Genomic DNA, 65767 nt, shown 5'->3' on the forward strand with positions numbered 1-65767 from the left:
CAAACCTTTCAAATTTTGACATGCTTTTCATCACAGTTTCAATTTTGCTCCATAAGTACAAACTATTTGTAAGCCAACATATTGGGCTCAATTTCTGTACTGGGTTGAATTGTCCGGTGGGTCAAGTTGTCCGCTGGGTCGAGTTGTCCTGGATCCCCATGTGACACCTAGTAATCTGTCAGATCTTGATGTTCTTGAGATAGGGACGACCATTGCTCAAGAACCAGCGTGTTGTGGAGTAAGCCCGGTCTAAAAGGTCGGTGTTGCTAAGTTCAAGTTCAAAGATGAACATTGGCTGTTGATTATAGAAAGATTGGTTCCCATACGTTTCCTCCAACGTAATCTCCGCCTGTGGATTTCCGCCCGGTGATCTCCGCCACCATCAAAGTCCCCCCACGGTGAACTCCGCCACAGTGAACTCCTCCAATGGTGAATTCCGCCAGGAGTGAACTCCCCCACGACGACCTCCGCCATGGATAACTCCGCCAACAACAATCTCCGCCATGATCAACTCCGCCATGATCAACTCCGCCATGATCAAGTCCGCCATGATCAAGTCCGACATGATCAACTCCGCCATGATCAACTCCGCCACAATCAACTCCGCCACAATCAACTTCGCCATGATCAAGTCCTCCATGATCAACTCATCCATGATCAACTCCTCCATGATCAACTCCACCATGATCAAGGTCAACCCCACCAAATTAAGCTCCGCCACGATAACGTCCGTCAGTGGTGAATTCTCCCAAGGAAAACCGTGCCAAGAAAAAATCCCCTAGTCTGAAGTACACCCACAACCATGAACTACTCTTATGAAGCGAGACCGCGTTCAAGCGTGGGGAAGGAGAAAAAATGAGGACTGAACGCGGGAAATAAATGATTGATGTAAGCAAATAAAACATTTCTCTACGATTTCTGTTATTTAAAGGCAGTGAAAAGTAAGGAAAGTGAATAGTACATTTAAGTATGTGGAAGGAAACCAGCCACCTTTGAAAGCAACACACTAAAGCTCCAAGTTTTATGACGAAGTCCTTCCTCCTAGCCAGCATGGGTTCCGAGCACATTTTAAACGGTTATCAAAATGATTGAACATATAGAGCAGGTTATTGAGGGACTGGAGAGCCAAGAATCAGTCAATGTAGTTTATCTCGACTTTGCCAAGGCCTTTGACAAGGTAGATCATAGCCTTTTGTTGAATTGACTTCATGACATTGAGATCCAAGGCAAGGTTCTCAATTGGTTAAGGTTGAGGGATCCCTTAGTGACATACATGATGTCAAGTCAGGTGTTCCCCAGGGTTCGATCTTAGGGCCCCTCCTGTTTATAATGTTCGTTGCCCTGCTTCAAAAGCTTAGTATTACTGACAGTCTCTCTTCTTATGCTGACGATACAAAGTTGGTTTCTGGTAGGAATGGGCAAGATTCCAGTAGCCTTGCAAAGGACTTCGATCGAATCTACTCTTGGGTAACTGAGAGTAATATGGCCCCGAACGGGATGAAATTCCGCTCACTGACATTTGGGTCAACTCCTTTAAATACGCCACTTGTAGATAATGGAGGTAAAGATATTGAGCAGGTCTTGTGACTGAAAGATTTAGGAGAAATCCTCCAAAATCATGGAAGAGTCAATGATCATATCCACTTGAAGGTGGGTAAAGCTTTTTAAATATGTGATTTGATATATCACATGTCATAGTCCAGAGATAGTATCAACTATCTGCATCTCTGCACAACCCATTTGGGCTCTAATGAGTTCAGCAGGTTTGCAAAAGGTGAAAAAAGTCCAAAAAAGTTACATTGGTAACATCTCACGAATGAGAGAGCCCCAGGGACCTCCCAAAATTTGTGCTCAGACAGCTTTTACTTAAAGGAGTCAATAGGTGTTCAACAATTCCTCTTTGATATTTTGGGGCTTGATTGAAACAAATATTTGATCGGTGAGAAACATTGTCAGGTAGAGCCAGCTAGCCTGAATTTATTTTCCACTCCCCATGTATTTCTCCTAGATATCCCCTAAATATGACCGAAGTCCATCGAATTTCTCCAACAAATATTGTTTATAATTCGTAAAAAAGTTTCTTTTGCCCCAAAACTACCAAAATAGCTTAAAACATAATTTAGTCCAGAAAACTTTTTTCCGACGTAATATTTATTTATATTGGACCCGTTATGGTTTTCTATGATTGGACCTCTCTCAGTCAGTACTCTTTACCTGGAACTAACTCTTTTACTCTCTGACTCGAAAACAACATGTAAAATCAATGCAAAATTGCTAGTGATGGGATCAAATAACTTTTCAAAATCAGGAGTGCTAGAAAGCTAGGAAAGTCAAAGCACTAGCCATTTCCAACGCAGCGTAAAAGATTAGGCTTGACCCCAAAAGCAACCCTGGTTTGATCGAGGATAAATCAGGGTTACGTTTTGTGACTAACTAACAGGTTTCTAGCATTCTGATTATGATGCCACATGCCGATGAAAATGTAAATTGGTAGCCCTAGTCGCAACGTCCCATAGTTATATATTTGATCCCATCAGTAAACATTACCACAGTCACGGACTAAATAGCTATTCCTCATTGTCCAATCGCTTTTCCTTTTCTTGATCTTATCCGCATCAATCTGAATCTAAACCTTAAGGGTGACACACATTTCTGTCCCACCCATCTTAAAATAATTCTACCAGAACTTTTACTTGAGACTTCCTCTTTTCAAAGTATTATCCATTCACTTCCATACAAACAAGTCAAATGCAAGAAAAGGCAAATCTTTAGAACACATGTTTTGATGGCAAGGTCACATGACTTGATTATTGTGCTTAACCAATCACCTCAAACAGTCACCCTCCCTATGACGTCACTCCATCAGCGTTGAGCAAAACAAACGCAAAATGACGTGGGCTCCGTTCTGAATGGACCCTGGGTATGAATGCATCTGATCTTGAGGCCTGGGCTCAAGATTTTGAACCTAGTTCCTCCATTCCGTCCGGAGGAGGAGGAGCACGTGCTCGGCGAATCAAGAAGCAAACCAGCAAAATCCCGCCTTTGGACATGAACAAGTTTCATTTTAAAGCTCCGGGGAGCCTCGCTTCCACTTCTAGTTCCAATGGATCGCGGTCTAATCCGGGTAATAGATGAGAGGCAAATAATATTCAAGGAAATTAAAGATCATTTATAAGGATCTAGATATTTGAGAGCAGAGCATCCTTGTCAGTTTCTATAAGATTCGTTCCAGTTTTGACGAATGATGAAGAATTAATTTTGATCAAAGAAGGTCACGCAAACCTCTTGCCATTCCTTTGTCTTCATAACGACACTTTCAAGAGCATGATAGATTGAAATGCCATTCATTTATGATCAGCTTTTTTCAAAACTGTTTGTAATAGCAGCAACGTGACCTCACGATCTCCAATTCACCCAAAGAGGTGGACGGAAATTGTTTGATGAATCCCTAACAACTAACTATGCCTTAAAGCCAGCCTTAGACAGGATCTCTCTTTCGCTTATGAACGATACAAAAATGCCCCCTTGCCTTTTGTTTAAAGATCTGTTTTTGTTCCAGTACCCAATTTGCCTCCTCCTCCAGAGATTTTGCCCTCTGTTCCCGATCCTACTCCCCCTGTTCCAATGGATGATTTTTGGGATGATGGGATCGAGGATGCTCTCCTTATTCAAGCTAGCCAAAGTGCTGAGGTCAAAGTAAGTCGGCTTTAAAGTGGTTCATGGGGAGACTCATCTGAATGGTGTGGGCGTTTCTTTGATATAGATTGCCAGTCAAGAACGCGATGTCAACGCTTTCAAGCATAGTGAGAGAGATTTAGCCGAATTGACCCGAATGTTGGAAGATGACGAGGATTGGGGAGTCCAAGTTCCAGACGTCCCTGCACAAGAAAAATGTTTGGATAAATCCAAAACAATCTTCCATCAACAGGTTTGACATACTTGAGCAAGGTGTATTTTTTGTGCTAACCTCCAATGACTTTGTTCGTGTATTTCAAGAACCCAAAGCCTCAAAACCCAATGTTGAGCCAGTATCAGGATAGTTTTGTGATTCCACAAAAGAAGCAATCCTTGAGCACACAAGGAAGTCCCATGAATGGAACAAGTTTGGAGGCCAAAAAGAAAGAGGCTGAGCTCATTCGATTGAGGAAAGAAAATGAGAAGCTGGTCACTGAAAAATACGCCAAATTGGTAACTTGGAATCGAATTGAATGGTACAAGTTTCCTTATAGTTCTTACACTGATATTTTCAACAGGGTGAGATCAGTTTTCTGAAATCAAAGAAAGAAGACTTGGAAAAGAAACTTCTAGAAGAGCGAGAGGAATGGAAGAAACTGGATGCCCTTCAGGTGGAGAAAAAGAAACAATTAGAGGCCTCCAAACAACAAGCCATTGACTCGCTTCAGACTGAAAAGGACTTTTTGAAACAGGAATTGGCGCAACTACAGGAAAGCTTCAAAAGATTCGAAACGAACACCTCTCAGTCCCAAAGTGTTCCATTTAGAAACCCCCTAGCCACTAAAACGATGGCTTCAATCCCTTTTAAACGCAAGAAAACGGTCATTCCTGGCGGATTGGATGCGTAAGTACAATCATGAAAAATGGGAAACTAAATCTCAAAAGAATCAGCAGCAACTTGTGGTGTAGGGTCGGAAAATATGCTAGGTTCGTGATTGTCAGCCGAAATACGTCATGAAAACGCAGAAATAAGTTTTTAGGAACGGTTTTTATTTTTATTCATTTACATTATTTTTGGGGGGTTAAGTATTTTTGGGGTATTACGAGGCAAAAAATGTTCAAATATTATTTCGAATACGTAGGTGTTGATCTAGTAGCAGGATTTAAGGCAGACTTCGACAAGTTGTTGATCTAAATCCCTAATCAACCCTACAATCAAGGGCAAGCCAGATCTTCAAACTTTAATTGGTTGGTGGATCAGATTTTGGGATCCCATTCCCAGTAGCGATAAGGAAGTTCGAAAAAAAACTGGTTTTCAATTCGTTGAGAAATACTCTCTTGTCTTTTGTTACAAAAAAATATATTTGGATGCCAGCTCATGCTCAAAACTAGTTCATGTTCCCTACTATAAAGTATCCTCAAATCAAAATGTAGGACAAATGTGTAAAACCATTATTGTGAGCGAATCTACGGCAATTATGTGCAAATAGTTTTTTGATATTGTTCAAACGGAAAGGTAAAATAAGTCTATTTATTTTAACCGAAGCAATCAATCTGAATATTGTCAATTAGAAGAATCCTTGCGTTACAAATTTAAGATCTTGGAATATTTGGTGTAGTCTTGACGCCATACTACGATTAACTTTAGAATAATGCTCGCGCAAATAAGGTAGCATTTCCAAATAAATCTAAAACTAAGAAAATAATTTCACATTTGCGTAGTGCAAGTTGGGAGTAACATTTCTCTATTTTTGGTCCCTGGAATCGCGTCAAATGTGCGTTTAAATGGAATGTGACGGATTACTTGTTGCTCTAAAATATTAATTTCCAAATATTCTCTTGAAAAATTGAATATCCTTGAAAAAATAAAACCTTCACTTCGGGTTGTCTTTACTGTCTGAAATAGCCTCAAAAAATGTTCAACATAAATAAATTGTGCTCCCGATCGACCACGAACAATTTCATTTTCAGCTCGTTCGCCGATGAAGAAAATGTCGGCAGTTCTCCGGCTAAGCGCGTTAAAACTTCTCTAACAACGTCCGAGGTTCAAACTGAAGCTCTGAGATCATTTCGGCGATGTCAACTCGAGCTTCGATATGGAAGCGATTCCATTAAAGAGTCCAAAGTAGACTTGCAAGTCCCATTCTCTAATAAGGGACCCCAAAGTACCATGGATCGAATTGCGAGCCTACAGGACTCGAGGGCAATTGTTGATTTGCTCAATCAAAATTCGTGTTGGAGTATGCTCTCAAAATGTTCCCTTGAAGGACGCCAAGACGAAAACTCCGTAGTACAAGCTATGATAGCCTTAATCCAGGTCTGCGAGGCGAATGTGTTAAAAGGTCTGGATATTACTATTCAGATCCGAGCCATGCGGATCATTTTGGAAAGTCTCAGCTCTATAACCAACCCCAAAATTGAACAATTCGTCTTTGTATTGGGCAATTCCCTTATTGAGGTACGTACTCGACCCGTATTGTACGCAAGATGACTTCTGTTCTAATTCATTCAATTTGATAGCATCGGACGAAGAACTGTTGGGAGGGGCCAATGGCCGAGTATCAATCCCTGATTCATATTCTGTTCCTAAAATCTGATTCTGATCGGTTGTCCTCGATATTCAATGCCTTCCTCCGATTCAGCCTATTCTGGCTGAAGGACCCGAGAGCATTGCTTAATCAGGATACCCGGAAACATCACCTAAGGGCCATCATTATCATCTTGTCCATGGTCAGAGAGAGCACGAGGTTCCCGATTCAAGCTCAAGAAACCTTTCTCAACCCGAAAAGTAAGTTTGAGGCCAATTCAAAGAGCTAGTAAAATTTGGTCGTATGAACAAAAAATTACCATTGTCACATAAAAGTATTGTTCAACAATGCTCCTCTTTGATGAATTTCTATTACTTTATTGAAATTAAAGTTGACGGCCAGGTTTGATGGTAACTGAATGAAATAACCTCCTGATTCAAAGCATTAGATTCCGCGGTCAGAGCAACTCACGTCATGTTTTATGAAATATTTGGTCTAACGAAGAAATCAATTTGGTCGCTTCAAGGCACCCTCAAACGTAGACTGGCCAGGTATTTTTAACTAGATCATGTTTAAAACTGACAGAGGCTCATCTAATACGCAGAATCGCCGTGGAGGTATGCCTAAAAGTTATAATGTTTACAAGATTGCAACAACGTGTATGATTGAAATGAGACACTTCGGTTCAATTGCAAACTAAAATGTTCTGAACACATTTTTTAGGCCTGGGACACACGTTCGTACCGCACTTGCTCGATCTTCTATACGCTTCGGTCATTGCGTGCTCAAACATCGAAGATTCTCTCCTTTTGGAATTGTGTCAAGTCTATGTGTCCTGGATTTCTGCTTACTTGAACCTTTGCTATGTAGGAGAATCGCCCAAAATAACGGATATTGCGGCATGCCAATCTCAAATCGCATCCCAGGTCAGCAAATCTATCACAACCTTGGCTGTCCTCATCGTCAAGAAGTGTCTTCAATATCAAGGTGAGCGTTAGGTCTTCATCACTCTGACGAATTCTTGAAGCCTTGATAGACATTTTTTGGCGTTTTCAGAGACTGCCAGCCCACCTGCAAAATTATACAGCACGGCTCGTCGAGTGATCATTGCCCTTCATCAGGTGTGGTTGGTAGATTCAGGATTTATTGAAGCCTTGGATGGACACGCCAATGTTCAACGCCAATACATTTGGATGACCAATCAGTTCCCCAAGATCAAATCTTCCTTGAACTTTGGCAAGAATGATGGTAGGGCTTTACCTTATTACGAGTTTCATAGGATGTGATTGACAGAGAAATTGATTTTCCTCCGTTTCAGAACATATTCTGAACGACTTGTCGGATCTCTCTGTGGATTCTGGTGTGGACACCACCATGGAGCATTAAATATGCATCAGATATATTTGCGATGGGTATAAACATGACAAAATAGGAAAATATGTGGTTTAAAACATAGGGAGACGTCAGGAAAAGAATCGCAAGTAGACAAGTCCGGCAATGATCAAGATTTCAATCACGATTATCACAATGAGCACCACTTTGTTTTGGATCACCCCAAAATAGATTCTTCGGAGAATTCGCTGGCTCCTCGAAAGTTCGTCGTAAGTGTCATAGATCCGTCCTCTCGTTCGTTCCAATTGCTCCCTTTGCACACTCAGATCCGAGATGATCTCTCCTCCAACAGCCTCGGTTTCGACAGCTACTTGTTCAGACCTAAGTTCAAGAATGATTTTCAAAGAAACTCGAGAAAACCAAACATTGGACAGGTCCAGTTACCTTTGTATGCTTTGACTGGTTCTCTCAAGAATATTAGATCCTTCCAGGACTTGTCTGCGATATCGGTCCTCCACTGTGACCTCTGGCCAGTCTGGTCCATCCCTGGGGTTTCGAATATTTAAAGAATCTCCAAAACCTGAGGTGTTGATCTCGGTAAAGCCTCTCAATTGTGCTTGTAGTTTGGCTGTATCTTCGCGATATTGTCGAACTTTGGTTAACATATCTCCTCTGAACAAAAAAGAAAACCCTGTAGTGTATTTTATAACTTAACCGTAAAAGTTGTAGAATATCCAACCTGAATTGAATTGGAGCCAGTCTGGCTTCTTGTTCCATGTCTTCAATGAGTTTCCGAGCTTCCACCAACGAGCTCCGGGTACGCATGATCCAATGGCGAACCTCCTCTTTGGAGCCAGCCTTGGAACTTTGAGATTTTTTTGAAAGTATTGTCAGGGACGAGAGAATTCCCTCCAAGATCGTCTCCAAGTCATCCTGGATGAGTTCGAACCTCTCCGAGGATGCCGCAGACATTATGAACAGTGCGATTTTATTTCTTCTCTGTGATTCAGAGCGTGTGTTTTTATCGTCTTTCTCTCAAGCGAAGTCATAGAATGAACAGAGCAGAGGTTCAAGGTTGATATTTCTCCTGCCTTTTGTACCATCAGCTGACGATTATGGCGGGCATTTGGAAATAACGGCGAACACAGAATTTATTGGATTAAAATGGACACTGGATAGCATCAAACGCAAATGCCAACGATACCATCACAAACAGAATATATATCAATATTAATATGACTCCAAACAGCTTGGTCATGCGTCGTCTGAAGATAAGTACTGCCACAAGCACCAAGATCAAGACCAAGGCCAGAAGGGTGATTGAGCAAGCCATGCCAGAGGTTAAAACGGGAATCGTCTCTTGTCTAAAGATGGCAAAGAATAACCAGGGTAAGGACATCCGGACCGTGATGTAGAATATATTGGAGCTCATAGACACCGAGAAAACCATGTCACCTCGACCATGACGCGCCACCAAAATACTTGTCACAATATCGGGGATGGATGTGCCCGCGGCCAGGAAAAGCAGGCCCATAACCTACGGAAATTGAGACTCATCTGCTCGAAGTTTAAAGAGAAACTCAATTATGTCTTACCGCATCTGGTATGGCCAATACTTGACTCACGACCACACTCCACCAAATAAGAAGGTAGGTCAGAAGAGCAATCCATAGGATGCTTCCAATGAAGGTCAAAAGGTAAAACTTGCGCTCTGAAACAAGAATGATTTTGCGGCCAATGAATGTTTTTAAGCGAGTCATATTCACTCACTACTGAGATGGTAAGGATCCGGAAGTGTAACATAAAGGGGGCCCATTATCGGCAGGGAGATCAGATAAGCGAAGATCTTGAAGCATCCTTCTCCATGAGGAAACGACATCCGGAGGGGCTTTGCGTTTTCCTAAAGCACAAGTTGATTGTAAAAACACCCAATACAATTAAGATTTAAAGTGAATACCATTTGCCAGGATTGCTCCACCGAGTAGTCTTTTCCTGAAAATTAAACTGCTCAGTTGTTTTTTGCAAACTAAAACTAAAATGATAACAATTACCATTTTTCATGCTCTTAGAATCCAGTTCGACTTGGCCCACATCCGATATTGACGAAACAACATTTCGGGTCTAAACAGATGCCATTAATAGGTTTTGATTCTAAACTTAACTCAAACTATTGAATTCTACTCCTTTACCGCCGGGGACATTTTGAAGGTCCTTCTTAAAAGATCTTCAACTTTATTACTCATGGCCAGAAAGAGGATATAAAGGCCATACCAAATCAAAAGTATCACTGGTTCAAACCATGCGATGGTGTCATCTGCGAAAAATATCGCAAGCAAGACCACACAAATGGCGTAGAAGAAATAATCTCGCATTAATGGCCACCCTCTCAACCTAGTTTAGAGTAAAAGAAAAGAATGCAAGAAATCCTTCCGTTGCTTAAGTTGAAACATAAATTAGCATACCTTAACGGCTCTGCGGTCACTAGAGCACAAATACCGATGATAAACGCGACCTTGTAACATGCTGGGCCAACGACGCTTCCAAAGTCCACAGGATTAGGATCAAAAAATATGAGCACTATGGCAACAAGAAGATCAGGCATGGATCGCCCCACCGCCAAAATGGTGGCTCCAGTCAAATCCGGACTTAAATGGAGCTAAGAGAGAAAATGTTTTTCTTAATATTAAAGGGTGGCACAGGGGTTCCTAATTGATGTCGATTTTTAGGACAATTTGACACACAGGTAATCAATTAAGGGGCTATTCTTTTGGCATTATTGGTACCCGTTCTTTACAAAAGAAACATTGAAAATAATTTTGAGGAACCAGCCAAAGTGTTGAAATTTGGTGACTGAAAATGAAGTTTTTTAATTCGTCAAACCTACTTGGTAAAATAAAAGAGCACTATGTCTCAAACAGAAGAAAACTTTTTACATGCATCTTCCAAACTGAATTTAGATTGTTAGCCTTGATTTTTATAAAGTGTCTAAACGGACATGATTAACCTATTACGAAAAGAGGATCATGCTCAAACATTAGAGATGTCCATTAACCTGAATGTCCGCAAATTCAATTATACTTTTTTAATCAATATTCTGGTTAAAATCATGTTGCATAACAATAGGTATGTAAAAATATGTCTAAATCGATGTAAAAGGGTCAAAAACCATGTGTAATCTCTCAGTATCAGCGATATTTTTTTCGTTTTGTCGAAATGTAAAGACACATATTCGTTAATTATCTTACCCAAAAAATACTTGTTAAATCATAAGTTAGTTTATGTCTGAGTAGAGGGAAGGAAGACTCCTTTTTTCCGTGCGACGAATTTACGACAGCAAATACTTTACGACATTCTTTACATTTTATTAAACCTTATTACATTTTGCGACGGCAAGTATGATTTTTTTTGCCAGTAAAATAATAATGAATTGAACACATCCGAGCCAGGTGAATTTCAAATTTCCCTTTCACAAAACTGGACCTGTTTAGCGATGTAATCCTTTCCTTTAGGATATGATTCCGTTGATTCGACCAAATTGGATTGATATACGGTCCAGCCGGTGGTCTTAATTGCTTTTTTTGTCATTTTAGGGGCTTTTGACTTGCTAAGAAGACAAATTTTGTGCTGAACAAACAAGGATTGCGCTGGGTCAAACATCGGCTGTTTTAGAATTATTACTGCCCCTTGGTATTAGCCACAGAAATATTCATTTTTTACCCTTTGAAACACAAACCTTTTCAGAAAGAACCATAACAGATGGGAAGAAGAATTTGGCTGTCACAAGGACTAGCGCGTAGCAAACATAAATGATCCCAATGATGTACAAGATAATGGCGCCATTTTTTAGCTGCTCCACGGTGAAAAGGCTCACGGGGGAAAAAAAATTCCCCTCACCTTCGTTCATTTTGGTTTCTTTTATTTGGACGTTCCCTCAAAGCCTGAAATGAAGAATAATTCATGCAGTGACGGTGTAAAATTTTAAAGTGCGGTCCTGAAACATCTAAAAGTTGAACGCAAGTTAAAGCAATAACGTGGAACCCGCTTATATCACCTATTCGCCTATATCGCCTATTCTCCTATATCGCCTATTCGCTTATATCGTCGTTTTTCAAAGTCCCGATTCATTCTTATAGGTTTTTATCTGAATTGACTCCGCTTATAACGTCGCCTCACTCCGGATATATGGTCATTTTGAGGCAAATTTCCATGCACAATTTTTCACGCAATATTTTTCGCTAAAATAATTTTCATTTCTGAAAACACGACACAGCTGAATAAACTTGTTGCTTGAAATTATGAAAAATATTAACTAGTCTTGTCAATTTGGCCTTTAAAACAAAAGCAAAAGACAGACAAAATATGATCGCCCTGCCTGCTCATTTGGCTGCCACCGAAATTTTGAAAAAGTTGGTCTTGTTAATTTGATTTAAAAATTAAACAGAAGACAGAAAAAAACACTCGCATCTTAAGATATATTTGCGTATTTAACGTTGTTATCCAACTGATAGAGAAAATACGGATATATCGTCAATTTGGCTCGGCCTCGGTTTAAGCGGGTTCCATGGTATTGCTCTTTATGGTGGTAAAATGACAATCGCATAAGTGGGCGAAACCCGATTTAGGTTGACACGTAACAATCTCTTCTTTTTTATTCTTTTTTAAGGTAGCTCTTGATTATCCTTATCATGAGAGTTTGCAAAAAAACCTAAATAGTAATGAAATTTGCTGGAAAAGGTAGAAAAAAGATATTCGATTTTAACGTACTTACTTTTGGAAAAAAAACTCTTATGCCAAAAGATTCAACCCAAGAAAGCATAGGTAGTTCTCAAACATACCCAAGGATTCAATTGGCTCCCCAGTTTTTCAAGTTTGTGGCAAATGGATTTAAGGTTTAGATGTCAAGTTTGATGGTTCATCATCGGTTTTAGGTCAGGTTAGGGCATGTTACGTTAGGTTTAAAAAGGCTAGATTAAGTTTGAAGAAGTAGAACCACCTACACAGTAGGAATAATTGGTGAAGAATAACGTCTAACTCAAACTGTTTGGGTGCTTCCAGATAAGAATTTGGTCCAGCCTTTGCGCCAACGTCTCTTACTATACAGGATGGGAACCGTCGGTACGTGCCGTCCTGGCTGGTGTTAGTAGTCGCTTCGCACTAGATTTCTAAAGAAAGTAATCGACAGTTGTCATTTTTTGCATGAACAGGACCTCCCTGATTACCATGCGACGCGCGACCATTGCTAAGACCTGATCCTGATGCCTATACTGTAGTAATGTAAATAATCGATATTTTGCATCTAGGATGAAAGGTGAAATGCCACCTTAAATTTACGTTACGGCATTATTAAATATTACATTAGGGAGATAGATGGTTGTAGAGCAATTGGATAACGCGCAACCGATCTATGGTCGGGTTCATGGGTTTGATCCCAGGTCTTCCCCCTCATTGTTACAGTAGGCCATAACCTCAAAGGGTGCTCTAGGAACCCAGAATGGAACAAGAAGAAAAAAAATGCAATATCTTTTAAAAATTTGTACAAAAATATATTTACCAATCCAATGAGAAAACATTCTCGCAATAACAATTTCAAAAAAAGAATTGAAAAAAATGCAGTTTTTTTGGAAGAAATTTGGTAACTTGCTTAGGAAATGTCCATAAAAAGTTGATAGAAATGAGAAGATTATAGATTATAATACAGATTATAGAGATAAGTGCAAAATGGGTGTTCGCATAAGACGTCTTTAAGCAAATACGTGTAAAAATATTTTCCATTTCATCATGAATTATCCCCATATGCCTCTAGGAGCTTGCTTCAGTATTTGCAGATATTGGTCTGGTTTCGAAATCAAAAGATGCCCATTGTGATGGGTTTTGACACAATAACCACAAGATGGTTAAATTTAAAAAAACAGCACTCTTCTTGCAATTTTAATTATGAATCTGTTGCATGCGCGCCAAGTCTAGGAGGGTTATTGTAAGATAAACGTTATTCTCCACCGATTCGTTGGCGGTGCTCATATTTAAATTTGTGGCCAAATGTTAAAAGGTTTAGATAGAGACTCTAAGGGTTGTTAATATCGTGTTAGGTTAGGATAGGTAAGGTTAGATTATCGTGTTAGGTTAGGTTAGGTAAGGTTAGATTAGGTTTGATTAGGTCAGGTTAAGATTTAAAAAAGTAGCACCGCCAACTAATCGGTGGAGAATAACGTTTACCTTATTGTAATAACCAAGGACGACGTCACCTCTGGACAGAGACAGTTGGGGAGACACAACTTTCAGTGCTGGGGTAAGTCCAGGAAAAGTGGGACTAATACAAGTCATCTGATATTTTTTACCTTTGCCAGACTTGCCAAGTTTGCACTTGAGTCTGGCAGAGGACTTGAGTCCTTGACTAGGGTCAGGTCAAGGAAAAAGACTCATCTTGCAAAATTCTAGGAAAAAATGACGAGTTTAGACTCAAGTCCTATCTAAAGGACTCGAGTCTGGCCAATTTCTCCAAATTTGAGTAAAAGACTCAAGTGCACTTGGACTTGAGTCCAGAGTTGCCCCAGTATTACTAAGTTTTATTAAGGTGAACTGAATGGACTTTCTTTCACACAAGTTGGGCTCTTGTGGACTTAGAAAGTATTTGCCAATTTTGACTTCTCTGAAATGTCTGTGTCAAAAGCAATATGCTCTTGGACCACTGTACAACGTGGGTACAAAATGATTGGTCGAGTACCACATTGGTAAGATCTTGGCTCATTGATTTTGAGCCCTCCCTGGCCTGAGTTTTAAATGCTCATAACTTTTGACACAAAAGTTCAATTGAGATCAAAACTGACCAATTCTTCCCAAGTCTGCAACTGAGTCAATTTTTGTGAGGTGAAATGCATTTGATTGGCTGGGATTGGAATTACTAATTTTTCCCCACTATCGTTGCTGTCCAGAGATGCCGTCGTCCTTGGAATAACAAACAGCAGATGTCACATCCTCAGCGCGTTAGAGACCTCCAGTTTGACTCACAAAGACAAACGTTTCATGCACTTTGTGGTTTGGAGTTTGAATAAAAAAATGTACTTCAGCAACGTGATTCTAAGCTGACGAATGAAACCGTTGTGGCATAATCGACGACGAGCACTCACTGTCTTCTGAGCTGTGTTGCAGATGTGAAATGAAGTAAAAAAAAACTGCCTGGGTTGTTATGAGTTGAACTTGATAAGGAGCAATGAAGGAGGTGCGCACACAGAAGAGACCAATTTTGATGTATTTCGTACAATGGTGTTGACGCAACGCATACAACGTTCACCGTGACCTATTTGAATTTACTGGGAGCACTTCAAACAGAGTTGGCAAGCACGTTTTCAACAGTTTTAGCCATTTAAAAAAATTTCTCGTAACACAAATTTTTGATACTTTGCCTTTTTTACAACCATGCTTATTTCCATATATCACTCGAGATGGGCAATAGGGGCTCGGCAGCTTCGTAAATTCATCATTTTCCAAGGGTGACGAATTTTGCTTTTGGCCAATTCTTGAGTGAAGTCATGTCAGGTGAAACATTCTTTTTGTATTAATCTTAGCCGCTCAATTTTGTTTGATAACTGATCATAAATTGAAAGAAGCGACAATCTCTTTTGAAATCTAGCATGGGGGCAATTTGCATTTTTTTGCTTTTGGGCCATCATCACGTTTACAGTACATAGGGATTTGCCGACATTAGCTTTAAAGTTATGTACTGGTCGGAACGCTTTTTCCCTCTAGTCCAGAGTATGATGCAAAAAGGATTCTAATTGTGATTGATTTTGAAACGGCTACAAAAATGTCGTATTGTAGTAACATTTTTTTGACAAAATTATTGACTGGAACATCTGAAACTTGACCTTGAAAATGACGATTTCTGTTCAGTGTGAATTTCTTGCCTCTATCGCGTTTTCACTTTGACAGGGATTGCTTACTCCTTTGACTTTGCTTACCCTCACTTTCAACCAATGCCAGACCTTGCTTACATTTTGCTTGCATTTTGTGACGTAAGGCCGCTGAATCCTAATACATGCTTCAAAAAGTGTTTAAATAGTCAACTATTCAAATGACACCTTAAAACATGCTCTAAACCTAAGACATTCTCCTAAAATTCAGGCAATGTAAGAATGAAAAAGAAGCAATTAGATTTAAATTTTGTTGCTCTTTGATTTGATCATGTAATGTGAGTTTCATTCCATTTCATTCTTTGAATCCCATATACGTATGACTGCTCAAATAGTGCAATTAAGATAATCAAATGATTGCATATTAGGATTCATAGCCCTGCTATGATCACTTGACAGGCTAGGTATAATGAACAGCTCTATTATAGAGTAAGTCATCGCAAAAAAAGTTTTATTGGAAAGAATGTTGTCAATTTCAGTTATTTTTTGAGTAGCTCTTATAGGCTTTAGATCAAATGAATCTATTTAATCATTTGGTTGGGATTAAGTATTAACTTAAAGACTGCCAATCAAGCAAACTACACCGCAAAGTTCTTTAGGTTATTAAAGAAATATTTTACGCATGCAAAGCATTTGTTTTCGAAAGCATGTTGGCATGTAAACTATGCTCAAAATATATGCAGGGAGTAGTAAAATGTGACCCAAGACTCTTGATGAAGTTGTGTGATTCTTATATTTAGAATGTATTCACAACATGAAGGAAATTTCCCCAAATTGATTCCCTCTTTAGCTTCAAATGTTTGAAATGATATTCAGGAATTGTGATTAGTTGAGATCCAATTTTATAATCTTATTTTCAATCTGGGTCATATTTCTACACATCCAGCATAAGAGCTAGATTTTGTGGTAAAATTCCTTCGAGTTATGACAATGGCTTTGCAAATGTTTAGCCCTCAAAATCATACAAAAAATGATGCAACTTCAACAGGAATTTGGATCAAATTTTATTAGATTTTGCATGGATTCAAAAGTTTGACTTAAAATAAACTCAAGATAAAAAGCATTTTGCAAACTTGTAAAAAATCTACATAAGTAGTTTGTTAGTAAACTAGAAATGATAAAATTTGCAATGAGAAACAAAAGCTATAAACAAAAATGAATAAATAAATAGTTTGACAAACAGTGCTTTGAAGATTTCAGGTTTTGTCAGAGACTATTTAACGCAAAAATGCACGATGGAAACTAATGCAAGTAAATCAAAAAATGCATTCACATGTTATGAATATGCGTAAGCATGTGTCTCAGCATTCAGATTGCCGACCCTGAGTGAAACATACAGTAAAAGATAAAAGGAAAGTTCTTCGGCGATGTTCAATGATACCTGCCTTTGAGTGTTCCATGTTTAGACCACGAGCCATTGAATCATGATTTTTTTGGGACTAATCAAGACCCATTATTCAGACAATAACATGTTTTCCTAGTGCACAACTTTATTTGGTTTATTTTCGTAGACTTTTCTAGATCAACAAGTAGTACTATCGAAACTCAAAGGAGCTGTCGGAGTTTGAAGGGAGTTCGCCAAATGAACGACAAAGTCTTGGAAAGTCAATGCGTCAATGTTGTTGCTGAGAATGTTGAGCAAGTACCAATGCCCGTAGTTTCCCGTGAAGCCCACAATATGCATGGTTTTGTTCAAATTCGACAATCCAGCCCAATCCACAAGCGACATTATGCGGGCACCCTTAAAACTGATCACCAAAACCCGATAAGCCAGTAAGATGAGGCTGGCAAAGGCCAAGATTGCCAACCAAACAACTACGAGCTTGGCAATCTTTTCCGTGGCAAAATTCTGAGACAGCATGCATAATGGGTTGTAGGTCTGAATATCACCAGAGGGTCCATAGTTGCGAAAATGACAGATCCCATACTTGGGGAATATCAAATCCCATGGGTATTCCAGATTGTCCAATTTGGAATCACTTAGAAGGGCAGACGCAAGATCAGTGTGATACCGGGAAAACGTGCTGTTCAAGAGGGTGACACTAAATACGAGATGTCCAATCGCATTGAACACCACCAAGATCTCGCAGAAAATGAATCTTCTAGCTAAGCGCAAAAAGAAAGGATTTAGGTCGTGGTAAACCTTGACCAAAGAGTTCGAGCGTTTCTCCAGCTCTCTTTGTTCTTGGCATGGATCACTGTATTGTTGAAGAAGTTTGAGCAGCCAATTGACCTTCTTGGAGTGCCAAAACAATCCTGGTAAGGCAAACATGAAAGAACTGGCCACAAACATCCACGGAATAAGGCAATAATTTCTGCAAAAGATTTAAAAAAAAACAGTTTTGCTCAATGTTATGTCATGAACAGGGTCTAACTTAATTGTGCCGACTCAAAAACGAAGGACCTAATGAACCAGAGCGGTCTAAGAGGCAGTGCGAACACGGCAAGGATGTTCTCGCCGGAAGTAACCCTTTTTCCGCCTCAGAAGCTCATTAGTAAAGTCAGTATCTCTTCCTTTGCTAATGATACAAAATTAGTTTGCGGTAGGAGTGGCGAGAATTCTGATTGTCAGGTAGATGGCCCAATAAGAACAATGAAGTCCAACTCTCTCCTTTCTCGGGATCCCTTTGTCCAATTTGCTCCCTTCAAATATTCGTAGGGAGTATGGAGGTGTTGATCCACTAACGTATTTAAGTCATATTCGGACAATGATTTTATCAAAATACCTGATTAATCCTATATTCAAAGACTAGTCAGATCTGCCAATTCGAATTGGTTGGTGGATCAGATATTATATAAGAATAAAGTCAAAAAATAAATGAATCAGTTTTTTCGTCTTGAACTTTGAACTGCTTGGAATCCCAATCCAAGTAGCTCTAAAGAAGTCCGCACAAACATCATAAGGGCATACATATGGATGAATTCCCAGAACGTGAGTGATCTTATTTCGATAATCGAATGCACTTCCCTTGGCACGGGTTGGGATTTTGTCGACTCAGAAAGAATTGGCCAGTTTTTAAATCTATCGAACGTCTGTGTCGAAAGTTTTAAGCATTTACAACTCGGCACACAGAGGGTGCTAACTCATTCAGTTTGGTAAGATCTTACCAACGTGGCGCTAAAGCAAATATTTTGTGCCCAAGTTATACTGAGTTTCAAGAGGTTGTTGCATTTGACACAATCGTTTGCCCGAGCTCAAAATTAGCGAACTCTTCCTTGGTTGACAAGAGCTCAACTTAAATGAAGGATAGGAAAATGCATTCGGTTCTGTGGTTAAAAGTTACGTTTCCCCCAACCGCCTCTGTCCAGTGGCGACATCGTCCTTAGCTATAGAATGTATTTGAGGTGCCACAATTATAAAAAGCCCTGTACATTGTTTAGCTTTTTTTACGGTTTTTTTACCGATGCTCAAGTCAAGTCACGTTTTGTAAAAAAGATTGGTCAACTAACGAATTTGTACCTGCCGCTTTGAGGCACCCCTGAACGTAGGACTGGTCAGGAATCTTTTGCAGGAACCGATCTAATTCTCGCTTAAATCGTTTAGTGGCCTCTTACCTGTAAAAGACTTTCTCATGGATTCTTTGGTCATAATCCAGGATTCCAAAATGAGGAGCATACTCAAAGGCATCGAATTGACGTTTGTTCCTCAGGATAAAGATACCTCTTGCCCAACAATGGGCGTTTATGAAGTCTTGGTCAACCCATTCAAGTTGACAACTAATGGGTTGCCCAAAATACTGAGACGCTCCGATGAAAATGCCAGCCACGAATAGGGCACCAGCTGTTAGTTGAGTGTGAATACGGAAGAAGGCATGTTCCAAACTGACCGAAGATGGGCCGTAAACGTCCCAACCTCGAAGGACCTCTTTGATTAGATCCGTCATCTTCCACGTGAATTTCAAGACTACTTGCGCCTTCTAAGTTTTCTTTCCGCTTAGCATGATAAGTCTCTTGGGAGGGTAAGGGAGAGGGAAGGAGGGGGTTGTAAAACTTCTTCCAGCAAAGATTCCAAAAGCGCTCAGATTTCTTGACAGGTCATTCTTATACATGCCCTAGTAACATGAGGCGTTGGTTGCGCGGGTCAGTTTTTGTGTCTGGAAATCGGCCCTTCCCTTGGGTAGGTCATAAAACTTCTTAACATACGCAAACTTCACTCGGTGAGTACCAGAGCCCAGCTTTTGAATACGCAGGGTTGAGTCCTAGATCGAGAAAAGGTCCAATTTATGTAGTATAATATGACCTTTTCTCAATCGCAGACTCACTTCTTCGCTTTAAAACAATGGGCCCAAGTTGCAATCTGCCTGGGGATATTTTTGTCATGCATGACAGCGCTTTTTGAAATAGAAATATTAGGATATCAAAGCGTTTTTCAAACATGAAGAGTAAAGGAAGTACAAGGAAGAATGTAGTGTGGTTGACTGATTTTGAGGAGTGAGAATTGAGAGAAATATTTCATGCCAACCTGCACTGGGCATAGAATGCATGGGCATTTGTCATTTATTTCAAATTGTCGGCTTTTTCTAGCCAATAGTACTCTGATATTGAGCCAATTTGTTAGTACAGTAACAAAAGCACACTTAAAAGGATATTTTTTTTCAATTTTGCATCACAACTCACTCGACAAAAGGATTTGTTTAATTTCTTCCTCCACAAAATGCCCAAATCAGGGTGCCGCACTAGATTTTTCTTTGAATTTCCTTTACTTCACATGGCTCAAGTGGCCAAAGCGATCTGTTACAGAACACACTTAATTGGGTGTTTCAGAAGGAAAATCATTTTGTGCTCCTGGGCACGATCTAAAAAATGCAAGCATAGCTTTACCGTGTACTCTATTTCAAATTTTCAATTTATCTTTTGTTTCCGATTTGTTAAACTAGTTCTACCCAACAGCTCACTATGAACATTCCTTCAAATACAGCACAGTACGTGCTATTGAAGTTAGAACAACACTCATAATGAAGTCTTCGTCTCTTCCTTGTCTTTATTGGGTTCCATCTAATATTGGTAGAGAGAACGTAGTACATGTTGTTGATATCCACATGCATCTTCCAAGTGAGACTTGGACGAATTTTTGATAAGCATTCCAGAGCAACCCTACTTTTTTATGCCATCCCAATCTACCAACTCAAATTCTTTGGTAGACCAAACATCGTTTCATGTTTAAGTGGTAACAATAAGACGAATAAAGTCTTTCATTTTAATAGTACCTGGGATTACATTCCTTGTACCCGGTTACTAAAGCCGTAGACATAGACCATTGTAAAGAATGGTTTATGCTAAAGCCCATGAAAGTTCAAACCAGAAAACGAAAAACTCCATGTTATCTGGCACTTATAAATGTGTCGCACACCATACCATTTAATGATGCAATGAAAAATATCAAAGGCTTTCAATGTTTTCAAAGGAAATACTGTTGGCTTGGTGGTTTTTGGCGTTCTTGGCATGTCATCACCAACTTATCAGCCTAGTCCGGTCCTGGCAACCCTATGGTTAGTCCTGTTCGAGGACGCGAGCTTCTCTAAAAAAACATTGCAAAAGAAGGTCTCAATTCTTAGCTTTGGTCCGCTCCATAATGGCTCAAAATGTATTGGCTTTCAAACATTATAGAGAAGGTGTGTGATTAACGACTGGTTATCGGATTGATCTAATAATACATTATTAATGATGATGATGACAAATATTCTGAATGAATCCGCATTTTTGTGCCAGGATGTTCCTTTCGTTTTAGAGACTATCACGACTCCTCGTTTCCGTCATAGACAAACACAAAATCTTCCGTGATCTCATTGGTCGACTCTTCCAACTCCTCTGGCATCATTTCCGTCTCCAACAAAATCGACCGATCGTCAATCAGATCCTTTGCCTTCCCTTCTTCAATTCCGAACATTGGATATGGAGTTCGAGATTGGACAGACATCTGTTTGGTGGTTGTGCACCAATGCTCAAAAATATCTCGGGTCTCGCAGTAAAACGCGAAACAACATGATGGGTCCATCTTGTGAATATTGATCTTCCGCGGAGTTTTGCAATGATAGGAATTCGGATCAAATGAGCGATGAAATACATTCACACTATCTTGGACAAGATGAGGATCCAAGTTGATCAGATTGTCCTCTTGAAGACCGACAAAGTACAAAGAATGCTTCGGACGGCCTCCAATGATCCCCATGGAGTGTTCTGAGGTCAGAAACGTTTTCAAAGTGGCCACATACATGGGATTGATCTTATCCGTTCCAATTCGAACTGGAATCAAGAGAAGCACCGGATTCCAATCCTGATCTTCAAGTGACCATTTCCGGGCTGACTCGTCCACAACCTTTTTCGATGGTTGGGATTCCGTGTGTTTGGCATTTTGAGAGGGACCCTCCATGACCCATTGACTACCCTCAATGGACACGTCCTGATTCAAAGCATAGTGCTCTGTGCCGTCACTGAGCATTTGAAAATCCTTAGCCTCCATCACATCACTGTTACGATTTCGGGGTACATCTGAGAAGTACGGGACCCCATCCACGACCCCGCAAAAAATCTGACTTTGGGCGTTCCCACTTTTGGCTTCGGACACGCATGAGCCCGCATATTCCAATGGGTGCTCGAGAATAGAAAACTCTTCGGGTGTGTCCGCTTTGATTTGAGCTTCGTGATTGAAATTGTATCGGTTTTGGGCCCTCCGCTCGCAAAGGTCTCGCACATCGCCCTTAAAAACTGTGCAATCTGTGGCCACGTAGATCGTGATGTCAAGTAAGAGGGGATGTGAGCTCTGATGGACCGCTTCTTGTAGAAGGTAAGCCGTAGTTGCGGGCCCGAACCAATCTCCAGGCTGTCGTTTGAAGTTCTTTTGTGCCAAGGCCATCAGATTGTGAATGGAAATGGGTGCGGTGGACACTTGAGGCGTGTCACCAAATAGGCGAATTAAAGCCTTGTGCATGGCTTCTTTCTGAAAAGGAACATAACATAGTAATAACGTGAACCGCGTGGTGGGGTGGGAATTATTTGCTGGAAGTCACGTTGCATTTCATTTTTGCAGGGAAGATCTCGACTCAATCTTAGAATGTTTGGCTAAAGTGAGAAAAGTCAAATATTTTGATGTCTATTTTATTTTCATATTTTGAAAACTTGTCATTGGAAGAAAAAAGCGAAAGAACACCCAAAAAGTAAGAGAATGCGTTTGACTGATTTAAATGCTGATAGGGCAACAAAATTCAATTCCACTGTTCTCACTTAACATGAATTCAACTTGCCAATGCGCCAATGCTTTTATGACCAGCTTTTAATGCATCTATAATCTTACCTCAGCTTCAATGCCGGAGAGAGCGGGCGGTGGGCGGCCTGGAACTCTTTCTTGAGGGGTGGGTTTGACACGCCAATGACGACCTAGATGCTTCAAAAGCAGAGTATTGGCCACAAGCATCTGTCCGCTTCTCAGCATACAACCCCACCCGCAATCAGACGTGACATCCGACCCCGGAAAGGATTCAAAATTGCGGCGATAAGTCATCCAGATCCGCGTTTCGAAATCCAAATGAAACGCTTCGATGCAACGACGTCTGGCTTTTTCCACCTGGCAGAAAAAAGATTTTATGGAGCGCGTCAGAATTGAATGAAAATAGAATTGGAATTGGATCTACTTTCATGGTGCTCTTAAACAGCCAAATGTGGAATGGAAACATATTTGAGCAATTCTACGTTGCTTGGCATCTCAAACGTTTTAAATGACATTACTTTCTTACGTTCCCAAAATGACTTACATTAAAAAAAGGGTAGAATTTGAAATATTTTACTCGTTCTTAACCGTTGTTGACGGAATAACTTTTTTATTTTCAGTAGCATAGTAATTGCAGACCATGAATAAGTCCGTCAATTGAAGCTATGGGATATGATCCAAACATCAAATGCCCGACCTTCCAAAAATTTGTGTGACCTTGATCCATCCTAAACCTTCGCCTAGAAACTGAAACCCATTGGTAGCCCCTAAAGGAGCCTTAACAACCTTGTTTAGCATGGATGACCCAGAAAGATCGAAGAACCCAAGAAGTACAATTACCTGTCCCAATCCGACCTCGGGATGAGACCCCGCAGACGACAAGTGTCCCCTCTGATACTTCAAGCCCAAGAGATGAACCGGTGATCCTCCGTTGAACTCGGATTTCCCCGCTTCATTGGTCAGTTGAAAGATGGTTTTGCCGTATTTCATGGCGTGCCACAAGGACACCATTTTGCGCCTCATATCGGGCGGAGCGGCAACCACGCTGCTGCTTTCAGCCGAGGCATGGTATGACGGAAGAGCCGGAGGTTGAGCCAAGGTTCCCTGGGCTATGGGCGAGCCTGAGGGGCCATCTGACCCCAAGCCCAAATGGCGTTTGAACGCATTCATCACACATCCACAGACGGTCAGATCTTCTTACCGTCGACTCTCTAGTCTCTATCCATCTATCGTCTGTCGACTCTAGGCGTTTGTTATGAAGGTGAGAACGTTCCTGGGTGTTCAGAAGAAGTACGAAGAAGTTTGATTTCTGATAAAAATGTAATGGGTCTTGTAGCTAGACAATAAAGAATATCATCTCGTGCATAGACAGTTTTCAGTGTCATGTCAAAAGGGTTATTGAAGATTTGGATCGGTTGACTTTTGTTGGTTGATGATATTTGGTGATGTGTAGTTTCTGTTATCATACTTCTGGAGAGTTATGTTTTGTGATGTGCTGTCAATAAAAGGAATGGTTCAAGAATAACTCCAATGTGAGACACTTGAAGCGTTTCGCCATCAAAGATTGACTTCATAATTACTTGAGACAAGAAACCCATCTAGATAATAATATTTGAAGTATCAAATTGTACTCGAGGGGATGGCGGGAAGCAATACTTCAATATGATAATGATGGAGTTCAATTTTGATTCAACGACTTCCTCGAACTTTATTGATTGGGCTGTCACGGAAATATGTCAGGGTGATTTGATTTGTACCGGAAAAGTAATTCAAAATTTTCTCCAAAAGCAAAAACTGACGCGACGCCCTGGAGCAAAGGTATCGACATGCCTTCTTGTTTTTGATAAGCCAATTCTAAAATTGACACATACTCATGTGCATCTGGTCAATGAATTAACATGTGTGTTCTTTCTTACTAAGGAATAGAAACAAACTGATTGAGAGGAGATAGTTTTTTTAAAACTATTTTAAAAGATTGTTTTCTATATTCTTTTTCGCAAATGGTAGAGCTGCTAGATGGCACTATGGTCATATGTCGTCAGTTTACAATCCAGTATTTGGTTGCCGAGGCCTCAAAGTTTGGCTCATCCCGTCAGTAGTACTATTATCCTAACTTTTCTGTGTGACTCTTTTCACGGGGAAAAAAATCTGAAATTGAATTTTGAAAAAATCCCATGCTCATGACTTCAACCCTCCCTATCACGGTCCTTAATGGACTTTCCTTCTCATTGTGAGAAAGTCACCCTGTTTCCATTAGCTTTCTGCCAAAGTACGATCCCTGTAATTCAGCAGTCCTTGAGGAAGGTCCGCTGTTGTAACTTGGAGGTGGTACAAATATAGTGTTTCCATTCGAGAACCCAAGATCTTGTGAAGAGTGATTAAAATTAACTATATTGCAGATTTATTATGATGAATTACTAGACCATTAGCAGAAAATCAGGTAATTTGTTTTTACGTTATCTTTTCTGCCTTAAGCTCGACAACATTTAAGTTCTTACATAAGTCACGTGGTGCGCATGACTTATTTTTGTGCTTATTCAGGAAGACATAAAAGGACCTTCGGATTACTTTCTAGTCTAGAGATTGAGGGTGTGACGTCAGTTATTCTTTGACGAGTGATGATAGAAGTTAATTTGACAACTATTCACAACGTTTGATGCGTTCTGCTTTCTCGAACTGGTTGGTGAAAAGGTGTTAAAATCAGAGAATTGACTGTAATGAAATTTTCGAGAATAATTGGGACCCATTCAGACTGGCCTTAAAACCATCAATATGTGTCTCTTGTCCTAAGACACTTTGTTCAAGAACCTTTTTGAGACGGAAACAGGCTCAAACGAATGTGTCCTGAAATTAATGACAACAAAACAAAACGTGATACTGACCACATCCAAATAATAATCAGTAATAAAAGACAAAGCATGTTCAACAACCAGTTCCGTACTTTTGTTGTTGGTCCAATTATCCCATTTGATATTTCTTGATCAAGTCTAATTTTGTCTTCCATTATCTTTTTCATACGCGCAAGTAGTTCTAAAAGTGTGACGCAAAATGTCCCATAAACTCAAGTGGTTTTGCAATTTCTCTTTGTTTACCATGCCCCATCATAACATGTGTACTTTATCCAACTGTATTTTGAGACCCTGCGTAACAACAGCAGCACGAGGACCTCGAGAAACCAATGGACACGTTACTCGTGTTAACATTGAGCTTACTAATATTTATCATTGTATGAGCTATCAAGCTTATTCTTACATGAGTAAGAAAAGTCAACAAACCTGTTGGAAGGCCATGATTTTTCGTCCAGAAAGTACCGACATTTTTTTCTTTGTGTACTCTGAGCTCAGGTGACTGTACACAGAGCCATAGCACAAAACTACGTACCCTGTCTTTGCCAGCTGAGTGGGCTTGTCGAACAACATCCAGCCTGTGGGGACAAGGAAGAAGGTTGCTGGTTGATGTATAATGTAGGGGTATAGAGTACAACACTTCAAGCTTTTTGCTTTACTGAGGGTTCAGGAAGGAGATTCAAACCAGACCTTTTATGATCAACCCATTGGGCTCAAACTTATTTATTATGAAACAAACATGGTGAAGTCAGTTCCCTTCCCTCAGCGGGATTTGAACCTGCGTCCTCCCATCATTACATCTCCTTAAACAACCCTTCAGTCACGGTTTTGAGGAGATTCGAACACTTGCAACCCATTTAATCTATGCGAACAAGACTCAAATTGTACGTCATGCATATAACACAATTCAGAAAGGTCGCATATGAAAGAGGGTTCCGTGGAAGTGTAAACCTAAAAGTAACCCATTTTTTTCTTTGCAATGTTTTCCTATGTGAGGAGGATGATACACACTCATTTTGGAAAATAGACATAATGAGTGTCATAATACTGCTATGTGATTTGTTTTTGGCTTTACTTTTAAAATTATTTTTTTGGCCCGGTGTTTTATTCTTTTCATTCATTTTTTTTTCACGCCCATAATCCTTTAAACTTCAATTACTATAGCCATTCCAAATGACTTTCGCCTTTTGACACGTTGTCAGAGTGGCCTCAATAAACAAACACTATATAAAACAGGCACAACACATCCTGTCCTCTCCTTCCTCGGGATTTGAACTCATGCCCTCAATCAAAATGCATTTCTTGGCCTTTTTTTAAAGAGAATGACAATTCAAATTTCAAATGATGGCCCAGGGAGGTTCTCACCAAATAGGCCTCTTTGAGTACATTACTCTGTGGCCAGCCTCAGGTCTTGCCTGATTGATTATGTTGCTAGGCCCATGGATATAGAATTCTGTCATAGTCCATCTGTTGGAAAATGAGAAACATTGGCTTGAACAAAATATGACAACGAAATGTAGGCTAGGAAGAGAAACAGGTTTGCTTCAAAGAACAAGTGTGGTGGATTGGTCACAAAAACCATCCAACTACCTCCTAACCAAAAATTAGAGATTGGAATTAACATGTCTTGAAATATAAATCTAGATTCAAACTGACTTTTGCGGCCTGTTTAAGATTGAAATCACCATCTGAAAGGGGTTGAATGGCAGTCTTTCTTTATCGTGGCAGACGAGTTTGCGTACTGAATTCTTTGTTCTTTGAACCTGGTTCTTAGGTTGAAACCTGTTTTCTGGCGAGGGTGTGGGTGAATTTGACACTGGAATAAAATCCAGTTTTAGTACGTCATTTCACGCTTGACCTTGCTGGATTTCGCATGAGAATATGAGTCGACCTCTTCGTAAATCTCCCCTTACAATTCAGATGCTAAAACCAAATGGAACAAAAGATTAGTATAATCTGAAAATAATAACCCTCATCCGAATTGAAATTTCAGGCCGAACAAAGTAATAAAGCAATTATTTTTGCAAGAAAAGCGCAAAATTTGAGGAAACCATGATCGGCTTGTGCATAAGTGATAAAATGATCAAATCATCGCCTTGAGGAAGCATTACGTAGAGCATTATTGTTGGCATCTGAGACGTATTATGTTGGATTTTCAATATTCATGTTTTTTTCCAATGTCTGCAAATGACTTGAAGACGTATCTTTTGTAAGATACACCTTAAGGAGCGCTAATTTTCCTTTTACATTACATGATTGATGTCACGGACTTCCTTCATGACAAAGTGTACTTATAGGTGATCGTAGAGTTCGTTGCAAAATTGAGCGTCATCAATAATAGATCCTTTTTTTGGAATAGCCCACCTTTTCCACATAGATAAAGCCCGGTTTTCAATATTTTTAATTTTTAGATAATTATATGGAATTCTGTGAGATCAATCGTTAGATTATTGTACTGTGTGAGTAAAATGGACATTGTCAGCGAAGAGTAACATTCTCAATTATGCCTTTAAATGATAACATAACGTCCATTATGCTAAAAAGACCTCACCCATGTTTTCATACCATTGCTTGTAGCCCCCAGTTCAAAGCATTTTTTTTTGAGTCAAATAAGCAATCCCTGAAACTCGTATAACTTGCATAACGGCTCAAGAAATGATTACGTTAGCTTCAAGATAATGATTGAGCCAGGAATTCGTTGACCGAAACTGTCCTCCATATTGAGTGTACACTGCCTCGAGTTCCCCATAACAGTGCATCTCTTGAGAGAAATGTCCAACTTGGTGATTTGCCAAAACTTTTTGTGTCCCAGCATTGCTCGAATAAACCTTTGCTTTCATAGGGTATTCTTTCCGAAAGTGAGCGCTGAATCTCCAAGCTTGCCTTGTGATGTCAAATCGAGACTTCGGAAGGTTTGACTAAAGAAAAGCTTGTGAAAAAGCGTCGTGAGTAGGGCTTTAGAAAGGCGTTGTTGTTACTGTTGTTTCTTCAGCATCATGTGATCTGTCCTCGTACACATTCTACGGGAAACTCCCAAGGCGCAAGTACATTCATTCGTTGGAAATTCGATTTCGAAAATTCAGTTCACAAGCAATTAAGCGAGGTTGCGGACGGATTTTTTAGAACGACGGGCAGAGATGTTTTTGATGTTGATTATCTGAGGACAGGTTGCATAATGGTTCTGGTTGAGCTGCTTTTTGTTTCCCAGAGCCAACCATACGCTTAACACAAGAAACATGGTTTTTTTTTTATCTGTCTCTGTCTGGGTCTGAATTGCTTCGGTTTGTTGCATTGGTTGCCTTTCTGAGACAAGGTTGGTGCGCTTCTTAATCTTGTTTTTCCATAGATTTGTCTTTGCTCTGTAAAATCTGATTTTTTGCCTCATCATTTGGATGACACATGCCAATGCTTCTTATTTGGATATATATTGTTATTTTTTCTTGAAATGCTAAAATGTGATCATCAATTGGATAACTTAAGTCATGGATAAACACTGGACATTTTGAACCCGGCGAAATATGCAGGAAAAGTATGACAGAAAATTAAAAAAAAAATGAAAGGGTTTTTTTTACGTCCCAACTTTCAACCCCTTATTTTTTTCCCCTTAATTGAAGTTTCCAGTTCCTCAAAGTAATTTTTGAGCTTAACGCTAGATACAACATGGACGCACGAAGAAATGCCACTATGAATATGAAAGCCAAGTGAAGGGAAATCATGTAAAGCTTCAAAATATTTTCGGTGTGTGTGTGAGAATCGAATGTATTTTGCATTTAAACACATGTATTCAGCTAAGGAGTAGCTGGTCATTGATTACATGTGTCAGTTTTGGACGAGACCATGTTAGCACACTTTGAAAATGAATTAAGGCTAGGCCAACTCTTTTATAAACCTGGCTTTCCAAAGTCAACCATCATCTTGTCTTATACATAGATTGTTAAATTGATAAATGTTGGGCCACAATAGCAGTTGTGTATATGAAACGGTTGAGGGTGAAATTGAGTCCAAGGCAAGGCCAAAGTCAAGGTTTTGCGAGGTTTCTATATCGAAACAAAGCCTACCCGAGTATCCAAAGACAATTGGATAGACCTCCACTTAGATATTGCATACTGTTCGCCCAAGCCCATGTTATTGTCTTGTTCTTCAGACAAACGGTATAATCTAAAAATCGCCTACAAATCAGGGTAAAATAACTTATTATTCATATGTAACTCTAAAATGTTAGTTATATTCGAAACTAGAGCCTTGCAATGTGAAGACAACCAACTCAATCAAGACCAATCTCGTAGGGAGCAAGCGCACTAAATCTACTTCAACGCACTCTGACGGTCAGAAAATTAATCATTTTTCCTGCAACAGAAGTACCGTATAGGGGATGTCAAGTAAAGGAAATTCAAGGAAAATTGTGGTCCGGCACCCTGATTTTGGGCATTTTGGGGAGAGAGAACTAAGACAAACATCACAGTCAACTCGCACCATTTGCCCCTTGAATTTTCAATAATCGAGTGATTTTGAGCGAGTTGTGTTACAAAACCCTACTAAATGAGCATGTTTGGTGTTGATCAGTGTGCGCACTATCAAATTAGCTTAATACCACAATGCTAATTGCCTAGACAAGCATCCAAAATGGAAAAAAATGTCAAAATCCAATGCATGCACAGTGCGGTTTGGCTGGGCATGTTGTCTTTGATTTTACTCCATGGACTAACGTCAGTTGTCCATGAAGACGTTTACTTGACTAGCCCTATTGCTCTAGATTTGGCATCCTAGACGAAACATACTTTTCCCTGAAAGCGCATAGGCTTATGAGCGTGGAAAGTTCCTCGATCACATTTTAGCCTGCCACTTGATCCAAGATGACAAGGCTGCTCCCTTAAAAAAAAAATGCCGGCCTTCCTTGAGTTGACAGGGACAAGAGCGTGACTCGTTCGTCTCTTCAGGAACGAAGTCAGAGCTAGCTAGCTCTCTTGTTGCTCCTGAAGCACATCATCCAAAAGTCGTGACATTGTTATACTCTGAAGAAGCTTCATCTCATTGTGTCACTCGTGCCTCTTCCAGCATTGGTCCCAGTCCTTCAAATCAACTCTCATCAGACACTAAAGTGTTCTCTGTTGTACATTTCCAGGCCTCAATTCATTCAGAACTCAGAGAACTCATTGTGTCGGTGACGAGCTCCAATTTAAAAAAGCATGCTGCATCAGCCATGAAATCCTCCAGAGCTTTGAGAATGCAAACCACCTTGGGATGCTTGAGTCGTCTGGTCTCAAGGTCATTCGTGAGCGGTGTGGTCAACACCAAGGAGCCCTGTCACGCCCAAAACCCCCATGGCCCTCCCTCAGATCAGACTCGTTTAGTGACGGCCGTGAGTGGCTTTCCCAAGCAAAAAACCGGCTACAACATTGATCACATTCTCAAAGGTCAGATTGGCGAAGACGCCTATTTCGTGGCACGCCATGTGGACGATTGGAACAACAATCTCGTGGATGAGACCATGCCGCAGTATCTCCTCCATCCCGAGGCCAATCGAGGCCAAGCCTCACCCGCCAAATCCCCCTCCAACCGCGCCAATACCGCCAATACAACCAGTTCTCCCATGGTGGCGAGTAACGCCGGCGTCCAATCTCTGCGCAATAGCTCGTCCAATTCGGCGGATGTGATAGGCGTGGCGGATGGCGTGGGCGGTTGGCGACAATATGGCGTGGATCCTGGTCTGTTCAGCTCGCACTTGATGAAGAACTGCGAGCGATTGGTCAAAGCCGGCTATCTGGTGTCCAATCATCCGGCGAAACTCCTGGCTCAAGGCTTCCGTGAGATGAAAGAGTGCAAACAGCAAATCATGGGCTCGTCCACGGCTTGTGTGATGATGCTGTCGCATGCGGATCTGAAGTTGTACACGGCCAACATCGGGGATAGTGGGTTTTTGGTGGTGAGAAGGGGGGAGGTGGTGCATCGATCTCAAGAGCAGCAGCATTCCTTCAATACGCCCTTCCAGTTGTCGTTGCCGCCCAGTGAGATGGCTTCGGATGTGTTATCGGATCACCCCGAATCGGCTGACAGGTAATTGATTTTCTTTGAATTGCGTGCCGAGAGATGAGGAAAAGAGAGAATAATTGGCACTGGAAAGTAAATATTTGGGCTTGGTTTTTTTTGGGGGGGGGGAGTATGTCTTTTATGCACTTAAAGATTGACCTCAGTTGTCAAAACGCTTTAGTCATCAATCAACTGAAGACTTTTCACGGGGAGTTGGCGAGTTCTGTTACGACTGACTTCTTTTCTCATCTTTGGACTGCTTCCCAAAAACTTTGTGTACTGTCTACTGTGTACTTCAGTCCAAAGTGACACAATTGAACTGAGTTTTTCGTCGTAGAAAAGAAATCAATGTGATCATGAGCATGGCAAACTCCTTTGCCTTGACCTTTAAAGCTTGTGTATTTGTATGAAAATGAACTCAAGTTAGAAATGTTTGATGTTTGATGGGTGAATGACCATTTTTTCCGGAAATTGAACTTTTTCCTGCGGCGAAAAAAGACTTCCGAGCCGACGAGTTATCTTCATGATTTCAGGTACGAATTCAATGTTGAAGATGGTGATGTGATCATGTTGGCCACGGATGGGATCTTTGACAACGTCCCGGATTCCTTGCTCGTGGACGAGATCAGTGCGAAAGTGTCCTCACCCGACTTGGTGGCGCCCTCTCACGACGAGCTGACCGCTCGATTGCAACAATGCGCCAATAGCATCGCTCTGATTGCCCGGAAGCTGAGCCAAGATCCGGATTTCTTGTCGCCCTTCGCTCAAAACGCTCGCGCTAACGGCTTCCGAATGAGTGGAGGCAAGGAAGACGATATCACGGTTCTTCTGGCCGCAGTGAGGATTTCGTGAAAGTCAAAGTCTAGAAAGAAAGAAAGACTTGCGTCTTAGACCAGGAGATTCATAGGCTAACAGACAGACAGACAGTCAGAGACGCATTCTCACCATCTTAGTGCAACCACTTGTATATTAAGTTTCACGCATGTGATGTGTAAGCCGTGCCATAAAACTAAGAGACGCAAAGAGGCGTGTCGAATCATTCGAATATACATGCCTATATATATATATTATCTTCCTGTTCCTTCCATCCGACCTTTCTCGCTTGCTTGGCCTTCAGATTGGGTGAGGTCCTGACCGACCTTGAGGTGCTCCCGTTGCTTGGCAAGGGCGTTCTCCTGGATATTGCTGACGACCACATGCACCCTAAACCTTATTGATCTCAAAAATCTGTCAAAATATATCCAGGAAGCGAACCAAATGGAACTCTGAGCCTAATAATACATACATATGTAATATCATATTATATCCCCGATCACGGTTTCCTGCGGCTGGACACATCTGTTGGAGGGGGCGGCTCTCGAGAAAACGGCGTTTTAAGGCACATGTGTACAGTATGAAATGTCCGTTGTGAACATGGAACACAATTTGTACGTGCTATTATATTAGAAATACATATTCTGCCATAAAAAGCAATCCGTTCTAATGTTTTGAAACATTCTGGTCTCGGTAAATCTAATTTGGGATAAACCAGGACGTCTTAAAATAACGTAACCTAATTTTCAATAGAACAAAAAAAAAAAAAGATTATTGCCAAAAATCGGCTTAAGGCTAGGAAAGCTCTTCTTGACCTAGAAATGAAGGAGATTATATAATGCTACTGAATTTGATATCGGAATGAACTGCAATATCCAGAAATAAATAGATATTTTTTCATGTCACGTAAGAATTAATAGATGTTTCCAGCTCTTACAATGCTCTTACATTGCTATTTAAGATCAATCATAACTAAGGGGTGGAAAAGTAGTTATTATTTTGGTTAAAATCATTGTTTTAAAGTTTTGAAAATCAGCCAAAATAAGTTCCGAAAACGTTAAAATAAGTTATAAAAAGGTGAAAAAAACGGTCATGACGACATCTTCTCCTGCCTCAATATCCCAATTGAACCATACCTTATCTAAGTCAGTCACGAGGTCATCTAGTTCTTCATAGTTGACATTTCCTGATAGAGGGAAGGAGGCTCTGACAGAAATTTTGAAATGGGTTGCAAAGAGCTTAAATTAGAAATAGCGAAATGATACATCTAATATGGGCTACCCTGTAGAGTTATGTAGTTAGCCAAAAGGTTCGATATCTCCGACTTTTTACGATGAAGGAAGTAACATTTATTTCGCAACTAAACGAGACACTAAGCCAAAGTGGGATCCCGCCTCAGAGGGCTCCAATCTTTGTGTTGGAACACGCCTTGTCGCAATCGCTCTCTTTCGATCTCTCGCCGTCTCCATTCAGGCAATTGAAAGTCCGTGGGATGTACATTAGGATATTTCCACCGTTTGTCCAAATCCCCCTTGAAAGGATGGAACGATCGGATCTTGTTTCGGACAACTTCCTCCTCAATCTCTTTGGGATCCCGATACTTGTCCAAAAACAGATTAAAGCCTTCTCTGAAAAAAAAAAAACTGGATGTAGAACAATTTTAATTGAGATCATCATCACCACTGTTTTCGAACCAGAAATAATACACAGTGAAAACGTCTCTAGGAAAGGAGAGAAAGATCATCGGTGATGATATTGCAAATAAACTAATTCCTAATAGCTAATATATTCTGGCTCCAAATTGATGTTCTACTTACTTATTGTTGCTCATGTGCGTCCAAGGTCGGATGTAAGTCTGGACAAAGTGATACTCATATCGGGGTTCTTTCATGTTCAGTGTGTTATGGAAGAAGCTCGTCAGACTCGTGTCGTAATCCGATTGGAAAAACGCCAAACCCGCGGGAGTGATTTGATTCTGGAACTTGGCAAAGAATTCTCGATTCTGAAAAGTCCGCTCCTTCAAAATGATTTGATCTTGAGTGGAAGGCTTGTATTGGGCGAGGTCCAATTGTCCATTCTGTAAGAACATCAATTTCCCGGTCAAAAGGTCTACGTTTTGGACACGAAAGGAAGGCTCATATGTTTTACCTGTTTGTACAAGACAAAGACGAATCGTTGATACCCAATGCCAAATGGAGGAAAAGGTTGAAGGTAATCACAAATGGTTTGTCCGGACCGAATGTCTCCACCTTTGATGTTGGACACCATCCAATGTAAATATTCGGAGTTGTCATCGGTGAAATGTCCATCCGGATTGGTCAAAACCAAAGTCCATAACGATTCGGGGTCAGAGTCGAAACTCACGTGAGGAGCTTTTTCCGCTTCTCTCGGCTTGATTATGTTGCCTAATTGGCGAAGAAAGAAAAAGATAGTATATTATATTCAATTTCTTACTCTAGTACCCTATGATGAAAACTACTTAAAGCCAAGGAATTTAAAGGTATTGATAGAGTAACTTCAGATGGAAATTTAAAGGGAAAGTGCGATTGGATACGAAAAAAAAGATTCGCTTTTGGACATGGTCTTTTGGATTATCTATGAATTGTGATTTAGAGTACAGTTATATGTTATTCAAATTAAGATTCATGGCATCTTACAGGCAAGTAATTGTGAATACAGACATGGCAATCAATTATGCTCACGGCTTTGTAACTCACCAATTTTCACTTACAAATTACTTTTCAACAGATAAAATATATTGATAGTCTTATATCCAAGGGCAAAATCTAGAAGTAGACAAGGTTACAAGCGAATCAAGACTATTATTAAGGCTCAGAAAAAATATCTTTTGAACTGAATCTTTTTGGGGCCCATTTGTTAACTGACCTGGAATTAAACGGGTCTAGCACGAATTTGCAACTAATTACACTTTGCGACCATACAATTACACTTCCTATCATTTTTCGACGTTGTAGTCGATATTTCTTTAGACATTTTTTGACCACGTAATTTTAATTTCAATCGGTCAAAATTTTCGGATCTCATTCTTACGCTTCGTCAGATCAGTTCAAAAGTGGGTTTAGTCCATTACCATATATCATATCATGAACCTATTATTGAATAAAACAATCATTATAGCCAAATCACCTTGATACACCGGCGTCACGAGTTTGTCGTCATAGTCAAACTTCACACTGAGAAACACGTTGGGCGTGAAGATGGCGTCATGGAAGAGATCATCGAAAACACCGTAATACTCGGCGGCCTCGTAAGTGGCATCAAAGATGGCTCCGGTGAGGATGGCTTCCCGCTTTACGGCTTCCAGATCCACTTTCAAGGTGCGCTCACGGGCGGCTTTTTCCATAGCTTTGTCGGCTCGGAGATTCCGCACATACTCCAGCATCTGAGATCGGTTGTTTAAGGGTGTGTCTGCAACCAACGAGAAGATCCTGATTGATTCATCTTAGTAAAGTCACATTGGACATGAAAAGTTGTGATATTGAGCTGGTCGAAGCGTCAAATATGAAGAAGATAATTGTAATTTGGGGGGGCCTCAACCCATCCAACTATCTTATAGGGTGTGCGTCAAGTTGTTTCATTCTTGAGAAAAGATTTCAATAAGTCGACGAAGTCCAGTGTTCATTATTATTTCTTGTCTATAATTTATTTATCAGAAATGACGTTCGAGCTAATATTAAAACAAAAGCCACCTAGGGGCAACCATTTAAGTGAGGTTATAACTGAACTTGAAATTGATAAATTGATAAGTGTTTTCCTCGTCGAAATGAAAATTGATGAGAAACAAAAATAAATCCAATAAAAAAAAACACAAAAAAATCCGTAATTAGGTGAATTGCTCGTTCGTAATGACTATGTCCAATCTAATGGACATTGAAGTAGCAGCTGCATGATGATATTAGCACAAAATTTGGGAGGTCACTGGCGCAATTTTCAATACAAAGGAGGTACTAAAAAAAGCAATATATAAATCTTAATATTAGACGAAATATTTTAAAAGTTTCAAAAAGTTCATTGCAATAATAAAAAAATAAAAATATGAAACAAAAAGCGAAAAAAAAAGCTTTCTTTTCCGGCAAAAAGTCGTATTTATGCATGTTAAAGAGTGAAACTGTGACAGTTCAATAAAATGCAATGCTACCTAAACCATTCTTTTAATGGATGAAAGAACTGAAACTCTAATCTAATGCTTTAATAAAGAGCTATTAAGCCTCAAAATCCTTTAATAAAGAGCTATTCAGCCTCAAAACCGTTTAATAAAGAGCTATTAAGCCTCAAAAGTACGAGTGAGCCCTCAAAATTTGAAGATGACGTTATCTTCCTTCCCGCTTCAATGTCCCAATAGACTTTGATCGACTGTTTTCTTCGACATTTTTAAAGGAGCCGGTGTCGTGAAATTGATGACCTTGGGTACGTCTTCTTAACCAGGATGAAATGATGGGCACAATTGTAGTTGCTTTTTGAATATGACATATCAGATCACCACGGGTCATGAGGTGAAAATGACTCTTTTCAAGTCTTTCAGAGTTCATGTACGAACAACATATGACTACGATCCTCTTAATGACACTTAATACCTCTGATCATCTCTTATACACTCCTCCATGTTCAGCCTCCTAAGACATCAGAAAGTCTCCCAATCCGCCAAAGTCCTGCACCCATCACCCATTTTCCATACTCGAAGTCATCATGGTATTGAAACCTAGCCAATTGAGCATTATTCCATATTCCTTCGATTTCTACAAAGGTCTCTCACAAAGTCCAGGCTCAAGGCCAGCCTTGGCTCTTCACCTTTCTTTTCTCGTTTAAATCCGACATCTTGTCGTTTGAGTCGAGCCTCTGTCTCATGGGCGTACATCTCGTCCAGACGCTCTTGCAGATTCAGGTCCAATCCGGCCCGCCGAAGAGGCGTGGTTCGCGGATAACCCGGTCGACCCGGCCCCTTGGCGCCCCACCAACCCAAACTGTAATTCCGGGGAATGAGTTCGTCACTCTCATTGGGTCCTTGACGGGTCATTTGCTTGGCACCGCGAGATATCCCATACACCGGTCCTAGATTGGCAGCATGGAGGAGGGCCCAACGGAGCTGAGAACCGCGGGATAACATCATGGACAATGATGGGGATGGGGTGGGTATTTGTATATTTACATGGAGGAGTCAGTGTCGGTAAACGTTATTCTCCACAGATTAGTTGGCGGTGCTACTTTTTTAAACTTCACCTAACCTTATCAAACCTAACCTAACCTTGCCTAACCTAACCCAACCTAACCTAACACGATATTAATAGACTTTAATGTCTCTCTCCAAGCCTTTCTAGCATTTTGTCACAAATTTAAAGATGAGCACCGCCAACTAATCGGTGGAGAATAACGTTTATCGTCAGTGTCAGGCATGGTCATCAGGTTTGCCAAAATTGGAATGGACTGCGAGATTCCGAAATTAAAGGGCCCCAGACTCGCATACCTTCTGCGCCATCTATGGGCCCATTTTGCGAGTTGGATACCCAGATTGATTGATGTCTTTCACGCGTTAGAAAATATTGCCTCATGTCTAAGAGGTATTTAGCTAGAAATTGCGATGATTTGTCCTGTTGAAAGGGTTCTTAATATAATCGAACCTAGGTGACCTCTTCCAGGATATGCACTGAGGTATCGTTGCTAATTTCAATCATGGTGGACCAAGGCGCTCGAATACATTCTCACATACATCAGATTCTCTGTGCTATTGAAATCAGATTCAGCCAGTTATGGCAAACTCCGCTCAACACAAATCATATCGAATGTCCATGTCTTCTTGCCCTTCTCCTCAAATTTGCGCTTTTCCAAATATTTACGCCGAAAGATTGTGACTGTTGATTCCCCCTATCCCGAAAATATATGCATTTTTGACCATCACAGTAGAAAAAAAAATCCAAATGAAACACTAGCTCTTTGACTCTTTTCTACCATTCATTTTGGAGACATTAAAGTGGCTCTTGTGTTTTGGGTCGTTCTTTTCATGATGGCAGATTGACCAGATTGCAGATTGCAACCCATTGTAATCTACTATTAAATTACTGGAATAACAAGTCCAGAAAATATTTCAGCTTTTCCTTGTTTGTTAGAGTTCGTCAGAAAAGGACGACAATTTAAAATCATTTTCATGTGGGCTGGATAGCGCGGCAAGGCCATCAAGTAAGTTGTTCACTACTCAAGTCAAAATAACCAAAATGTTACAGATCAAGGCTACTTTTCCATGGGTATGAAATAAATGCCATATAATTTCTTGGTGAGACCATTAGGAGTGACTAGAAGTGACAATGAATTTGACGGAAGTATGATAATGATAATGACATCATCAGTTAAAATCTAGTAACTCTCGTCTAAAAATATAGACCGGAATTTCTTCAGATCATTAAAGTTGCATTCTTGTAGATTGTTCTATTTTAACACTGTCAAAACAAAATCAATACTTGACTAAGACAGATTGGCATGACGTTTGCCCTATCAACAGCCCTGAGCAACAATAAGCAAAGACTCATTCTGGCACTCAAGTGAACAGCGCTTGAGTAGAGCTAGGGTCAACAAAAGGTACATATTCATGGCCAAACGATCTATTTTTTATACGAATTTGAAAGTCGAAAACTTTGAACGCAAGTAGATATGCCAAACTATAAATCATAAACTGATATCAATGTGCATATGACATTTAAACTGGATCAAAATTAAGTTCATTTTAATAAATCGCATTTAAAGCCCAAAACTGAAAAGAAAGGCTATCAAAGAGTGACTAGAAAAACATTGAAATGAAATTGGATATGAAAGTAGAGAGCGAAAACTGTTTGTTTCAATGGAAATGACTTTGTATGAGGTACAACATAATCATAACATCAAGAGCTAAATAATGCTTGAACTGAAAATAACATCCTACATTTTGATTGATGATCAATATTGAAGTTTCTCCAACAACGTTAGATGGCCTCGCTGACTCGGCGATCTGCCAGAGCGATTATTGATCGTTTTGCTGAATGCACTCTCTCTCCTTTTTTGGGACAACGACCACCAAGGGCGAAATTATACAGACGAGAGTTGCCAAAAAGACACTTGGTAGCTCATTTCATTGATAGGCTGACACTAAAATGAACAAAGTTGACTATAAGGGATGTTGTTCCAAAAGGGGCTCATTGTCAGTGAAGTAGAAAAAATCTTTTCGACTTTTTTCCTTACGCACATAAAAAATGTGGCACATTGGCAATTGAAGAATTAGGTCACTGAGCATATCAGATTCCAATGGTTGTGTACAAATAGCTGAATTATGGTTGTTCTTTTATGTTGACTGATTGACGTTAAGGGATGAAGAATAATTCACCATCATTGCATTTTTGTCAAAAATTGGTTCTTTGGGCCTGACAATCCTTGCACAATCAGCAAAACTAGCCATCCAATCTTTCCATACAAAACCTTGATACATGATGAAAATAACCAACATCAGATTGAAAAGTGTTGCGTCTCAATGCGTGAAATTATTTCTAAAACACTCCTGAACAATGATCGGGGAGAACCTGCCACATCTCTAATAGAAGGATGCTGTTCACAACGACATAGATTCTGATCCCATTCATTGAAGAGATATGGATACAAACTACCAGGAGGATAATGTCCCCAAGAGTGGCAAAGAATCCCATACTTATTTTTATCAAACCTAAGCCTACATAAAAGTGCATGGCCCAGTGCCTAGTTCATATTTTGGTCCCACTCAGCTTGACCATGGAGTACATCAATAGTGGAGTGGAAACCTCAGTCAAAGATCAAATGTCTTCTAGCAAAGGTTTTGTAGAACTATGTGTTACCTCCCGATCAGATGCATTCCCCGGGCAGAGAGAGGGTGCTCAATGAATTCCATCTTCATGTTCAAGCACTCAATTAGGAGGTAATGCAAAACGGAAACGTCTTCTAGCGAGGTTTCAAAGAGCTTTCCTCTCCACTACTTCCGTCTCAACTTATTATGCTGTGGCTCATTTCTGGCCTCACTCTGACCCATAAACTACCAGCAAGCCTGGGCGTACACAGTTCATTGGCCTGCCGCTGTACTGACTTTAAGCCTACTTGGGTCTAGCATGATTGTGTGATCCTCTCCAGTGTATTTAGGCATCCATCCATAGCTTGATCGGAAATAATCGTGTTCTTCGTTTCTCAGTTCCGTGTTCTCTCCAAGATGAGCTCCCCGCAACACCATCTGGGTGGACCCGCTTCGGTGGCCTCGACATCGGGTTCATCCAATGATGTGGCCAACCGGACCCAACATGAACGACACACCTACGCCAAATTGGAGGCCTTAAAAGAAATCCGGTAATGGTCCGTCCTTCCTTCCTAAGGCACCGCCCTTTTGATGATCGGATGGATCGTTTGACTGCTGATTCCATTTGAACTGAGATTTCGGAAATTAGATGTTTTAGAAAGTGGATAACATAGATATTTCCATTTGACCAAAATCAGACGAGATGGTCAATTATCTCTAAGCCACTCAATCGGAATATTTCATATTGATCAGTGGATAATTAATTCACCGTTGGCCATGATGTGATTATTTCCACTTGGCCCAAGGATGCTAAGGCTCCGAATACGCCCAAAGTGGGGAAAATCGCCCAGGAGATTCAAAAAAAGCTTTTAGATCCGTTAAACCTAGTTGATCTAAATTTCTTAGATCAAAGGAAATAAAAGTACAACCAAGCCCTGGAAGTGTGAACCTGCCTGGGCCAAAAAAACAACCAGCATAATCACGCTCAGCTTTAGCAGAAAATGAGTGAAGCCAAAGCTGGTATTTTAGTTTTTTATTTTCGAATTTGTTTTAGCATCAAAAATGAAAAAAACGAACCCGCCCCGCGAATGTATTTTGATTTTGAACGCCCGTCGTATCATACAAAAATCCTGTCCAACCCCTGAAAGAGGTCCCTGGATCACTTCCTCGGCATGATTCACCAGAAACCATCAAAGCCTAGCTTTTACCGATGGCTAATTCCAATTGGATTTCGGATCAAGTGTACATACATCCGAAATCCGGAATAGTCGAATGGATCCAAAGCATCATAAACGAAGGGTGTAAAAATTTAGCTAATTAGATTGTGGGCAAGAAAGATTTTGCTATTGGCTACATTTTGAAGTTTATTTGCTACTTTTTCCCTGATTCCTTTCCTGCTCAAACTGGTCCACATCCTGATCACCCGAACGCGCAAAATTTAAGTTTGGATATTGTCGTCAAAGTATGATGCTTAATTCTGGAAGCGATGCTAGGTGACTTACTAAGTAATTTTCATTTGCCAAAAATGTGCACCTTTCATCATAACATCCGCCTGTAAAAATAAGTTGAATTTTGAAGTTAAGCTTTGATTGGAAAGAATGGTCCCCAAAAGGTGCAAAATTTCTGAGACATTCCTATTTGATTTTTATCAGGTCGAAAACAATTGGATTGGAGCGTTTGCGACTTCGATTGCTGCATGAATTAGAATCGTTGGAATCCGAGGACAAATGCTTGTCCGAATATCGCCGCGAAATGGAGCTTCTCCAACAGGAAAAAATGGCTCACGTTGAGGAGCTGAGACAAATCCACGCGGACATTAATGCAGTACGTAAACATACCATGTGGTTTTAATGGAGGTCAATGGAAAGCCTGATATACTCATTATGTAACCCCCACCAACAGATGGAAACGGTCATCAAGCAAGCCGAAGAATCTCGTCGCCAATCGCATGACACATCGCGTCGAATCCTGGAGGATTATGCTCCGCTCAAACATGATGTTGATCTAATGCGAACGGAGCTCTTGGGATTGGAAAAACTACCTGAAATCTCATCCGAGGAAAAAAACCGTCTCAATACCGCCGGGTAATGATATCCTTCAAGAGGTTTATCCGAACCAACTCTCATAAAGCATCTTTGATAGGTTGCTGGACAAACCGAAGCCTCATTTGAGTATCACGGACCCCCGGCATCCTTGGCATCACCCTGGAGCCGTGGATGGCGATGTCAAGGGCTTCTTCGGATTAGGCCGTCACGGACCTCATCCACCCAACCCATTTTTAGCCGCAGCGGCTGCTCAGCATTCTGCCATGGGCCTGGGACCTTTGGGACCTTTGGGCGCGGCCAAGGCTGAACAATTGAGGACCTCATTGACGGCGCAAGCACCTGGATCTGCCCCGGTGGCTCCATTTAGGTATTAGTTCATGAAAAGTAGAGTTTTGTAGCGGTGTTTTTATTGGAACAGGAATCTGTCTTACAGGCAACAACCTCCGCCAATGAAGAGCTGCCTCTCATGCCATCAACAGATCCATCGGAATGCTCCCATCTGCCCTTTGTGCAAGGCTAAATCTCGTTCTCGCAACCCCAAGAAACCCAAGAAGAAAGATTGAGACAAATCGTCCCACTTGGCTTGGGACGCTATACGTAAAAAAAAACCTCAAACCTAGCTTCATGACCACTTTTGTACAAAAAAAAAACACTTCCAACCTTGAGGTTTTTATCCACTAGAAAAAAAGAGGTCCCAATTGGGCTTATTCACTAGAGGTTGGGTTACACTCAACGGATAACGATGGTTTGAAATCACCAAACCTCTTGATTGATTATGCCATTAAAAGCCAGCTTTAGGAATCTGGTTAATAAGTCTGGATGGGATTGTTTTGAGCCTACAATGGCAATGGTGGATGCAAGCCTTGACGACTTTGAAAAGCAATGCAACCTTGTGCCAAAACGGGTCGATCGAGATCTTCTCGTTGTTGTATGAATTAATGTTTTAATAACTAATGCAAGTTTCCAATAACTAACCAACAGGGCCAACCAACAGTTTGGTAGTTGGTCAATATTCCAGTTGCCAAAGCCGTTGTACAGTAAGAATGATGTCAATCAATTTTCAAGCTTTACTTTCATGTTGTATGTAAAAACCATTCCTATCAGTATTATGACCTCCCCAATTATTGAAAAAAATTCCCCCAGAATGCCACCAATTCAGTACTAATACTTAAAACTGAAAATAAAACACCAAGAGTGGTTTCAATTGTTTTGTTTATTTCATCAATCATGATCACCCAGGCATGATATTCACAGTCATCAAACTAAGTAAAACTCGATTTGGTTGAAAAACATGAATAAGATTTAAAAACCATACCATAGAGAATGACTCGTACTTATGACACATTCAGTTTCATTATGCTAACAGAGAGGGTACGGAAAGATCTTCAGTATAAAAAATTGGCTAAGCTCTCAAGGAACGTTCTACTTGGCTTCTTCATTGTCAACCTCTTCATCCTCCACAGGATCATTCAAAATCCCACGACTTGACGGAGGGGAGCTTACCAGATTACTCACTGCTCCTCCAGAGCGACTGTCCCATTCTGAAACCAAGCCAGAAGAAAGTCCTGGTTATTGATATTCCTCAAAGTGGTCAGAATTGGTGTGGGTGACACCTTCCGCTGAGGTTTCTTGAATGCGGAAACGCTCATTGTGAATTCTCTCCATTTGAGGATCGGCTAGAATTGGGGACGAGTCCGCACGAGATTGAACTGGAGAGAGGTCCATATTCAGGGCGTCTTCGGCATTCATGCCTCTTGTGACCTCTTCTACCAAGTTAGCTTCGATGACTGTAATGGACAAGGCATAAAAAGGGCTACTTACGTATATCTTTACAAGAAAGAGAGAATTTTTGTTGCGATGTACTTACATGTGCCCTCCACTAATCTGAGCAAAGGACCTTTCTCTCGGACTGTGTTGTAGCCTGAACAATGGCTGCATTTGATCCCCAAGATGTGGAAAGATGATCTTGACGTCTTCAGGCAGTCTCGGCAATAAGACAACGCAAATAGACTCTAGAAAAGAAACCACTTGTTTCATTTGATTCACAATATGCTAATGGCAATATTTTATCAAAAATGTATTATTCTAAAATCAAAGTTGATACAACCAGATATGCAGTTCACTTCATCAGATGTAATATTTTATCTTAATTGAAAGAAAACTCAGTCCAAGGTAACAAGACCAATAATTTGGCGAGCAGCATTTTTTCCAAAGTAGTCCTGCGCTCGATTCTTTTGATTCTTTATATTTTTGTCTCACTTGTCGAGTCCGGGAAAAGACGCTGATTCAGGATCAGCAAAAGAACTATATCTTATTTTAGATTCACTAACCAAGGGTAATGCCAGGAGGCCAGTTGTTTTAAGACAGGCATTAAAGGCTTCAACATTTAATTTGACGATTCCAGCTTAGAGTCCTTTCTAAAAGACTTGAACCCGGCCAATTTCTTCAAATTCCAATGTTAGACTTGAGTGAAGTCGGACTCGAGTCGGAACCTAGGCCGACACTATTTAAAAGTTATAATTGGGGCTTGGACTAAACGTCGTGAAAATGATCAAAACGATGTCAGGAAAAAGCGATGGGAAAGTACTTAGCAGAAAAGGAGTCAAAAAGTGGCAAAAAAGATCCCTTCTAAAACTGAAAAAAATGGGGATTTCTTTTACAAATCTCTTAAAAACAAGAACGCTACAGGAAAGCACAAAAATACCCAAAATGTGCCTACACCTGCACAAGCCACGTATGGTGGGTGGTGCATTCAAAGCTAGAAAAAGTAAAAATTCTTACAAATTGGTCTCAAATAGCATTGAAGGTAATTTATGCCCAAAGGCAACAACAAGGTAACTGTTTCGAGTAAATCATCCAAAAATCCAAGCCATAGGCACATCTCCAATATCAGTCCTTCAAAGTTACATCACCGTAAAAAAAGGGCCTCCATTACCTGATACACGGCTGGTAAGGGCGTCTCGTCGATTTGTTGATCATAAAGCTTCCACATGTCTCGCATATCGACCAAGCTATGAGCGCACACGGGACAGAAGAAATGGCCAGACCGCACAAGTTGATCGAAGCAAGACTTGTGGATCAAATGATTGCACGGTGGGATTTGGCTCGGTTCCCTGGAGGTGTGAATATCTTCTTGGCAAATGGGGCAATTTGCTCGAGAGAGGTTTTCGATGCACTGCAAAGGGGATAAATTTGGTTCAAACTTTTGGCTTTCCGAGGACAGCTGCGGCTACCAGAAGTTCACTCTAAGAACGGCTAGCTGGAACCATGTCTACATTTAATGACAAATTCACTCTCACGCTAAGCATCAGTACCATCTGATTAAGACAACAATTAAACAGAGCAACCACTCAAAAGCATTCCACCCCTCTATTATCATACAAGTTTGACAAAAAATAAGGCATACATTTGCCCATCAATTTGAATGGTACAATTTCAATCAACTGCATCCCGCATTGCTCAAAGGTAAGCGCTCTGTTTGAGGTTATTTTATGGTTGAAATTCTTGAATTTTTTTTTTACCCCAAAAGGACCGAAATAATTGAAAACTTAATTGAATCTAAAGAAATCATCTTTCCGACCCCTAATGATTAGTGTTTACACTAAGAAAATAACTAGTCATCAAAAGTGCCAAGCAGAGTCAGAGCAGTTATTGAGTTGAGTTCTGAACCACTGGAACATGGACAAGGACTTCAAGTTTGAAAATTAACAACTCTGATCCAAAGCAAGGCATAGCATTTTTCTTTTATTGAGAGTGGACCCAAAATATGTTAGTACGATTTTTCAAGTTTCAGATCAATCGGACGACCGGGTTAAAAGTTATGCCCTTTCAAAGTGCACTACCTAAGTGTGCACAAACTGTATGATTTATCCCCCTTACGATAATTGATTACCACAAAAGGGCTAGCTTATTCATTCTTTGAAGAGATATAAAGTGAGCTTTGATAGGGCATACATTTTGGTTCAATCATTTGATCGGAATGAAATTTGAAATACATAATCATAATGACCTGGGACGAGTCTCATTCGAGAAAGAACACAATGGGTTTACTCGATTCCAAAATGGTCATTCTCAACCCAAACCTCCCCGTCTGTATTCCAGTGGTTTATGGTAGAGTGTGGGAAATAGATTGATGCGAGGAGTTCAAATTGTTATTGATATTTCCTTGTGCCTCAAGCTTTATTGTCTTCCTGTATTGAATTTTGAAACTTCCACTTACCCGGTGATTCCCCTCCAGGTGTTTGGGTAAACACATATTACACGTGGGACAATGGAAGAAGTTCTCGCGTCCTCCGATGCGGCAAATACCGCACCCATCACAATGGAATTGCTGTTTATCTTCATCATCGAAGAGCTTACATTCGAAGCAGAAATACTGGAAACAAGAAAAACCCTCAAAATATAAGCAACATGAATATAGATGAATTGAGGTCGGCTTCTAAGTAGTACCTTTCCAAATATCACTCCACAGGATCGGCAATCCTTTCGGACATCTTGTCGGGTGGCACACGTGGAACACACCAACTCTTGAACATCTTCACGTTGGAGAACATGTTGCTCCATTTGATCATGGCAGAACCGACAACGATATGTTTTTTGGCAACATGGCGTCTGTAATAGGAACAGTTTAGTGTGCCATTATTTTTTCGAACATCTTTAGTACGAGGAGGCGCTTGAATTTGATTTTCGCTCCTTTTTGTATGATTAACAAAGTATTGGTCCGACATGAAAGAGTTTCTCAAATGCTCTTTTTCCAGTCTGATATCCGGGCTGTTTGCCAGGTTTACAAGATTGTTGTGCTTGCTCCACATTCTGGAGCAAATGCAACATCTCTCAATGACTAGGGGGAAAAAATCAAAGGCCAAAGTCAAGGGCAAACGAGTTTGCCAAGATTTCTTGAACACCTCCGTCTGTCAGTGGGCAATGTGCAGCACACATTATTCAGCTCTTGTATTCGTCCTTCCATGATCTAATCGTCCATGAACTTGTCAACCTCTGCTACAAGCTGTTTTTGGAACCTTCAATAATTCTAGTGCTGATTATTTCTGTTCAAGCGCACTTCTTGACGGTGGTAAATGCTTCATCAGGGTTTGGAGGAGCTGTTTTTACCTCGTTCGATTTAGTTCACAACCACAAGTATTTACTTAGTTGGTGATCAATCAAGCAGTAACACCTAAAACGCCTTTCATGTAAGGGAACATGTAAGGGAATGAAGGGGCAAAAAAGGCGGACCTGGAGTCATTCGGTGATTATTGACTGACTAGCAAAAAGGAGCACAAAATGAAAAGGACCCAGGAAATCGAAAGCAAGTGGAACAAAACTGGAGATTGGTTTTTACCACTTCCATCGGCTTCTGAGGCATTTTTAAACACAATATAGCCGTAATGGTCACAATAATTAGAGCCAAAGGGCAATTCAAACAAGATTATACATGATAAAATCAACGGCCACCCTAAAACCTGATTCTAAAAAAAGCTGATAGTTCGATCTAGAATTGTGCTTCAAGAATGGATGTAAAAAGTAGAAAGCTGATTCATTTCGTGGAAGGAGCAAATACAAAAAAATATTGGTCCTCCCAGATGACGATGATAAGGGAGACGTAAGAGTTCCCTCTTCTTTTCCTTCTTGGCACACATTGTCCATTAGCATGTTATAAAGTGGAACCATCCAGATGCCTCCAATAACAGAGTCACGGAAAGTTGAATAATCAATCCTCCCCAGAGTCATTACTGAAATCGTTCCCTCGTCCCACTCCACAGCCCTCATCAAAGCTTTCATTTTAAGTTCCGTTCCATAGTGGTGAAGATTAAATACTCAAATAAAATCGCCTTATCCGGGGTACAAGTGTGCCAAGCCGGCATTCAAGTAAGACGATCCAGTTCCAAGGAACACAAAGAACTCGTGGAACTCCCTCGTTCAATCCAAGGATACAAGGGAGGAAGGAAATCGAGAAGGGGAAGATGTCAGCTGCCTAGACCAGTCGGTCTTCCCTCAGTTCCCGTCAGTTCTATTCGGAATGGAACCAGAGGGAGGAATAGAAAGAGAGAAAAGGGAACAAGGGGGAGAAGGGAGAAGAGAGAAGGGAGAAGGGCGAGGGGAAATAGAACGAGCGAGAGCGAAGAGGATCTTTGTGTACTTCATTCGGAATTAGAAAGAAGAACCAAGACTTTCCCTTTCGTTTACTAGGTCAATCGATATTTCTGACTGAGAAATATAGGGTGAACGCCGAGGTGGAACCAATATCGACCTTTAGAATCCCGAATGGTAAAATGGTATTGGTTGGTTTTGCCTTACGTAGAATTCGCAATTCCTCTTGTAATGATCACAACCATAGTGAGGAGAGGTCACTTTACGGCGAACCGATTTCGAAGGGTGTTCCTCTGGTTCTTTGGACGTGGTTGAAGTCATGCTAGATGGTCTGGACTTGGCCTTTCGATGCACATGGAGCTCCTTATATAGCACAATAACTTGATTCGACGACTGATGCGGCTCTGAAAGCGAGTAGAGCTAGCCTTTTGGGATGATTGAGCTCTTCAAGTGTCCTCATGAATTCTGCTCTTGGTGGGTTGGAGTATATTAAGAACCCGATAGGCACTCCGAATTATTCCAGAGACGAGGCAAAAATCTGCTTCGTTCTCAATCCCACTCTGATAGTGGAATGATGTCAGAGAGAGGGCGAACTTCCTAGTTTACGGCCATGCCGAAGAGAACAGTAGGACGAACGTAGGAACGGAAAAGAAGAAGGACCGGAGGAGGTCGTTCTACAAGAAAGCTCCAAGGCGACAGAAAAGGACGGAACGTTGAAGAGCTTGTTCCAAACCTTGATTTGAACTCTGGAACAGGATTCTGATGATCCTATGGTTAAGATAAAGCAGCAGTGTGTGTTACTTCTTGTTGAAGTTCTTCAAAAGTATCCTGAAGGATGATTTTGACGTGCAAAGGAGGTTCTTGGAGTAAAGGCCGGACCGTTGAAGTGCTTGTTCCAAACCTAGCTTTGAAGTTCTTAAGATAATAATGCACCAATAGTTTGCTAATTCTTGTTAAAGTACAATCGTAAATTGCTTCCCCAATGGTATCTGAAAGGGATCGTTAAAGAGCTGGTTCCAAACCTTGATTGGAAGCCTGGAACAGAATTGTGAAGTTTCTTTAGATTAATATACACTAATAGTTTGTTAGTTTTGTTACAGTACACTGTAGGTTGTTTTCTCAATAAAAGTATCCTGAAGGATGTTTTGGATTTACAAGGAAGGTTCCTGAAGCAAGGAATTGATCATTTAAGAGCTTGTTCCAAACTTTGGTTTGTTTGAAGTTTGAAAGACGATGTACACCTTGATCGATTAACATAAAAGAAAGCTAATCTCTTCGCGGTTTATGGTTAATCGTTACGCTAGATGATGCTTTGATATGTAAATTTGACTTGTAAAGGAGAAAATCGGATCCCCAAAACAACGAATGGATTGCTGAAGAGCTTGTTCCAACCCTAATTTGAAGTTTGGAAGAGGAATCTGAAGCTCCTGAAATATCAATGGCATCAAATAGCTCATCAGATCTTGAGCACATTCACGTTCAAGTTTTCCAAGTTTTCCAAAAAAAATGTGCGGACTTTTACGCTAGGTTCTTGAAACAAAAGGCGGGTTTAGATCGCTAAAGAACTTGTTCTGAACCAGGATGTGAATTTGAGTATAGACCGCTCTCGAGCTTTTTGTAAGAAGTTAACCGATGCATTAAGTTCAAAGATACCTCGTTTCTGGTGGAAAACAGAGTTGGGGAGCATTTGCAAAATTGAATTTGAAATCACGTGAGTTTGATTTCATGTACATGTACATATTGGCGTGCAATTGTGTGTTTTGTGTGTAAAAAGTGTTTGCTGCTAAGATAGGATGGATGAACTTCATCCAACCAACAAAGCCTACCATAATTTAGTCGAATTTGTTCCCATAGGTAAGGTCCTTTCCGTATGAGATTGATTCTCCATTGGTTGGTGTGATTAGTGTTATTTGTAAGGAAGGACTGGGCGGAGAATCGAACCTGTGACCTCCCGCACTCTAAGAAATTGTGGTAACCACTGAACCACGTCACATCCCTTTCGAAGACCTTATCTCACCGGCACGACGAGTGTACCCCACAGTGCTGTTAAATTGAAAGATTAAATGTCTTATCTTTTGTAACATTTAGTACACCAGCGAATGGCTACATGAAAAGTAAAATGAATGCAGAATGGCATTGCCTCATTTTGTGTAAAAAATGTTCACAATTCGAAAAGCTTTTGCTTACATAAAGATTTACAATACTATATCAAATAGCAATAATAAATATCAGGAAGGTTGCCAACGAAGCCTTGGAACCCGAATTAGTTTAGACCGTATAGGCCCCTCCATCAATTACTTGGTCAAAAAAAAAGTTCCTCCCCTTCTATCATTATTTTAGAATCGATCACGTCCATGAACAGACCCACGTCGAAACTTCTAGATAGAAGATCCTTTTAAGGCTACAAATCTAATTTCTATGTTCGATTACCTCTCAAACATGCCTGGACTTTTACCATGAAACCAAAACATTGTGCATTGCAACAATGTGAAACTCGAGTCCAGAAGTGCATTCAAATTTCGACCTCAAATTGGCCAAACCTGCTGCTTTTTAAGCTCTCAAACATTGCAATGGTCACAGCAACCATCAGATTGCATGGTTGAAATCTCATCCTCCGGCGGTTTTTGCATGAAGGCCCTCATAATATCCAAGACAGACGGGAGGAAATAGTGCATTGGACTCCACCATTGGTTGGTTGGTTGGCTGGTTGGTTGTCTCTCTCTCTTCCACTACGTAGAAATGACGTGTAACCACCTGAAGACATGTGGTGGTTGGTGTACCGGTGATTCTAGCTGCTTGGTCTAAACCAAGATGACTGGTCGGAGACCATATCCGAAGCACTCAGCAAAATTTCTTTTTCCTACCTGAGTTGACTTGAACTCGAGAGACGAAGAGAGGAAGTCGTCCCTCACGAGAAAAGTGCTGTTTGTTAAAAATAATCATGTTAAGAGTACTCATTGCCTTGGCGTGTGCTTCATTGGTTTTGGCCCAGGTGAGAAACCTTATAACCATTCTTTAGCTGTAGATAAGAGTATGTGTTAACCGGGATTTTGTCCGAAATAGTAGAGGGCTAGCTAGTTTGTTGTTGTGGACAATGGACTTGTGTTAGATGGACATAATCTCAGTTGGTATAGTCTCCGAATCCGCTTGAATGCAAACGATTCCTCTAAAGTCAATTTGGGTAATGTGGATTGTGAATCAATTTACCTTTGTTTGTTACTATTTTTAACGTTTTGTGTTGCTCGCGGTTCTTATGTTAGGGGGAAAAGAAAACATTTTAGACCTACCAAGTACTGTTTTTATTATTTAAAGTGTTCTGAATCTAACGACAGCAAACCATATTTTTCCATTGAAATGAAGGATCAATGTTTAAGGAAGCAACTCGCTGATTTTGATCTTCAAGTACTAGAAGTTGTGAAGGATAAGTTTTATGCCACTTTGTCTTTTTTTTATGGTTCTACGATCGCATCAAAATTTAGATCCCTAAAACACATCTCGTAATCTTATCCAAATTGATTTGTCAAACGCAAGCTTTTCCTTTCAATATTTACTCCAAGCAAGCAATACATAAAAGAAGTATTAATTAGATTTGGTCATGATTCAATGTATTTATTAGCAATTTCCACCACTGCCGTGGACAATGTATTCAATGCATCAAATAACAATAAATGACATTCTTTATCATTCGTTACAATAACAGGAATCCCGGGTATTTCTCACAATCCAATGGAGATACCTTCCGATTCTAGTGTAGACACCAGGATAACCCTCTTTGGCGCATCCATCCCCCCATGAAATAATGCCTGGAATTCGATAGGAGAGTTATTGGTTACAAATGCTTTGTCATTATAACCACCAAGGACTTACCAAGAAGAACTGATTGATTATTGTCATTCGAAAGCATTATACTCCCTCCACTATCGCCCTAGAAAGAATGCCAATATCGATCAACTGAGATTGAAGATTTTGAAACAAGTTGCTGTTTTCAGTGGGATCCTTGAATCATTTACCATCTACAGCACATCAGTGTTGGGCATTAGTAAGGGAAGCGCTAACTTGTTCAATGTATATTCCTTAAAGTTAATCGTTCATCATTGCTACACAATAGGTTTGATCCTTGCCATTTCACACTTTTAGTTTGGGTGACGTTCAATAGGAAAAAGGAAATTGAGCTAACCAAGTAGCTTTGCTGAAACAATGAAATTGCGTTATATGAAATTCGCTTAAAAGAACAATCCTGATAAAAGTACAATTTTTATTGAAACCAATCGCTTGTTGTATCAATTATTTTGTTTAAAAGAACCAATCCAAGCTGCAGGATCTGGATATGAAAACCTTATTTGGGCGGAAATATTAGATATTTTTAAAATAAATTGTGCTTTTCTCCTCAAATAAGCAGAGAAATTTTCAAATGTTAAATTTACCTCTGGACGTCCAATCAAAACTACTTGAGTTAAATGATTACTATAATTACATTTTTAGAAATTAAAAAAAACAACAGCAATGTCTTTGCAAGCCAATCAGACCAAAACTTTTCTGCAATTAATGAATATCATAAGAGTCATCAGTCATTATTTCTCTAACATCCACCAGAAAAAATGCAGAATTCAGTTATAGGGACAAACATTTCTTCTTGAGTGTTTGGAGCTCACTGTATAATAATCGCTAATGGCAAATATGACAAAATATATCAAAACATTTTGTGACAGGAAATGACAAATCCTAACTAACATTTGGGTCAATAATGATAGAAAACAAGGCCAAAAGTGGTTTTCGCTTGTCATCCTATAAACCCTAATTCATTAGGGATTAAATATTGTACCAATACAAAGATAGATCCTTTAAATCCTTAATTATTACTGGAGACCATAATCCCATTAATAGCTTAAAAGTCTGCAAAAAATATTTTACGCTTTAACCAGAGAAGGGAAAATTACGGATCAAGATCACAACGGAAACCAACTAGGCCTTTGGTCAAAACAATCACTAACGATAAGATAGATATCTGCCCACTTATGGTCTCTCCTTAGCACAATCCAGTATCGAGTCCAAACATTACCATGCAAGCGTCCTTTCGGCCGTCATAGTAACCGGCACAAAACATATTATCCGTGATTTCACGGGCATAGTATCGGAAGTCCTTCCGACAACGAGTGTTGTCCAATATTGGAACTTGAGCTTCTTGCAGAAGATCAGGCTGTATTCCACCCTCTTTTAATCGTCCCCATCCAGCAACTGTAGCCAATTCCGATGTGTAATTGTCATCTGAAATTGAATTTAAATTTGGGATTATACTAGAAATATGACGTGTTTACTTTGATAATTGATCGAATTGCCTTTGGAAAACAGTGATTGCTCTTACTCGTTGAATATCAATTTGACGGAGATTATAAACATTGTCGATGTTATGGGAACACATCTTGCCATGGTGGTCGAAAATCATGTCAACTGAATTAAGCTTCTCCTTGTAACAGAAATTAATTCCTCAGAATTTCAGCTTCAACGGCATCTTTAAGACTTTGATAGATCATCAAGTCTGTGAATCTATTACTCAATTATTTGTCGTTCAAAAAACCGTTTCTTTTCTTTAACCTTACCTTTCAATGGCAGACAAATGGGTCTGACATTGATATCGAAGATAAGATCCACTTTCAGTTTTAAAAGGGCAATGTCATTGTCATACGATCCCCGTTTAAAGCGAGGATGGATGAGAAACGAGCTTAGGGTTCGATGCATTTCATTTCCTTCCCAATGAGTCCGATTATGATCACCGAATCTCAAAACGAATTTGGAGGCTGTTCGTCTGAAATGATTCAATGTACGTATTCAGGTCATTTTTAAGGCTATTTTCCTGGAAATCTCAAGGGGAAAAAGCAGATTCAATCAACATAAATGAAAAATATTCAGCTTTGATACGGGGTTAAGCTAAAACATGGTTCTATGTATGGCAGCTTAGAATGATTCACTCAGACTTAAAAGAATCGAGTTTCATCATTTTGCTTAGAATATAGCAATGCGATACGTTGGGAAGATCTTCAACAAGAAACATTGAAAAAACCCTGACTACTAATTATGAGTATCCAGACCAAGAAATAGGAACAGGGTTTCGCATATGATCTAACTAGAAGAGACAGCTCCCTTAATATTTACTCACCTCTCAAGACAGTGTGCGGCCGTAAGGACATAGCGATGATTGATAAGGGTTCCTCCGCACTGAAATCGTGTTCCATTACCTTTGAAAACGTAGACACCCACCATCCAGGGATATTCATTAGCCTCTGTGGCATTTCCATTCACAATCCGTCCATTTCGATTCGGAACACCGCATCCTGTGGATTAGGAACTCCATTGACCAGACACCTTTGAGAAAAGCATCTTCGTACTCTGCGTACAAACTACCCAAAGTGACGTTCAGTCGGCTCAAAACCACGAAGAAGATAAATATAGAGTAGTTTTGAGGAAGCAATCCTGCCTTTTTCTAAGTCGTATCATCTGAGGTCAGAGAATAATGATTTATCATTGTTGGCTGAAGGTTATTATCATTCACAGGCTAGGCAGTAATTTGATTGCCCTTTTAGCTTAGTCATACATTCCAATACATTTGTAAGTGATGTGAAAGTGAGACGTTCGATCTAAAAAAATGGCTACATATGTACAGGGAAAAGAGTGGAGGTTGAGAGAATAGGCGGAATTTTTTTTTGTGAGACGGAAACCTAGTCAATGAGGCAATTCAAAAGGGAATATTGCTCTAAAAAACTCAGCATTGATACCCATTCAACTTTGACAACTTTTGTCTGATACTTACCCATACCTGTTATTTGATCCGTGTGGCACATCATGGATTTTCGTTGGCATTGTGGAAACTTGACTGGACTTTCCCAATATGGTTTAGGAGTCGGTTTGGGTCGGGAAAACGGACTGACAAATGAATCGACCGCATTACCAAAAGTCCAACCCAGCGATTGAAAGAACTCTGAGACTAGCGAGCCTGGAGTTTTCTCATTGGCATCCCGAGTCCCATGGGATGAGGTCGTGCTCTCCAAAAAGAATTTGGGAGCTCTCTGAAACCAAAGGCAACCTCTAGTGTAATCTGGCGTCTCAAAATAGCCAAACGATAATTCAGCCCAATTGACCAAAATAAATCCTACCTCTGGTAATGCAAAGATCCCATTGAAAAGAATGAGGAAAACGATGAAGTCCCTCATGGTACTTTTTCAAAGGTCTCAAGTCCGGCACAACGCTCTCTCCCAGGAAACGTGACAAGTGATCCTCGGGGACAACAATGTAATCAGGAACTAGGAAAAAGATCTAGCTTCATCTCCTCTCCAACGTCCTGCTCCCTCCACCACAGTTCAGGAAAGGTATTGTCGAATAGTCGATGGTTGGGGTTCTGTGAGGGTTATTACTACGTAATCAAATGGTGGGAGTGAGCCCTGTTTTACCTGGTCAAAAGAGTCTCTAAAAGGCGTTGGTCAGATTGTTGAACCTGTCGACCACAAGAAGATGTCAAAAGCTGATGTCGGGATTTTCTCCTTTTGATTGCAGGAGATTGAAAAAGATGAAGGCATCTTGGTTCTGACTGCCAAGAACTACGATAAAGCTGTCAAGGATTACCAATACCTTTTGGTGGAATTTCACGCCCCTTGGTGTGGCCATTGCAAGGCCTTGGGTCCAGAGTACGTGAAGGCCGCTCAAGAGCTCAAGGAAAAGGACTCGGAGATCAAATTAGCCAAAGTGGATGGAACCGAGGAGGAAGAACTGGTCAAGAAACTGAAGGTCAAAGGATATCCGACCCTCTTCTTCTATCGAGATGGAGAACCTATTGACTATACCGGTAAACCATTCAAAACAGCTACTTTCTGCTCTATCAAATATTAGGATTTTCCAATTTATTACGCGTATTATTATGCAAAATATGAAGAATTGAGAATTATTTTTCAAGTAAAGAAACGTCATCAAATAAAAAAGAACCAGCTCATCTTCTAAAATATTAGGATGATTACAAGGTTTTAAAAAAAAACTCGATCATTTTCAGGTGGCAGAATGGCGAACGAGATCGTGGGATGGGTGGAGAAGAAAACTGGACCTCCTGCCCAAACCCTCGAAACCGCCGAAAAGGTCAAGGACTTCATCGATGAGCACGAAGTGGTTGTAATTGGATTTTTCAAAGATCTGGAATCCGAACAATGCAAAAAATTCCAAGAAGCCGTTCAAGATTACGAAACATATCCATGTGCCGTCTGTTCCGACGAAGAAGCTATCAAAGAAAATAAGGTAAAGTACACTTGTCTCGCCTAAAGACCAAACTTTCCACGAAACGTTCCACTCTCCTTTCTGTGTGTAAAGGTGGAAGAGGGCCAAGTGGTCTTGTTCAAGAAGTTCGATGAAGGTCGCGCCGTATATGAAGGTGCCATCGGAAAGGACGCCCTTCGAGGTTTCATCGAGAAATACGCCTTGCAATTGGTGACCGAGTTCAACCATGACTCGGCCCAGAAGATCTTCGCCGACCTGAACAAATCCCACATGTTGCTATTCATCAGCAAGACCGCTGAAGATTACGAGGAGAAGTACGCACTTTACAAGAAGGTGGCCGAGGATTTCCGCTTCAAGATCATGTTTGTCGTGGTGGATTTGGACGAGGATGACCACAGGTAATAAAGATGCTCAATTCGCACTCTCGATCAAATTGGAATGGCTGGAACTGATGAGGAAATTTGTCTCCCGTCAGGCGAGTAATTGAATTCTTGGGCTTGAAGAGCGAAACCATGCCGACTTCTCGGATCATCCGAATGACGGAGATGGATTTGATCAAGTACAAACCGGATACCAACGAGATCTCCGAGGAGGCCTTGAGAAAATTTGCTCAGGATTATTTGGACAAGAAAGTACCTGTCCATTATTTGAGCGAGGATATTCCCGAGGATTGGGACAAGAAACCCGTGAAGGTAATCAACATGTATGGCATCTTGATCGGTGTGGTTGGAAACATTCGTAATAATGAGAAATGATTTCGATATTTTTGGGTGGTCTTATCCACTCTCAAGGCTACATTTTTTATGAATAAGCGTCACGATTAACGGGTTAGGCTTTACGCATGGGTTCTTCGCTTTTGAATGTGTGTCTCATCTAATCATAAATGCGAGACTTAACATTAAAAGATTGTCGAGTAATTGCGTCTTTTTAGTATGTATCCGACTCAGCAATTACAGCGAAAGCCTATCTAATGGCGAAAAGAGGCTTCCCCAGAAATGATCAAGTTTTGACATTCTGCTAAAGCCGAGAAAAACCAGTAATTGCACAAAATTTTGCCAAGCACATCTGCTTAATTCTCCAGACACGACATTTTATTGGTTGATTACTTTGGCAAACTAATCTCAATCGAATCCGATTCATTTACTCGGAACATCACAAAGGTTGTCTCACGAGTATCTACTTGTCATTTCAGACTCTTGTGGGCAAGAATTTTGATGAGGTGGCTTTCAGCAAGGATAAGAACGTTTTGGTGCAATTTTATGCTCCATGGTGCGGCCATTGCAAGCAATTAGCTCCGGTTTGGGATGAGGTGGCAGAGTTCTTGTCCACGAAGGAAGATGTCCTCGTGGCTAAAATGGATTCCACCGTCAATGAACTGGCTCATACCAAAGTTAGAAGCTTTCCAACGATCAAATTGTATAAGAAGAACGACAACGAGGAAGTCGAATATAATGGAGAACGTAAGAGAAGAATTGATCCTAGTTAATCATTAATATGAGAGTATTGGAAAACAGGTCGTTGAGCTGATAAAGTTTGACCGACCGCTTCAAGATAAAATGCATTGCTCTTCTTATAATCAAACCATTCATTAGAGGCACCTAATATCACGAGGTTTTCAGCTTCAAACAATACGAACTCCAAGTGAACGATGCGCAAATGACCAATTGGATAAGTTTGGTTTCATTATAACAAGAAACAATTCTCATTTCATTTTCAGGCACGTTGGAGGGCATCACCAAGTTCTTGGCTTCCGGGGGAGAATATGGCAAAGCCGCGCCTGACCATGACGAGTTGTAATAAACCATCAAAACATCATTTACAAAAGATATTGTGTTCTAAATGTTACATCGATTGGAAAATAAACACTGCTCCGTTTGGGGTAGAGATTCTTTCTTATTTTTTTTTTGGTTTGTTTTTTTTCACGGGCCTTTCTAACCGCTACGGGGAATGTAATCCCCAGTACTAATAAAATGAATGGTTTTAATTCGTCTTCAATTTATCAACTTTCATTCTTTATATAATATATTTGAATTCGAATTATTGATGGGACAATTTCTCGACATATTCATCCGATAAGATAAACGACCGGGGCAGTTTCGACTGGACACACTGAACAAAGTCATCATTGTGATTCCACACAAACTGAACAACCTCCCCTTCTGTGGACCGACTCATTTCAGCCTTAACAAAACTGAGGAAATTATTGAGGAAGTTCATACACACATTGGGTAGCCAATCCCTCTTGCCCAGTTTTGGCATTTCTGTGACAGGGTAGCTTCTTAAGGAATTCACTGTTCCTCTATCATCTCGGAAGCCACAGATCACTTTGGGTACACCCACCAGGAACGACTGAGCCCACCATTTAATGAGTTTGTACTTAACAAAGTTTCTCTCTTGTTTGGGATGGTCCATTTGCCTTGAGCATTTGAGTTCGGCAAATTCCGCTTGAGTGAGATCAATGGCGTCTTTATCCTGAGGAGCCGAGGTATCCATCACCAATCCGTCCATTTCTGCGCCATAAACAAGCGAATGAGATCCCAATCGGGTTCGAAACATGCCACAGAATTCCTCATTGGTGTTCATGGGCTCATTGGCATCAGGTTCTTGACCCGGCTGATCTGTCATCATGTACTGTTCAAATTTATAGCCCCAAGTCAAAATCCTTTTCATCTTATCATCCCAATTCCTCCTCTGAGTGGCTTGTGCCTCGGATTCGATCTTTAGGAGGTAAATGGTATCCTTAAATTTGACGGCAGAAATGGTCCAACCTTCTCTATACTCATAAGGGGTGCACATGATACAAGTCATGAGTCCCCGGAAGCACACAAAATCCGTGTTCAAACTCGAGGCTTTCGTGGCCTTTTGATCAAGCATCACAGTAAATTTGCCCTGATTCAGGGATATCCAAGTCAAGAGCATCTTAATGCCCTCTTGGGTGGTTTCATCTTCGTTCTTAGTAGTCACAGAGTTCATCCCACGGTTCAAGTCGAAACTGACCCTCTCATCACGGTCAACATTTCTGTGCAAGAACTTTAGGTTGGCGTTGTCGGGCTGAAATTGCCTCTGAGCATTCACTGAAAACGATCCAATGAGGACTGGCTTCCGGAAGTTGGGAAACGGTTGGTCCAGATATCGGCTATTCACACACAATCCAGACTTTGGAGCCGAATCACCCAGATCCGAATCTTTCACACGACGCTTTTCCATGGCTCCGTAACCTTTTGACATGATTGCACGCACAATTTATTTTCTTAAAATTTGTCGATATTTCAGTTCGAGAATAATGTTAAACTTAATAAAAGTTGTTGATGTTCAAGCATGGGTACTCTCTAGTTTACAGTTGCTCGAGGAGCAGAGATCTTATAACCTCATTGTATGGTCTAGAAAACAACAGGCGAACGAAGTGTTGCCAAAATGGAAAGAAATGCCGGGTAGGCAATGTTACTTCTATGTCATGAGCACAATTTTATTTTGAATGAATCGTCCAACGAAATTTTGGTATAAACCATTGGTAGGATTTTGACTTGAACATGTTTCATGACCGACAACGAATGAAGATTCGTTACTGACACATTGCTACTAATTTGTTGCTTATTTCTTCAAACTTGCCAATGTAAAAGATTGGTCACTATGAAGGGCGATCACAATCAATCAAGGCGGGAAGGAGGTATAAAACAGGGAAAATCATCTAAAGTAATACCAGTTTATCACTCTGCTTAGTTCCCGTGGCTACAGATTTCTTCTGTTAAAAAACTTACCAAAGTTACAAGAAACTTGACTTGAAACATGGATTTTTCTTATCAGGGATAATAAGCATCTTGGAAATAAGTGGAAGTTCGTTCTTGGTCATGCCAAAAGTTAAAATTAAAATCCTATCAACATTTTGAGCCAAAATTTCGTTCCAACATTAAATCAATTCAAAATGCAATTGTGCCCTTGACATAAAAGTAGTATTACCAACCCAACCGTAAAATAAAGAGTACCCAAGCATGACCACAACCCGTTAAGGTTTTGGTCCAAAATGAGTTTCCAAGAGTGCAAAATAAGCCAAATTTGTCTAGCTGATATTGAAGGAACTTGCTTCGAAATTTAAATCATGATTTTTTTTTTCATTCAAATTTTGAAATGTTGTTGGTTCTGGTAGTATATTAATTTTATTGGTTTGGCATAACTCTAATTGGCAGCACTCTTGACATCAACAAACAAATTTACAGTGAGCAGGGAGTGACCAGAAAAGCTTTTTATAAATTCACCCAAACAACTAATACAGCGATTGGCGTTTCAATTTAAGTGATTGACCTAGAAATCTTATAGATATTTTCTGATTTGTTCCATTGATTCTATGGATAACCATCACTACATTAATCTTTGGTTTCTTATTTGAATGTCATTTCAAAACATGCACGGGTAAGACGCAGATGGATTTTCGTGGCCGGCGTATTTACCAAGTACTAGTAGTACTTAGGGAAAGATTGGTAATTCTTATTTGTCATGAATATAATGCAATATTTGATTTAGTAACGAAGAATCAGAATTGTAGGAATGGCTTAACGCTTAAATGAAAGAATAGAATTATATTGACAAGCTTAAAAAATCTGACCTCATATCTTGAAACAATTCAGCTTATTTCCAAAAAATTAGGGAAGGCAAGTTAAACAACAAAGCATCTCGGTGATGAAAATGCTCTCTTTTATTGCAGAAAATAAAATTACGTCATACATTGACAAGTAATGTACATAAATGGCAAATTTCAAGCTATTTTCTTCCACAACCAAAGATTTTTCTTTGCTGTCCATCATTGACTTGTTACCAATATCTAACCAAAAAAGCAATCTAAGGTTTTAATGTCACTATGATTTTGTCAACTTTTTTTGTTTGTTTTGTTAACAACTGTTTTTGTAGTGCATGTGACTCCCGCTTCACTACTTTAATGTGCAATGAACCAATTCAAGACAATTTTGCTGTTATACCACATTTGAATCAGCTATTTTTCTCCCTCTTCCCATCTTAAAGATTTATTCCTTACCCACAGGGCTCCTTCCTTTGTTTTGAAAATGTTGCCAGATCTCTTGGTCAAAAGGTGACTGATTATTGCCCACATTTGTAATATCAATTAAGTAAAAACTTATTTGACCCTCAACAAAGCCAAAACAAGTATTTATCTTCGTGTCATGGGAATCATGAAAACGAATCATCTTGGAAGAAAATTGAAAATTGACATTCTTCAACAAAGAAATAACTCATCATGAATTTATGGGGTCATGCTGGCTTGAAAAAGGAGGACATTGTCAAATTGGCTGCCTTCCTAGCTACTAATGAAGTGTTGAAAATATATCTTTAGAATGGTCAATGGCGCTTGAAATATACTTAATTCTGTACAAAATGGTCTTATGACAAAAGCTCTTGTTGATGAAAAATGATACTTTGCCCTTTGCAAATTAAAAGTGCCACTAGACTAGAACTAAAATGAGTAAGATGTATTTTGGTTGGCTTCCCTGTTGTTGCTTGTGTTCAGACTTTGCCTCAAAATTACCTAGTGACTGAATTAAGACAGTTTCAAGCGTCAACCATAAGAGAAAGCTCAGAGGCAAGGTCGTACTTTTCTGTTTCAAAGTCACGTGACCCGTGTTTACCTTGAGGGATGACATCAGGGAGGTGAAACCCTATTTGCATATGTTTCTACACTTTTGTAAAGACATTTTGCTTATTGACATGAGCAAGAGAATCACTAATTAGTTCTTACATCAAACTTGCATTTGCTTGCTCCCAAATCCTGAAATATGCATAAGAATATGCATGAAAACAAGAAATATGCAATATATGTGAACAAACCTGTTGTAAGATATAAAATGGATAGTGCATATTTTGGCCGTCTCTGCTAATAAGGAAAAACAAATGGTCATGCATTTCTTCTTTGAAGAAAGAATGTATTCCACTCTTTTCAACAATAACTCGCCTCATAAAGGCCCTTATTTGCAACGTCAAACGGCCCAAAGAAAACGGGAAGAGGCATGGTAGATTGCTAAATAAACTGCTCCTGCCTTGCCTTGAACTCAATTTCGTTTCTGGCAATTTTGTGACCCGCGGCACTAATTATGAATAAGATTTTGATAGAATTAGCCAAAAACAACAAGAACGCATTATAATTCAATAATTCAAATAGAAGGTAATTGGCCCAAACTGCCCTTTATTTGGTAGAGGCTTGATGACAAAGCGCCCCCTGAAGTGTAGAACGTAAAACATATTTCGTCCAGCGTAAACGTGATGGGATCAAATAAATTTTCAAAATCAGGAGTGCTAGAAAGCTAGGAAAGTCAAAGCACCAGCCGTTTCCAACGTACTGTAAAAGGTTAGGTTTGACCATAGATGGGTTTGACCAAAAATGTAGCCCTGGTTTGAACGAAGAAAAATCAGGGTTACTTCTTGTGACTAACTAACGGGCTTCCAATATTCCGCTACTGTTGTCACATGTCACTAAAAATGTAAACTGGTAGCCGTAGTCGCAACCTGCACTGATTATTTATTTGATCCCATCAGTAGCTATTGCCAAAGGGCCAAAAATCTGACTAGACAAGCTTGAAAAATTAGAAAAAAACGACCAAACCAAATAAATATTCCCAATCTAAAAAAAAATCGGGCTAAAATTCAAAATAATTCGAAATTGTCCCAACTGGTCACTCGCGTACAGTTACTCATACTTGACAGATTTCCACAGGTGCAAAAACACATGAAACGTCATTTCAATCAATCCTGGATCATTTCTCTGGTATGTAACCAACAACGATGGATTCTTCCGAAAGCAACCAAACCCCTCAAGTCCACCAATCGCCCTCTTCTTCCTCCTCCATGGGTGGCAAACCAAGGCCAACTTTCAAGGTGATCGTGATTGGAGATTCTGGCGTGGGCAAGACCTGCCTTACTTACAAGTTCTGCGCAGGACACTTTCCATCCTCAGGAACCGAGGCCACCATCGGGGTGGATTTCAGGGAAAAAGTAAAAGAAGGAAGGCCTGTGGGATCTTGGGAGATTACTAGAGGCGATGTTTTACGTGTTGATTTGTAGATTGTAAGCCTGAATGATGGCGAAGAGGTCAGGATTCAATTTTGGGACACGGCGGGACAGGAACGCTTTCGACGATCCATGGTGACACATTACTATCGGAATGTCAATGCAGTTGTGTTCGTTTATGACGTTAGTTCGAAAACGTCGTTTGAAGCCATGCCTCATTGGATTGCTGAATGTGATCTTCATGGGTTGATGGGCAAAGTCCCCATGCTCATGGTTGGGAACAAATGTGAGGATGGCGTGCCCAAAATGGTTCAATTCAACGAAGCTCAAAGGTGGGTTGTAAGATGGAACTATTTGAGGTCGACAAAGACGCCTTTGAAATGAAAATATGGAATCTTGGCTGGGAAAGAGCCATATTTTAAGGTCAGCAATCAGTTCCCCACTCGTTGATTCCATACTTATTGTCTTCACTCCATGCCATTTTTGAAAAGATGCTTTTATCAATGTTTCATTTGTCATGGAAACAATGTTGTTAATTATTTGCACCTATTTTCACTGACAAGAGGTTTCAATATTTTCCAACTTCATTCCCAACTTTGCCAATCTTAAAGGTCACATTCCTGATTGTTTTCTGAATAACTTCTTTGGATCAGGCGAAAGGTTTTTATTAGTAGCGCAATTTTGGTCAGTGCTTTTAATGGAATGAGACCAGTTGAGTCTCTGCACTGATTTGAAGTGTTTCCATGTGCGCACTTACAAAATGTTCAGCACACGTGGAGCCCTGAAAATGCCACGATGCATTAGAGTCTGTGCCAAATCTGTTTTTTCATTCCAGATTGGCTGATGAGAACAACATGCCTGTTTTTGAGACGTCCGCCAAAGCAGATTCCCAAAGTGATCACGTTGAGGCCATATTTTTGACCCTGGCTCATAAGATTAAGAATGCCCGACCCTTGCTCAGCTCCGTGGAATCCACTGATGAGGGCATCAATGTGGGCGGCGGGCGTGGTGGTCAATCAATCAAACGGGTGGTCTATCGGAACGAAGCTTATGAAAGCCAAAATCAAGGATGTTGTCTTTAACATCCAACGCGTTCTTTTGAGGTCCAAATATTGGATCAAACCGATTTTATCTTATGCACTTTTGTGCAAAAAAGTATAAGCGTGCTCTGTGATTAAACAAAAAAAGGCTTAGAACCGGGTAATACCTTTCCAAGAGTCACATAATCCATAGAAGTGCCCATCATGGAAGCATTGTTCATCGGTTTTCAAGAGGAGAATGCCAATGGGCTCTTGAATAACGAACCTAGCGGCCTTCGCTCCTTTTATGTGCCTTGGAGCCAAGAAGAGCAGAAATTTCGAGGCGGCGCAAGTTCTCCATCGAAAGAGAGGAACTGTTCCACCATCAGGAACTAGCGCTGAAGGTCTTAGTTTGGACCGACTTCCGCCGTGTTCCACTCGTTGATCCAATCTTTGGTTAAACGGCTTTTCGCCTCGAGATTAAAATGGAAGAGATCAGCTTAGAGGAACTGTGTGGCACGTATTCGAATTTAAATGAGACGAGTGTGGCTAATTTCAAGTTATATGGACAAGGTATCACTGTGAGTATTGTCGGTCTGTTTGGACTGATTGGCAATACCTTGGCTATCCTCACCATCGCCTCAATGAGAAATGTGACCTTGTTCTACAAGCTTCTCGTGGCTTTGGCCATTTTTGACGTGCTCTTCATTCTAACAGGAGGGTTGTTCATAGTGCAGACAGCTTTTAAGTTTGAATTTCCGTGGTACAACTTGCTCTTTCCAAGCATCATTTATCCCGTGGCTGGGATATCCATGACAGGTGAGATCTCTAGTGACTAATATCCCCACTTCTCCGCTATCTAACATGATATTTGTCACTGATTCGGTCATTCAGATCCACAAGATTTGTCCATCGCAGAGGGTAATATCGGTGCTGATCGAAATGAGGTTGATTTATCCTTTATTACGTCAACATAATCTTTTTCCAAACAATATTAGTGTACGACATGAACCAATCATGGTGAATGTATTGTGACTTCCACTTTCAGAATTGATTTTTGATATAAAGATCGGAATTTATTCGTTTGTACCCAAATAGTTATTACCTAGGAACGCTTTGAGTGTGTCATAATTCGTTTCGGCCTCAATATATAGACATATCATGCACAGTTTCAGCTCTCTCAAAGTCTCCACTCAATAAGGCATATGAAGTAAAGAAAATGTAAAGA

At 40.3% G+C, this 65767-nt stretch overlaps 14 protein-coding genes across 23 annotated transcripts in view; 6 read left to right on the forward strand and 8 right to left on the reverse strand.

Annotated features, from left to right (window-relative positions):
• The first annotated feature begins 2836 nt into the window (after positions 1-2836).
• LOC131893062 (uncharacterized) lies at positions 2837-7662 on the forward strand. Its single transcript, XM_059242986.1, has 10 exons — positions 2837-3124; positions 3560-3696; positions 3764-3928; positions 3997-4188; positions 4254-4579; positions 5647-6133; positions 6196-6463; positions 6927-7190; positions 7260-7451; positions 7522-7662. The coding sequence occupies exons 1-10, from the start codon at positions 2923-2925 to the stop codon at positions 7587-7589; spliced, it is 2301 nt and encodes a 766-aa protein (XP_059098969.1). The 5' UTR covers positions 2837-2922; the 3' UTR covers positions 7590-7662.
• Positions 7586-8628, reverse strand: LOC131893065 (vesicle transport through interaction with t-SNAREs homolog 1B-like). The gene is made up of 3 exons (XM_059242994.1): positions 8275-8628; positions 7980-8207; positions 7586-7916 (listed from the first exon to the last, which is right to left on the reverse strand). Exons 1-3 carry the CDS (start codon positions 8505-8507, stop codon positions 7667-7669), a joined length of 711 nt encoding a protein of 236 aa, XP_059098977.1. The 5' UTR covers positions 8508-8628; the 3' UTR covers positions 7586-7666.
• A 40-nt stretch (positions 8629-8668) lies between these two features.
• LOC131893063 (sodium/potassium/calcium exchanger 2-like) lies at positions 8669-14812 on the reverse strand. Of its 7 annotated transcripts, none has more exons than XM_059242993.1 (10): positions 14660-14804; positions 12533-12697; positions 11269-11473; positions 9998-10191; positions 9725-9926; positions 9587-9656; positions 9493-9527; positions 9309-9435; positions 9131-9246; positions 8669-9072 (listed from the first exon to the last, which is right to left on the reverse strand). In XM_059242993.1, the coding sequence occupies exons 3-10, from the start codon at positions 11437-11439 to the stop codon at positions 8695-8697; spliced, it is 1293 nt and encodes a 430-aa protein (XP_059098976.1). In that variant the 5' UTR covers positions 11440-11473; positions 12533-12697; positions 14660-14804; the 3' UTR covers positions 8669-8694. The 7 variants fall into 7 exon arrangements, with proteins under 7 accessions (XP_059098976.1, XP_059098970.1, XP_059098971.1 ...); XM_059242987.1 differs by having other exon boundaries at positions 9306-9435; XM_059242988.1 differs by lacking the exon at positions 14660-14804 and adding an exon at positions 14541-14645 and having other exon boundaries at positions 9306-9435.
• Positions 14813-16578: 1766 nt separating this feature from the next.
• Positions 16579-19836, reverse strand: LOC131893278 (innexin inx2-like). Its single transcript, XM_059243259.1, has 2 exons — positions 18998-19836; positions 16579-17757 (listed from the first exon to the last, which is right to left on the reverse strand). The coding sequence occupies exons 1-2, from the start codon at positions 19324-19326 to the stop codon at positions 16965-16967; spliced, it is 1122 nt and encodes a 373-aa protein (XP_059099242.1). The 5' UTR covers positions 19327-19836; the 3' UTR covers positions 16579-16964.
• Positions 19837-20998: 1162 nt separating this feature from the next.
• LOC131893277 (cysteine protease ATG4D-like) lies at positions 20999-23909 on the reverse strand. Its single transcript, XM_059243258.1, has 3 exons — positions 23487-23909; positions 22734-23003; positions 20999-22379 (listed from the first exon to the last, which is right to left on the reverse strand). The coding sequence occupies exons 1-3, from the start codon at positions 23814-23816 to the stop codon at positions 21177-21179; spliced, it is 1803 nt and encodes a 600-aa protein (XP_059099241.1). The 5' UTR covers positions 23817-23909; the 3' UTR covers positions 20999-21176.
• Positions 23910-24928: 1019 nt separating this feature from the next.
• Positions 24929-32992, forward strand: LOC131893166 (protein phosphatase PTC7 homolog). 2 transcript variants are annotated; one of them, XM_059243122.1, is made up of 3 exons: positions 24929-25086; positions 30615-31546; positions 32053-32992. In XM_059243122.1, the coding sequence occupies exons 2-3, from the start codon at positions 30693-30695 to the stop codon at positions 32369-32371; spliced, it is 1173 nt and encodes a 390-aa protein (XP_059099105.1). In that variant the 5' UTR covers positions 24929-25086; positions 30615-30692; the 3' UTR covers positions 32372-32992. The 2 variants fall into 2 exon arrangements, with proteins under 2 accessions (XP_059099105.1, XP_059099104.1); XM_059243121.1 differs by lacking the exon at positions 24929-25086 and adding an exon at positions 28249-28404.
• A 665-nt stretch (positions 32993-33657) lies between these two features.
• Positions 33658-37527, reverse strand: LOC131893533 (large ribosomal subunit protein mL38-like). The gene is made up of 5 exons (XM_059243589.1): positions 37142-37527; positions 35480-35761; positions 34481-34737; positions 34150-34409; positions 33658-33960 (listed from the first exon to the last, which is right to left on the reverse strand). Exons 1-5 carry the CDS (start codon positions 37458-37460, stop codon positions 33705-33707), a joined length of 1374 nt encoding a protein of 457 aa, XP_059099572.1. The 5' UTR covers positions 37461-37527; the 3' UTR covers positions 33658-33704.
• Positions 37528-40452: 2925 nt separating this feature from the next.
• LOC131893290 (zinc finger C4H2 domain-containing protein-like) lies at positions 40453-43376 on the forward strand. 2 transcript variants are annotated; one of them, XM_059243274.1, is made up of 5 exons: positions 40453-40678; positions 41780-41951; positions 42030-42211; positions 42270-42539; positions 42591-43376. In XM_059243274.1, exons 1-5 carry the CDS (start codon positions 40545-40547, stop codon positions 42733-42735), a joined length of 903 nt encoding a protein of 300 aa, XP_059099257.1. In that variant the 5' UTR covers positions 40453-40544; the 3' UTR covers positions 42736-43376. The 2 variants fall into 2 exon arrangements, with proteins under 2 accessions (XP_059099257.1, XP_059099258.1); XM_059243275.1 differs by having other exon boundaries at positions 40455-40678; positions 42606-43376.
• Positions 43368-48888, reverse strand: LOC131893289 (RING finger and CHY zinc finger domain-containing protein 1-like). The gene is made up of 7 exons (XM_059243272.1): positions 48467-48888; positions 46622-46783; positions 46392-46547; positions 45108-45347; positions 44040-44184; positions 43786-43959; positions 43368-43713 (listed from the first exon to the last, which is right to left on the reverse strand). Exons 1-7 carry the CDS (start codon positions 48578-48580, stop codon positions 43595-43597), a joined length of 1110 nt encoding a protein of 369 aa, XP_059099255.1. The 5' UTR covers positions 48581-48888; the 3' UTR covers positions 43368-43594.
• Positions 48889-51106: 2218 nt separating this feature from the next.
• On the forward strand, positions 51107-58408 carry LOC131893023 (protein disulfide-isomerase-like). Its single transcript, XM_059242935.1, has 7 exons — positions 51107-51251; positions 55805-56093; positions 56295-56533; positions 56606-56910; positions 56988-57204; positions 57705-57972; positions 58230-58408. Exons 1-7 carry the CDS (start codon positions 51201-51203, stop codon positions 58307-58309), a joined length of 1449 nt encoding a protein of 482 aa, XP_059098918.1. The 5' UTR covers positions 51107-51200; the 3' UTR covers positions 58310-58408.
• LOC131893025 (trypsin-1-like) lies at positions 51856-55673 on the reverse strand. 2 transcript variants are annotated; one of them, XM_059242938.1, is made up of 7 exons: positions 55408-55673; positions 55071-55320; positions 54414-54588; positions 53857-54062; positions 53319-53524; positions 52127-52184; positions 51856-52062 (listed from the first exon to the last, which is right to left on the reverse strand). In XM_059242938.1, exons 1-7 carry the CDS (start codon positions 55462-55464, stop codon positions 51941-51943), a joined length of 1074 nt encoding a protein of 357 aa, XP_059098921.1. In that variant the 5' UTR covers positions 55465-55673; the 3' UTR covers positions 51856-51940. The 2 variants fall into 2 exon arrangements, with proteins under 2 accessions (XP_059098921.1, XP_059098920.1); XM_059242937.1 differs by having other exon boundaries at positions 55065-55320; positions 55408-55672.
• Positions 58409-58502: 94 nt separating the features above from the next.
• Positions 58503-59882, reverse strand: LOC131893024 (decapping and exoribonuclease protein-like). Its single transcript, XM_059242936.1, has one exon. The coding sequence runs from the start codon at positions 59738-59740 to the stop codon at positions 58550-58552; it is 1191 nt and encodes a 396-aa protein (XP_059098919.1). The 5' UTR covers positions 59741-59882; the 3' UTR covers positions 58503-58549.
• A 3317-nt stretch (positions 59883-63199) lies between these two features.
• LOC131893027 (putative Ras-related protein Rab-33) lies at positions 63200-64681 on the forward strand. Its single transcript, XM_059242941.1, has 3 exons — positions 63200-63505; positions 63575-63852; positions 64356-64681. Exons 1-3 carry the CDS (start codon positions 63296-63298, stop codon positions 64600-64602), a joined length of 735 nt encoding a protein of 244 aa, XP_059098924.1. The 5' UTR covers positions 63200-63295; the 3' UTR covers positions 64603-64681.
• Positions 64682-64818: 137 nt separating this feature from the next.
• Positions 64819-65767, forward strand: part of LOC131893026 (FMRFamide receptor-like) — a 14382-nt gene continuing 13433 nt past the window's right edge. Inside the window, exon 1 of the mRNA XM_059242940.1 lies at positions 64819-65358. Coding sequence (XP_059098923.1) covers positions 65025-65358 — 334 coding nt within the window. The 5' untranslated portion in view covers positions 64819-65024. The remainder of the gene's footprint in view (positions 65359-65767) is intronic.

This window comes from Tigriopus californicus, chromosome 2, assembly GCF_007210705.1.
Source record: "Tigriopus californicus strain San Diego chromosome 2, Tcal_SD_v2.1, whole genome shotgun sequence".
NCBI lineage: Eukaryota > Metazoa > Arthropoda > Copepoda > Harpacticoida > Harpacticidae > Tigriopus > Tigriopus californicus.

Bases quoted from the DNA above. Each gene is read 5' to 3' on its own strand.
- LOC131893278 (XM_059243259.1), bottom strand. From the start codon at position 19,326: ATGACGGATCTAATCAAAGAGGTCCTTCGAGGTTGGGACGTTTACGGC. The intron at 17,758-18,997 runs GTAAGAGGCCAC...AATCTTTTGCAG, and splicing joins CATGAGAAAGTCTTTTACAG to AAATTATTGCCTTATTCCGT.
- LOC131893277 (XM_059243258.1), bottom strand. From the start codon at position 23,816: ATGAATGCGTTCAAACGCCATTTGGGCTTGGGGTCAGATGGCCCCTCA. The intron at 23,004-23,486 runs GTAATTGTACTT...TTTTTCTGCCAG, and splicing joins CCGAGGTCGGATTGGGACAG to GTGGAAAAAGCCAGACGTCG. The intron at 22,380-22,733 runs GTAAGATTATAG...GTTCCTTTTCAG, and splicing joins TCTCCGGCATTGAAGCTGAG to AAAGAAGCCATGCACAAGGC.
- LOC131893025 (XM_059242937.1), bottom strand. From the start codon at position 55,464: ATGAGGGACTTCATCGTTTTCCTCATTCTTTTCAATGGGATCTTTGCA. The intron at 55,321-55,407 runs GTAGGATTTATT...CTTTGGTTTCAG, and splicing joins GGATCTTTGCATTACCAGAG to AGAGCTCCCAAATTCTTTTT. The intron at 54,589-55,064 runs GTAAGTATCAGA...CCTAATCCACAG, and splicing joins GGATCAAATAACAGGTATGG to GATGCGGTGTTCCGAATCGA.
- LOC131893027 (XM_059242941.1), top strand. From the start codon at position 63,296: ATGGATTCTTCCGAAAGCAACCAAACCCCTCAAGTCCACCAATCGCCC. The intron at 63,506-63,574 runs GTAAAAGAAGGA...GTTGATTTGTAG, and splicing joins GGGTGGATTTCAGGGAAAAA to ATTGTAAGCCTGAATGATGG. The intron at 63,853-64,355 runs GTGGGTTGTAAG...TTTTCATTCCAG, and splicing joins CAATTCAACGAAGCTCAAAG to ATTGGCTGATGAGAACAACA.
- LOC131893062 (XM_059242986.1), top strand. From the start codon at position 2,923: ATGAATGCATCTGATCTTGAGGCCTGGGCTCAAGATTTTGAACCTAGT. The intron at 3,929-3,996 runs GTTTGACATACT...GTGTATTTCAAG, and splicing joins AAACAATCTTCCATCAACAG to AACCCAAAGCCTCAAAACCC. The intron at 4,580-5,646 runs GTAAGTACAATC...TTTCATTTTCAG, and splicing joins ATTCCTGGCGGATTGGATGC to CTCGTTCGCCGATGAAGAAA.
- LOC131893065 (XM_059242994.1), bottom strand. From the start codon at position 8,507: ATGTCTGCGGCATCCTCGGAGAGGTTCGAACTCATCCAGGATGACTTG. The intron at 8,208-8,274 runs GTTGGATATTCT...TTTTTTGTTCAG, and splicing joins CTGGCTCCAATTCAATTCAG to AGGAGATATGTTAACCAAAG. The intron at 7,917-7,979 runs GTAACTGGACCT...TCTTGAACTTAG, and splicing joins ACCAGTCAAAGCATACAAAG to GTCTGAACAAGTAGCTGTCG.
- LOC131893166 (XM_059243121.1), top strand. From the start codon at position 28,264: ATGTCCAACTTGGTGATTTGCCAAAACTTTTTGTGTCCCAGCATTGCT. The intron at 28,405-30,614 runs GTTTGACTAAAG...GTACATTTCCAG, and splicing joins TCAAATCGAGACTTCGGAAG to GCCTCAATTCATTCAGAACT. The intron at 31,547-32,052 runs GTAATTGATTTT...TCATGATTTCAG, and splicing joins CACCCCGAATCGGCTGACAG to GTACGAATTCAATGTTGAAG.
- LOC131893063 (XM_059242989.1), bottom strand. From the start codon at position 11,439: ATGAACGAAGGTGAGGGGAATTTTTTTTCCCCCGTGAGCCTTTTCACC. The intron at 10,192-11,268 runs GTTTGTGTTTCA...TTTCTCTCTTAG, and splicing joins TTATGGTTCTTTCTGAAAAG to CTCCATTTAAGTCCGGATTT. The intron at 9,436-9,492 runs GTATTCACTTTA...CTTGTGCTTTAG, and splicing joins TGGAGCAATCCTGGCAAATG to GAAAACGCAAAGCCCCTCCG.
- LOC131893289 (XM_059243272.1), bottom strand. From the start codon at position 48,580: ATGACTTCAACCACGTCCAAAGAACCAGAGGAACACCCTTCGAAATCG. The intron at 46,548-46,621 runs GTACTACTTAGA...TCTTGTTTCCAG, and splicing joins GTGGAGTGATATTTGGAAAG to TATTTCTGCTTCGAATGTAA. The intron at 45,348-46,391 runs GTAAGTGGAAGT...TCCCCTTTGCAG, and splicing joins ACCTGGAGGGGAATCACCGG to TGCATCGAAAACCTCTCTCG.
- LOC131893533 (XM_059243589.1), bottom strand. From the start codon at position 37,460: ATGATGTTATCCCGCGGTTCTCAGCTCCGTTGGGCCCTCCTCCATGCT. The intron at 34,738-35,479 runs GTGATTTGGCTA...TTCGCCAATTAG, and splicing joins CGTGACGCCGGTGTATCAAG to GCAACATAATCAAGCCGAGA. The intron at 33,961-34,149 runs GTAAGTAGAACA...TTTTTTTTTCAG, and splicing joins ACGCACATGAGCAACAATAA to AGAAGGCTTTAATCTGTTTT.
- LOC131893024 (XM_059242936.1), bottom strand. From the start codon at position 59,740: ATGTCAAAAGGTTACGGAGCCATGGAAAAGCGTCGTGTGAAAGATTCG.
- LOC131893290 (XM_059243274.1), top strand. From the start codon at position 40,545: ATGAGCTCCCCGCAACACCATCTGGGTGGACCCGCTTCGGTGGCCTCG. The intron at 41,952-42,029 runs GTACGTAAACAT...CCCCACCAACAG, and splicing joins TCCACGCGGACATTAATGCA to ATGGAAACGGTCATCAAGCA. The intron at 42,212-42,269 runs GTAATGATATCC...CATCTTTGATAG, and splicing joins AACCGTCTCAATACCGCCGG to GTTGCTGGACAAACCGAAGC.
- LOC131893023 (XM_059242935.1), top strand. From the start codon at position 51,201: ATGTTAAGAGTACTCATTGCCTTGGCGTGTGCTTCATTGGTTTTGGCC. The intron at 56,911-56,987 runs GTAATAAAGATG...GTCTCCCGTCAG, and splicing joins TTGGACGAGGATGACCACAG to GCGAGTAATTGAATTCTTGG. The intron at 57,205-57,704 runs GTAATCAACATG...TTGTCATTTCAG, and splicing joins GGGACAAGAAACCCGTGAAG to ACTCTTGTGGGCAAGAATTT.